The sequence below is a fragment of the Aphelocoma coerulescens genome, chromosome 5 (assembly GCF_041296385.1).
Source record: "Aphelocoma coerulescens isolate FSJ_1873_10779 chromosome 5, UR_Acoe_1.0, whole genome shotgun sequence".
Classification (NCBI taxonomy): domain Eukaryota; kingdom Metazoa; phylum Chordata; class Aves; order Passeriformes; family Corvidae; genus Aphelocoma; species Aphelocoma coerulescens.
In genome coordinates, this window is record NC_091019.1 from 64,133,586 (window position 1) to 64,200,544 (window position 66,959).

The 66,959-nt window shown below is 45.7% G+C and overlaps 1 protein-coding gene across 1 annotated transcript; it reads right to left on the reverse strand.

Annotated features, from left to right (window-relative positions):
* Positions 1–23,331: 23,331 nt before the first annotated feature.
* Positions 23,332–57,229, reverse strand: TMEM260 (transmembrane protein 260). The gene is made up of 16 exons (XM_069018568.1): positions 57,070–57,229; positions 52,025–52,056; positions 51,110–51,258; positions 38,330–38,507; positions 36,294–36,407; positions 33,870–34,049; positions 31,529–31,569; positions 31,085–31,168; positions 30,597–30,714; positions 30,172–30,347; positions 28,810–28,981; positions 27,374–27,522; positions 26,348–26,524; positions 25,560–25,613; positions 25,078–25,168; positions 23,332–23,978 (listed from the first exon to the last, which is right to left on the reverse strand). Exons 1-16 carry the CDS (start codon positions 57,215–57,217, stop codon positions 23,706–23,708), a joined length of 2,136 nt encoding a protein of 711 aa, XP_068874669.1. The 5' UTR covers positions 57,218–57,229; the 3' UTR covers positions 23,332–23,705.
* Positions 57,230–66,959: the final 9,730 nt, after the last annotated feature.

The window sequence follows — 66,959 nt, forward strand, 5'->3', positions numbered from 1 at the left end:
ATCCTAAAACCGGGAACATTGTATTCTCCTGACTTCAGTATTCACTTATTTCCCTTCTCCTTATCAAGGATCTGTCCAAACATTGGGGAACAGAAAACAGCAGGTGACAAGTGGGGAAATAAGATGCTGCTGTCCTGAGCCAGTGCTGGTCTGGAGCCGGTGTCCCTGAACAGTGAGGCAATAGAGAGAAGGATAAGTCATTAAAAGACAGAGAAAGACATTCTTCCCCCTAGTTTTGGCTTTGTCAAGGACATCAGGAGGTTTCTGGTTGGCTATAAAATAAAAAAGAGAGAAAACCCAGCAGCCTGTCCTTTGATACTGGATAACCACAGCTGCAGGAGAGCTGTGACTGGTTCAGTGTCTCCCATCACCACATCTCTGCCTGTCCTGGAACTCACTGCTTCCCTCATCCCCTCTGGACAGTGCTGGTATGAGCCCCAGGGAAAAACATGAAAAACCTCACACCTCTCACCATGTAAAAGCAAATTTCATCTCCCAGGAGCACCCACATCCACCTGAGCTCGAAGCAGCGGGCTTAGTTCAGCCATGGCATTTGCACCCTGATAGCCACCCAAAACAGTTCAGCACTTCCAGGCTAAAGTAAGGGAATCTCTTTCTTGGTTAGAGGATCTGACCCCAGGACTGCCACGAGGCAAAGCAAACCAAATGCTATCTGTGCTGCAAATGAATCTTTACATACCCCAGCTGGGGCAGGCATCTGCTTTTTGGACAGAGGGACAGCTGCCACAGCAGGAGAGAACAGCTCGGACCCAGCGTTCAGTCTTGGCTGCAGTGACCTGGCTCCTCAATTCCCACATGTGAAATTTCTTCTGATGTAAATGGGGGAGCTCTGAACAACTGCAAAAAATGCAGATCTGAGCAGCAAGGTGGTTCTCCAGGGTGCTCAGGGAGCTCACCCAGCTCTAGCTCTGCTCTTACCAAGCAGTACTCAGAGGAATTGCTGCAGGATTCAGGGCTGAACCCTGAATTTTTCACCAAAGCTGGCATTTCACCCTCTTTTCCAGAAGCAATTCCAGAAGCTGACCTAAGACACCCGCGTGGGGGATATTATATAACAATGGAGATTGTGTGTGTGCTTTATGTAAAAACACTTAATCTCACAGCTGCTTCCCTCCCCTACACCCTGGGAAAAATTTTTCCTTCCATCTCCCGTTTAAATACCTGGTATTTGATCATTTCACGGGGCTGGCAAAACAAGCACAATGGAGGCAATGTTTGCTCAGATCTATTTTTGTGTGTATATGTGCATGCGAATTTTTGGCAGAATCAGTGTTTGCAAGAAGCAGATAAAACTTTTCTGTTGAAGAGCCACGGACAGCCAGGAATTGCTGCCTGCCAGCAAATCTCTGCTTACTGAGGGAGATCATGTCATTGTTAGCCAGGTAGAGGGGCTGCATTTGGGAATCTAGAGAGCTTCCTTGTTAGGCTATAAATGAAGGAGTTGTTTAGCAATTACTTTAAGACAGTAAATCTCCATGTATGAACCCACTTCAAGATAAAATCCAAACTTGGTTTTCCCTGCTTGTACAGCACAGATGCATATGCATCCTGGAAGCTACATAACCCAGTCATATTTTATTCACATCACACTCCAAGGAGCTCACTGACTGGAATTCAATAGAAACTGTTCTCTGTGTGAAAGTAATTTCAGAAAGTAATCTAGTTTATGGAAATGAAAGGCATCAAAACACAAAAAACACTGTTTCTGTACAAGTGCTTTGCTTCAAATATTTGACATGGAAATTTATATAATCCCTCTGGGGCACATGGGTTTCACGAGTGTTAACATCTTTTGAAATGAATTTCACAAATGTTTATTTGGAATACCAGGCATACAAATAATTTAGAATATCAAGGCATCTTGTTGAATCAGTCTTAATGATACAGATCTCAGATGGCTGTGGAGGTTAAAAGGTATGAATTTTAATTGGGTGTGTGGAAGATGTCATTTTCAATCATTGCACTGCATTGCCAAAGCTATCACTTTCCAATTCTAAGCTTCCTGCTACCTCCTCCTCGGCTCCTTCTCTTGCTTAAAGACCAAAATGAAACATTTTTCACGTTTTATTTGTGTGCTGGGCATGTATTAAATATGGAGTTTTGCTGCCTATCTTGGTTTATACAGGACCCCATCACCGTTGTATTGCAACACTTCTCAAGCAATAAAGAGGTTGACTTTTTCCAGACAGATAGTGCTGTATTGTCATTCCAGTTTTATAAAAAGTTAAATTATTGAAGGCAAACAGCATCGAGGAGGTAAAAATGATTGCTAAGACTGGTCAAAGTCAGATTTTACAGGTGCCTCCTCTCTTCCCTGCTTCCATGATGAGCCATGTTTACATTATGGAATAAATCAGAAGTAAAATCGTTTTGCCATTTAAAATCTATGTGGTTTTAATTAGTAGATCCATATTTAGATCTGGCTTTGGACAATATGATGGATAAGCATGAAAAGAAAAACCAACTGGGTACCTGTGAAGAGATCTTTGTCCATCCTGTGTGGCAAAAGAGCAAGGATCCTGTGGGAAAAGATATCGTGTGATTGGGTAATTAAAAATTATCATGAGCCATAGGCAGTAGGAAGGCAAATTAAGGCTGCAGAGGCAGCGTGAGTTCTGAGAGCTCCTCAGCCACTGAGTGCTCAGTATTGCAACTTTATCACTCATTTTAAGTTTGTCGATAACCCAGATTTTTAATCAGTGAGATTTTATCCAAGATACCAGGGTTTTGTATGGTGCCAAAGAACCAATGCCTGAAGAGGCCTCCTAGAACAGAGACTGGACAGGAGTGAGGGAATAAGGCAGGTATTTATCTGAAAGGCCTTCAAAGGTACCCCTGGGGAGCCAGAGGTCACTGCCAAGATGGACCCCAAGATGGACAAAACCTCATGAGTTCTTCACCCTTTTTTAGGTTTGGTTCATTTGCACAGCAGGGTTAATTCTCCAATTAAAGCTTCAGTTTAATGATGTAATTCCCCTCAGCTTACCCCCCTTAGAGGCTCTTTGGTTTATACATTTTGGGCCTAGGACAGTCTGGGTGTCCTTGGAGAGCAGGCCTGGAGAGGCTTTGTTATGTCTGCCTAGCGTGAGAGGGCAGAAGTGAACAGGCTACAAGAAACTTCAGAGTTACACACCAGGCAGTGCAGGATTTGAAAAATATAAAAATTAAAACCTGAGGCATCATTTATATCACAAAAAAATAAAAAAAAATGGAGTGGTTTGTTCACATGGAACAAAGTGTTGGGCTCTTGTTGGCTCACACACTGGCTCCCCTTAGATGTGCTCAATCAACACAGGGAGTTAAGTCAGGCACATTTTGGGGAAAAAAGTCCCTCTCCCATTCAACAGCCTTGGGCAGACCGTGTCTTCAGAGAAATGAAGCAGCCAAATTTCAACAAACTTTTAAAGAACATGCATTCGACTGATAACTTGGCCAAATATGGGTGGATTTCAAGGAGGGCGTGAAAAGCACTTTGTTCACAGGCAGCACACGGCCAATTTCCTTTCTGCTCCCAAGAGCAATGATAAAAGCTCAGCAAATGGCTCTGAGATTTTTTTTCTCTTTACAAGCACATTTTATTCCAAGAAATCATCATTGTTTTCTTTGAAATGTCCATTGTCAGCAGCAGGAGCAAAATGAGCGAGGCAAACATCCAACCCACACAAGTCTGAAGCACTGGCAGGGAAAAAAACCCCATGCTGGTCTTCTGGTAGGACACATTAAAGATGCCCTGGTATAGAATTTTCAACTGTACCTGCACCCAGAGTGATTCTGATTTCAAACAATTTATTTGCTAAGACTGCTGGCCTGAAATATTTCATAGCAACCATTCTGGATCAGGCAATGGATGGCCAGACCTATGACTTTGGCCACTATTTATAGAATCATAGAACCAAATAGAATCCTAGAATGGTTTGGGTTGGAAGGGGCCTTAAGGATCATCTCATTCCCACCCCCCACCATGGACAGGGATGCCAAGGAAAAGAAGAGAATAAATATGTATTTGTGCTTCCTGCATCTGGCAATCTGTGCCTTTAGGATTTATGGACATGCTGACCATAAATTGGTAGGATTGAAGGGGACTGACCCCCTGTGAGGCAAAGGGGACTGACCCCCTGTGAGGCACAAACGTGTCCAGAGCATCCCTGGGAGATGCTGCACAGACCCTCTGATGAAAGAGGAACCCATGAGCATTTGAGCTGGCTCAGGGTACCCACACTTCCACAAACAGAAAGTATTTCCCATAACCATCTTTAAGAAACTCCCATTTCAGAAGGTGCGGTTTGGCCATAAAATTCCCCCTTTTTTTTTATCCCTCAGTTTTCTGCTTGTCCCCTCTCTGGTGGGAGGCTGGGCCCTGCTCCCCTCTCCATGGTGTGTGAGCACACACTCCCCAGTGGCAGCCCCGAAACTCCCCCCTCGTTAGGGCACGGAGGAGGAACACAAAGCCCCGTGTTTTGCTTGAGTCCCTCCCGTGAATGGGCAGAACAAATGATAAGCACAGAAAGAAAGAAGGAAAGTTGTCCAAAGGAGGCATCAGTTTTCCTCGTGGGAAAGGTTTTCCAAGCCCTCTGCTTCCCCTCTGCCCTGCTCTGATGGGAATGAGCCTTCTGCTGAGCAGCCTGGACATCAGTTCCCTCCATCCCATTTCTTTCCCCTTCCTTTGCACATGTCCTTCATTTCAGCCTTGCAACACACTTGTCATGAGCAATGACAAGGTGGCTGGGCTGACTTCCAAAACTCCTCCCTTAGCAGAGCAGTGGCAGAAGCGTACCTTGGAAGAAAAACACTGGCAGGAGATCCTCAATGATTTCCTGAGAAATGCTTGTGAGTTGTGATGTCCTTTCTGTGCTACAAACCACCCTTCACAGGCAGCAGAGCAGGGAGGAGGAGAAGGGTAATACCTGCCACAAAGCTGCTGGCTGGGCTGGGGAACGAGTTCCAGGAGCAGGCTGGAGTGAATAAAAGAATTCCTTTTCTGGAAATGAGGTGGTAAAATGGATCTCCTGCAATGAAATGACTTTGCTGTCCTCCCACAGTGAGGCAAATCACCTGCTGGTGCTGCTGCTTTTCAGTGGTTTCACTGCATCTGCCATCAGTAACATGTGGAAGATCTGTCCCAAGGACACTCGAAGTTTTGGGGTGCAAGGGGGTCCCTGACATGGGGAAAAGCTGATAATAAATGATCTGATCCTGTCTGATCCTGCAGTGCCTGCAAACAGTGCGTCCCTCGGCAAAGCACCACTTTTCTTTCCAAGAGTGTCCTTTTTTGTTAATATCCAAGGGGAAAATAACTTTGTACGGGTTCTTGGAAAAGGTTTCACCATTTCAGAGATGAGTTTAGCCCCAAATTTTCATTGCACACTGACAGCAGCCCCATTTCACAGGGTCAGTCCCACTTTGTTCAAGTCTTCAGTGCAATTTATCTACTCGCCTGGTGTTGATTGATGCATTATTTCTTCCCATGGCACTGATTTTACAGATGTCTAAAGAAGAGGGAAACCAGTTCAGAAAGAAATATTTCTTGCTTAGAGCATCTATGTGTCTGTATATAGAAAACTGTAGGATACAAGCCTCTGAGAAAACCCAGAGTCTTTAGGAAACAAAAGGTCTGTAAGATCCCATGAGTGAGTGGCTGGGGAGCAGCTGAGAGGAAAAAGGGATGAGTTTCTTCCTACAAGGCTGCAGCAGAAAATGGGTACCAAGCAGTTTGAGTTATCAAATCCAGACTCCTGATCCAGACTTGTGTCATGTGCTCCCTTCCTCCAACCAAGTGCCAAGTTTGTATTGTAGAAAGCAGAACAGGCAGCCATTGGACTGGCTGCTTCAAATACAGCATTTAAAATGCTGAAAGTGCTAAAAATGGTCTTTTGCAGTGCATGTGATGTTACATTAGAGACCCCAGTTCAAGGGAAGGGCTCGAAGGAGTTTCATGTCTGTTGAGGATATGAAAGCACAGAGACCACTGAGAAGTCAAGATGGAATTTTTAATTTTACCAAGACCACAGCCCTTCATTCTACAAGCAGAGTGTGCCAACACTTAAAAGGCAGGTATTTCTTCAGCCAGGGCACACTCACTTCAGCCAGGGCACACTCACTTCAGCCAGGGCACACACACTTCAGCCAGGGCACACTCAGTTCAGCCAGGGCACACACACTTCAGCCAGGGCACACTCACTTCATCCAAGTCTGTCAGAATGTGCCAAAAGCCTGAAAAGCGGTGTCAATTGCCATGGTCATCAAAACATGACAGCAGCTCCAGGACTTTCTGGGAAGCACCTCCAGCACCAAAGAGGAAACTAAAACATCCTAAAACCCATTTGAGGACAAGAAGGGCCCCCTTTAATCACCAAGTCCTTCCCGTCACATTCCCCGGCAACCAAGTCATACAATCCCATTTCACAGGCTGAACAAGCCTCAGCTTCAAATGAACTGGAGCATTTGCCCCAAGGCCATTCCCAAATCTCTGTTGTCTGAGAGTCTCAAACTCCCTTCTGATATCCAGCCTGAATATATTCTCCATCAGTTCCCGTCTCTCTGTATTTGCAGCAGCACGGTCCAATAAAGCTCGGCAGCCTCAGCCCTCCCACAGTCTCTGCACAACCAGCAGCCTTCAGCACACATCAAGCCAGGATAAATCATCCTGGCTGTGCCCATCTCCTCCCTTCTTTCCTGCCCAAATTTAAACCAGTCCCTGTTCCCATCAGATGTCCCCAGACGCAAACACAAACGTTGCCCCAAAGGAGCTCGTGCAAAGATTTATCCCAAAAAGCAGAGAGTGATGCAAGAATGAGATCATGTCCTTCACTGCAGAGATGAAGTTGGGGTGGACAGATGCCCACAAAACCTCCAGATGCTGGGACAGTTACACCAGCCCAATGCAACCTTGAAGGTGTTCATCCTTTGCAGAATGTTTCCTCTGCATACAGTGCTGGTAATTTTGGGAACCTCTCCGAAGCTGGGCCAGGTGATCGCTGCTCTCACTGCACATGTTTTGGAAATGAGTTTCACAAGCAGTCTGGATCTGGGTTGCTCACCTGGTAATTGGGGCACACTGTTTTTTTCCCCCACTGGATATAAAGCCCCAAATAAGCCAGCTGTGCAGGTCAGCAGGAACTGGAGTTTCTTCTATTTTTTTTTCTTCTTCTTTTCCTCTTCATTTGTTGTTGAGTTGGAGCCACTGGTTAAAAATAGCAATGTAAACCCACTGCAGGGGTGAATGTGCTTCCCTCAGCACTTCCAGGCAAGTTCAAAACTGTTCACCAAGGCTGTGTGTGCCCGTGTCTCTCCCACCCACCAATCCCATTCCTCACCTTGGAGTAACAGCATAATAATTCCTCTTTTGGCTAAAAGCAGCCAGAGGATAGTTAGTCTCCTTTGGTAGACAGTGCTCTCAGGGATGTGGTGGGATCGTTGGGGTGTTCTGTGCAGGGCCAGGAGTTGCAGTCGATGATCCTTGTGGGTCCTTTCCAGTTTGGGATTTTCCACAATTCCATGGTTGTGTCTGGAGGGAGCTGGTCCTCAGGGCTGCATCCTTGGGATGAATCACACAGGAGAAAAACAGGACTCCCCTAGAAATGAAGGGCTTCAAATTAAGAAGGTGACCAAGCATCAAAATTCCTTCCCAGCCACTGGTTTTATTTCACTGCTGCTTGAAGAGTCTTTTGGTAGAATTCCAAACCCATGGCAGTATTTGTGTCAGTTTGCTCACGCTCATTGCAATCAGTATTTATTTGAATTTGGACAAAATTGTTGAGGATGGTGGTAAGGGAAGATCACATCTACAGGTTGTCATCTTGCTGGCAGAAAAATAAGCTTAAAAAAACCTCCAATCAGCGTCAAGTGGATTGCTTGGGAAATAATTTTCATTCCTAAATGCAATCATCTATATTAGATACAATGTTTACTTGTTAAAAAGAAAATAAAAATGGAGTTGGGGAGCTCTCATGTCTATAAAAAGACTACTTTTCCTGGCATTTATAAATATTAATTTGGAATGTTAGAGAAGAACAATACATAACAATAATGAGAATCACCAAATCTCATCATTTTTGACATTGTCGTATCAACAGCTTAAGGATTAGCAGGTGAACTTTAAACATATTGCTTCCAAATGATAATAATAATAATAATAATAATAATAATAATAATAATAATAATAATAATAATAATAATAATATCAGAATGTAAAAATAACCCCCCCTTACTGCATTATATATTCCTGATGGCTTTCTTCTCCTAATAGCATTTACAGGATCACTGCTTTGAACATTTGGATGACATGCTTAAAAAAATTAACCTGGAGAAGAGGGAGGTCTTCTTATCTCTCTCCATTCTTGCAAAGCTTTGCTTAGCTCTGTCTTTGTTTCCCACTAACCCCTGACATTGACAGAGTCAAAGGCCTATCAACTAATACCCTAATTTCAGGAGGATTTTATACACATATCTATCTATGCGCATCTGCAAATGTTTTGTGCACGTGGGGACGTCTGTGCATAAAACGAGGCAGTGTTTGCAAAGATAAAGTTGCACCAGGTGTCAATTTTCACACTTCCCGCTAAATACGCGTGGCAAAAAAAACGATGCCACAATTTCATTGAAAATCCAAGCTATTGAGATCTAATCGCTGCTTAAGCTGTGGCTTTATTCAAATCTGGATCACCAATAGGGCTCAGGATGTAAATGAAGTGCAAAGAGAAATAAAGCAAAGGAAAGGGGGGAAAGAAAGAAATCTATGATAGCCCTTTCCTTCAGCCATTTGATTCCCAAGTCCTTATCAGTCAATTAATGCATACTAAAACTTTAGTGGCAGCCTCAGTTTAACAGACCTAATAGCTCCAGCGAGTCCCCAGCATTAGCCAAACAAAACACACTTTCAGCTGCCTTAATATGAGACTGAAAAAAGGTCAAAATAGACAGGCTTTACAGAATAAATCCTGAAGATCCATTCTAATTTCCACTCAAGGATCTTTTAAGCAGTTCTTGGATGCTCTTTATGGTACTTTGATCCAAGCATAGTTTCATTAAAACTTTGTGGCTTGGTATTTTTAAACCTGATAGCTTCACTAAACTAGTTCTCAAAATGTTAGCTAAGCCGCTATGCATAAAACTACTTTACTGTCATGGTGTCTTCTAATATCACCTAAGTACAGGCTGTTGCAATTTTGAAAATGAACCTTTTCTACATTCACCAGATCTCAGCTTGGGAATTTCTGCGTTCGCACTTGAAGGCTGTCTCACAGCATAAAGGGAAGGTGCTGCCTTACCCCCTTCCTCTCCCCCTCCTTGAAACCTGAAACTAAAATTAGCTGCTGTACCTTATTTGTTCTGGAAGCAAGTTACACAGTACTTCTATCCACTGTGGTTTCCAATTGCAGGATTAACACTGGATTGAAAAAAAAATTAAAAAACAAAACAAAAAAAAAACACCACCTGAGAAAAATAACAAAACATTAAATGGTGGTTTAAAATCCAGTTTAATGATGGCAGGATAAATTCCCTAAAGACCCAGGAAAACAAATGTTACTTCCCACCTTCATAATGTGGCATGTTAATAAATCTGATTTAACCACCACAGGTAAAAAAAAAAAAACCCAGCTATGTCTCCAGAGATTGTCCTTTGCTCCCTTGAAAATGAGGATGGCTGAAAGGTTAGGTGACAATTTTCTTCCTCATGCCTGGTGTTCACAAAAGCCTTGATTTCTCGAGGAGCTTTTGTGGTGAGTTTGCATTACAGTAGTTAAGGGAATTACAGAAGGATGGCTTCAGAAGGGGCTGGGCTGAGTTTTTGAGAGAAAATACAAGCAGAGGATTATTTAAAAAAAAAATAATAAAACTGAAGAGACTGGATTTAAAAAGGCACCCTCCACCCATCTGAGCTGAGGGCCAAACCCCCACTAATTTTCATGGGAGCAATGGTCATTGTTGGGAAACAAACAACACAAAACTTGCAAGAGAGCCCCAAAAACATCTCTGGCTGGGATATCACTTTCATGCATGGTGGACATTTAAGACCAAGCTGGACAATTAAGGCCAAAACAGGATCTTACCTGTGTAATCATACATGGAAACACAACTTTTGTTATCTGCAGTCACCCCCTGTCCTGGATGGGTACAAACATCACCCTGAAATGGGCCTGAGGCTGGTTTTACCCACAAACCAGGGACTCTCTAGGGTCTGAAGCCCAGGATCTCACCCTCTTACCTCAGCTCTGGCCCCAAGAAGTGCTCAATGGGACAGTTTTTGCTCCAAACCCATGAATATGAGTTTTTATATGCCCAAGGGTTTCATGCTCACTTCTTGAGCCACGGTTGCTATTGACAATGTTATAGGAAAAGCCACCAACTCTTGGCTCTTTAATTGTCTCAGATGCTCTCTCCAAAAAAAAAAAATGGAATTACCAATTTTTCCAAGCACTGCTGCTTGGGTTGAGATAAGACTGTCCCACTTCTTCCTCAGTCTTCATCACCTGGCAGAAATGGTTTGGTTGTTTTTACTGCTTCACACACCTTCGAGGGGTCAGCAGAGAATCCTGTCAGCTGAAAGGCTGACAAAAGCTCCTGATGTCAGGTATAAAGAATGCCACCTACAGCTTAATGCCTGCACAAACCCCTCCGACTTCGGGCAAACAATGAACGTTTTTGTCTCCTTAATGTCCAGTATGCAATCGAGTGGAAATGCTACTTCCATCCTTAATCTACAAATGAAATTAAAGTTGTTGAAAGACACATGATAAACCGGGATCCTTTGTTTCTTACAGAAGAGGGGAAAAAATTGAAACCACTAAATATTTTAGCAGATTTACTAAATTTCCAATTAAATCTGGAATTATGGCAGAGCCTGTATCTCCCTCTCACTCCACCACACACATTTTCTATTTGAATAAAGTAGGTTAGACACAGCGCTCCCTCCACCCGCCCATCCGAGCAGGAATATTAATGAAGCAGATCCGTCGCCGGAGCGCTGCGCCAGCGGGGATGCTCGGGCATCCCTGGGCCCGAGCGTCTGGGAAGGGCTGGTTTGTAGGGGAACAGCCTCGGCTATCCGGAGGGAGCGGGATATGCAAGGCAAGAGCACCCTCTGCCCGCTGGCAGGAGGGTCTGGCTCTGTTAACATGCCCCCCATCCCTCCCCCTCCTTCCCTTCGCTGAGGAAAGGTCACGGGAAGCAGCTTACACAAGCCAGATGAGGTGGAGACCAAATCAGGACCAAGATTATGTGTCAGGGACTTAGAGACGGGAGCGGAAGGACTGCGTGCAGTGCCAGTGCCTGCTTTGTACCCGGCTCCAGCCCTTCCTCTCACCCCACAGAGCACTGGCTGTGTCAGAGGAAGGATAGCAGGCATCCCCTCGCTCAAGGGGTTCCAGAGCATGTGGCCAAGCTGGCCAGGACTTGGCCAAAAAGGTTTGAGAGAGATGGATGAGTTTATGGCTCTCCCAATCTGGTCCAGTCCCGTTTGGAATTGAAGGTGTTTGCCCTCATGGGAGGCACAGCTTCGCCATCCCCTCGTCTGCTTGGGGAAAGGTGGGAGTTGTCCCCTGCCACAGGTCAAACCACAAGGGACAGGCAGACCCATAGGGAAGTCTGGGCCTGGAGCCTGGACCAAAGCAAGGTGACATTGGCGGTAAGGACAGGCTGACATCTCTGCTGGGCCAGTTCTGGGTCCAGCAGTGTACTCTTCCATCTCCAGCACCAGCCACACTCTGGAAATGAGCTAAGGGAAGAAGCACAGAGCAGCCTTCCCCGCCACATCCCTCAGCATCCAGCAATCAGGGCTTTAGGGATGCCTTGATCCAGGATGCTGCATTTGGGACCATCCCCTCTGTGTTTTGGCTTCATGACATTTCTGACATGTGTGGCAATGTCACCTCAGAGACACTCAAACCCTGGAGAGCCCAGGGAGACTGTCACCATGCAGCCACAGGAACATGCCAAACAGGCAGCTGAGTGAGGAATGCCTGGGCAACCACACACAAAGGTGTGGAGAGACCTTCCAGAGGGGATTTCGTTGTAGCTTATCCTTACACACCTTCTGTCACCTGGAGGTGGCACCCACCTCATGAGCACCGCTCACAGGCAAAGCTCTGCTCCATCCTTGAATCTTTGGATATCCTCTGCACCTGCAGGGATAGCTGAGGAACTTCCTCCAGGATAATGCTGTGGCACCACACCTCAATGGAAAGCAACGTGCCACGGTGGAAAATGCTCCTTGTCCAATGGTAAAACCTGAGCTCCAGAGGAGACCACCTGAGCATTTACACATTTACACACCCAGCCCGGAGCTTCTCCTCATCAGCCACTGTGACACATCCAGACACACCCCTCACTTCTCCCAGGGATCCTGAGCTGAGTGACCCTGGACAGCTCTCAGCACACCAAGCCTTCCTCAGGGGGACCAGGGACAGGGGTGTGTGACAGGAGGGACTCACAGAAGTTGCCTTTGCCTCACCACTGACCACATATCACTTTTCCTATGCATTAGACAAGGCTTTCCCTCCCTGGGTTCTGCATCCCTCCCATCCCACTCACTCCCTGCTCTGGCTGCTCATTGCGGTGCTCAGGGACTTCACTCTCCTCTTTCTTCTATCCTTTAGCACCATCTTGCACAGGAGAGGTGGATTTTTCCTGCCAATAAAACAAAATAAAACAGTGGAAGATCCATTTCTTTTCCTTACATAACAGCTAAGCCCATGCAAATTCATCACAAGTCTTCGCTGTGGCACAGAGCACTTCGGAACAAGGCCAAAGAAATCAGCAATTGCCCTTATTTTCTCCTCTTAAAAACAGCTCAATTGGCCCATTGCAACTTATTCCTGCTGTCTCTATTCGTATCTTTTCTTCCAGGCAGCTGCCAGTTGGTGCTGCACATTTGCTTGGAGTGGAATATACTGGTGGGCCTGAGCTGTAAAACGTTGTTTCAGTCATATTTCAATATTTAGCTTTTACACATCCGTATAAATCCTGGTTTTTTCAAAACCTTGTACACTGAGAGAGATAAAAGGAGTTATTTCCTTGTTTGCAGTCAGAAAATGCAAATTCCAGCTGCAGAAGGTTTTGCCACCTCATGTGGGCTTTCCCACACTGTGGATGCCAATGCCTGAGCTGCCAACCTGGGCTTCCTCCAGCAGGGACTGACAGAAGGGGACCCCCAACCACTCACCCCATCCCCTTGATTCCTCCAGGATTGCTGCCTTAGGATGGGGTGGATCACCTGGTGCTGCCCTGGCTGGGATGCAGCCCTTCCAGGAGAGTCTTCCCTGGGAAAGGCTGAGGTGCAAAGGGGATCATGCAAGGGGGAATTGGAGAGGCCTCTTCACCCTGTGCTGCCCCAGCCTGGAGACCCACTCAGGAGCCAGGGCAGGATATGTCCTGTTTTCCAGGAGACATCAGTGAAGCAGAGGAAACAGAGGGAACTGTAGGAAGTTCCAGTGGAACCTGCAGAGATGTGATTTTTTTTTTTTCCTTCCAAGCATATGTTTATCATGATTTTATGTTTTCAGACATTAGGACTGAAAATTCAGGGGTTAAGTTTTTGGGGTTTTTTTTTTAAAACAAAATGTACTACTTCTCATTTTGAACACAGTTTCCATTTTGAAATGGTTCTATGAAGAAGAAGCCTTTGAAACCAAAAGGTTTCAAATAATGCTCCAAACAGGGCAAATTATTCCACTTCTGGTGAGTGGAGCATCACAAAGAAATGCTTCAATAGCAGAAAAAAAGTGACTTAGTCTAATCTAAACTGACTTCTAATAATTTTCAGAATTCCCCATGGGAATGCCTCCTTACCATTGCCTTGTGAGTCAAGAAATATCCACTACCATCAACCTGCCATGAGCTTGTGGAAAGCAGCCACCCTGTTCCTACCAAAGGAAGCAGACACCTCAATGGGTTCAGCCAATCCCCATGGCTTTTACTCCCTCTAAAGGAAAAAGGAATTACCTGCCAGGGCTGCTTCACATTTCCAACATACTGGGTGAAACCCAGGGGAAGAGCAGCCTTCCCTCCTCCTTGGATCCTGCACATCCAGTTCCCGGGGGTGTTTTAGTTCAGCCCCACCAGAACAGCAGCACCCTTTGCTTTCCTGCCTCGTTGGAGCTGGGGGTTTCCACTTCTCACCAGCCCCAAGCTTGGCAGAGGTGTGGGAGGCATTTGGGACAGCTCAGCTGGTTGCACAATGGCTTTGGATTGCAAGAGTTGGAATCACGGATTGTTTAGGTTGGAAAAGCCCTCTCAGATCATGGAGTTCAACCATCACTGAGCACTGCCAAACCCACCACTAACCCATGTCCCCAAGTGCCACATCCACAGAGCTTTTAAATCCCTCCAGGAATGCTGACTCCACCACTTCCCAGCTTCACAAATTTGTGGATGCTTTTTTCTTGTAGAGATCTACAAATAGATCCCAGACCTTCCTAGCCTGAACTGGGGACTCAGTGATCTCTGTCCCCAAAAACAGAGCCAACAGAGGTCTGGGACAACTTGCTCCTGCAGGTCTTGTAGGCACTACCCTGGGTTATGTGATTAAACAGCAACACTGAGTTTGCAGAGCTGTCAATCCCATACCTTTCATCAGCACTTAATTCACATTAAAAAAAAAAAAACAACTCACACCAGCCCTTAAAAGCTCTGGAGCTGCATTTCTCATGGCTGCAATAATACTTACAATATGGACTCTAGCTGCTTTTTATGTAACTGCTGCTCTTAATCAGCTCAGTGTTAGCAGCTCTAACCTGCTCTTGCTTGATTTATTTTATTTTATTTCTAAAACAAACATAGTTTTACAATCTCTCTGATTTCCCAGCTTTTATGCCACTCCACTGAGGCGCTTTAAACATCTCATTTATCTCCCATACGTTGGGAAATTACAACCCCCCTCCTCTCCAAAACAAACAAGCAAGAGAAAAAACCTCCAGCTAAAATCTACACAGTTGGAAAGTGTTGATTTAAACAAAAACCCTGAAACAAGATAGGGAGAGACTAGAACATGAAAACAGACTCCTTTTTTTTCTTGCACAGATTGAGCTCTGAGGTTGTTTGCATCAAATGTTGACTTGTTCCAAGGCAGCATCTATTTAGATGTTGTGAAACTGGAAGGAACCAGCGTGAAATACATTTTTCAGTTGTTTGAGAAAGACTGTGCTGTTGTATTTGTCCTCACACACGTTTCCCTCTCTTCCTTCATTCCCACTTCATCCCACTAGTGCAAAGGGGGCTGGAAGCAGTGGGAATAATTTGAAGTATCAGGCTTTCCAAACGAGGATGGGCGGGAAGAACATGTTAACAGGGGTTTTTTTCTGATCTGTATTATTTATGAAAAAAATTCTCCCCTAAACAAAGAGGCTGATTTAAGGGTTGTGCTTGTTCCTGGGGGATGTGTTTCTGAATACTTGCTGTACTTAGGAATATCTCTCCTCTCTGCACTAGTGAAAGCACTGTTGTGCCCCAATGGTCCACTTTTCTAATTGCATAATTCACTGAAGGCAAATAATAGCAAATTTCTTTAAAAATGTGTTGGTTTAGGCTTCTCTCACATCTTCTCCCCACCTATCTCCTGCCTAGTGCAATCACAGGATTTAGTGTGTGAAACTAATGGGAAACTTTCTCTTCTTGTTATATATAAGCCAGTGACTCCCGTTTTTCCATAAATAAAAGGGACAATATTCCCCTCCTTATAATTGTCTTCAACCCGTTTTGCTCTGGGGTTTGGGTTTTTTTTCACTCTGTAACATTTTTATTTACCCACAGAAACCCACATAAAAATACTGCTGGAAGAACACGCCACCACAAAATGCATCCTCTCCCTATCAGCAGCCAAAATCTGAATTTTTAATTGAAGTTATCACCCAAAGACCAAACCAGCTCCCCGCACTTCAACAAACCAACCCCAGCGCTTTAACGAAACATTAAGTGGGCAAAACACTGGAGTCTCCTATGGATGGATGGGGATGGGGAGGGAGGAAGAGTTATAAATCTAAACCCTCCATTCCAGACCACATCCCCAAATAGAAATAGGCACCAAAGCATGTTGCTACATATTTTTTGCAGAAAAAAATTTCCGAACAGCCTTATCAGCGGTGGCGGATCCGGCGTCGCACCCATCACTTATCCGTTGTGCCCTCTGCTGGATGCAGCACACAAAGGCAAGGAATATTATTTCCAATTAATTTTTGGCATCATCCCTTGGCATCTGCGTTAGGAATGCAAAGCGTGAAATTTGTAGTAGCAGGTTTAATATTTGATCCAGCCAAAAAAAATGGTTTTTTGCTACAAGGACTTACCTTTGGTAGTGTTTTCCTGCCCGCTCACCCCCCCCTCCTCCGGCTCCACGTTGTGTCGCTGCCACCGAGCCTTGTTTATGGTCCAAACGGAGAAATCTGCCACTGAACGCCATCCATGGCAGGAATAATTTCATGCTGTGCAAAATTTGTTTCATTTCACATCCTGTAAGAATAATTACTTAGCATAATGCCACTTAAGCTGTATTTCTAGCTGCAAACATTAAGGAAATGGTAAAAAGCTAGATCCCGGTTGGGAGAGGGAAAAAAAGGGGGTATTTAGGGGTCCCCGGGGTTTCTTCAAACTGGTTGCTTTTAGCACCAGGGACAACTGGAAGAATTAAAGTGTTATGAATGATGTCACTGAATTAAAAAGCACAATGAACCCAAACATTTTCAATGATATTTGAGGTCACTCATGTGCCAGGGACCTCAATAGGACACTGCCTTCAGAAATTGAGGACAAGACATGTAGCCCATACTGACCACATTTCTCATGTTTTCTGCAAATAAGTTTATTTGAAGGTGACCGTTGCCCAAACGGTCCTAAAAAACAGCAAGTGAAGAAGCTGAATCCTCCTCATGTCATGTCACAGATTCCAATTTTTATGTGACAGAAAACAGGTCTCAGTAGGTCTGGAGGAGAGTCAATGTGATGGGTGAGCAGGGTGTATTGATCAAATATCAGCATAAGCTGATAGACTGAGCCAAAGGAGGCTCCGACCTCCCTCCTGGGCCCCCACAAGAGAGAAAAATCCTCTTTCATATCTAGTCAGAATTATCCATGGTTCACTCTTACCTTCTAGCAAAACCAAGCTGCAGTCTTCAATCAAATGGAAGACTGGCACGGTCTAATTGAATTAGTTCAATTAAGTTTAAAGATCAAAATTATGATTGTGGATTTCTAAAAGAATCTCGCTTTATCGATGCCAAACCACAGCTTGTAACTGAGTAGTAAATTCTGACTTGTTCTCTCCCAGATGCTGGAAATAGTCACTTACAAAGAACTCCTCTTTCTCCATTAATGGCAACCCTTGTGTACGCCAAGTATCCGGGCTGACCCTCATCTTCCTCAAGGCCAATGTGTCTCTTCCTCACTCACCAGCAAAGCCCAGTTTTGAATGGCACCATCAAGGATTTACTGATAAAACTCACTGGGAACGAGGATGTTTGCCTTGGGTTTGTTCAACCCCACAAAAGGCAAAATCTCCAGTTTGTTAGAAGCAGGCTGTGAAGGATGGATGGATGGATGGATGGATGGATGGATGGATGGATGGATGGATGGATGGATGGATGGATGGATGGATGGATGGATGCTGCCCATCACAGCACCCTCTCCAACCAGCACTCCACCAGCACAAATTCCTCCAGCTCCACTCATGTGAATGAAGGGATTCCAATTTATACTCATACTTTGTTTTCACCCTGTTTCAAAAAAAACCTTTATCAAAAAGTCAACTTTGAATATAACAGGAGTGTCAAGAGGCAGCAAGGGAAAAATAATTAATTTTAGGAAAAAATTTGGGCAGGCAAATGAAGCAGGTCAGCAGATTCTCCTTGGACTTCATGAGCAGAGGAGTCCTTCAGATTTTTTTTTTAAGTGGCTTTACTACTAAATCAAAGAACATGACAGGAAAGACCCCCAAAGCCACCCAAACTCACTCAAGCTCCTCTTACAAGTTTTTTCCCCAAATTTCATCAAGCTGCTGCTCTGTCTGACCAGCAGTGATGTGTTACAACTCTAGAACACCCAAGAACACTCAAATGCTCCTGTAGAAGGGACAATGTGGTGCCACCAGCACTCTCCAACCTCTGTGTGTGGCCCTTGGTGGCTGTGGAGCAGGGCAGTGTCTCACAGCCACCTGGCAGGGGCAATGCTCCGGCTCCGTCAGGCAGATCCGAACCAAACAGCCTTTCCCAGGGTACTGACAAGGATGTCTTCATTCCCCGCTGTGTGATGGGAGAACTTCAGCTGCCTGTTTGCTCAGGTAGTGCCACGCCAAGCTCCCAGTCCTGGAAGTCTCTGGAAAAATGGTGAGTGTTTGGCAGGGTTCAAGCATTAGCATCCCAGTGGGAGATGCCATCTTTAGTGTGGGCACCTTGGTTCACGAGTCCCCCAAATGCAGAGGTTGGGGGACACATCAGGGGCATTTTGTTCTCTAAAACCCCCAACTCAATGTCTTCCAAGTGGAGGTTGCCCGTGACATTGTCACCTTTCATGTACAAGATGCTTCCACAACTTTGCAAAAGTTTTCGTCTTCGTTTAAAATACGCGATGGAGGGACACGGGGAGAGAGGGCAATAAATACCTTCAAATTCATGAAGCACTTACCAAACTCAACATTAAAAAACAATTCACATGAGAACACCCACACTGCATACTTCCCATCTATAAATCCCACCAATAAACCCAGGGGTGACTCTAGGGCAGCCAGAATTCTCTCCTGGCATATGGAAACCTCAGCACTGCTCTGCCTGACCCTGGAGTGGTTGCAAACTGCTCAGAACAGTGGTGCCCCCTCACAGACCATCTCCCACTGCTTTTGGGGAGCCTGTCCCGTGAGTAGGTTTGGGTAATGCACGTGGACACACATAAGACACGTGAATTCCAGCTGCATTTCAGGGTAGATCTGCCTGTGCCACATCTGCCTCCATCACTCTCTTTTAAAGAGCAAACACAAGTTGCCAACATCCTCACGAAGGCTAAGCCCAACAGTTTAGCAGTTCCCTCTTTCTTTTATTTTTCTAATTTTTTTTTAAAACACCACATCGAATCCCAACGGGATTTTGGGGGTTTTGTTTTAATGGCGAGGCAAAAATTTGCTGATCCTCCCCGTGGCGAAGTTACTTTCAAGTCAGTGAAAGTTCTTGGCCCGCAATGAAAAGTCTTTGCCAATTAGCGCTCAACAACTTCAATTCATCCCTCCTGGTTCAAGATGAGTAGGAACCTAATAAGGCTGCGATAAAAGGGCAAAAGGCACCGAGTACCCAAAGGGGATTAATGGGCTCTTCCATTTATTTGTCTTCCTAACAGCTGAACTGTTACAAGTATTGACGGTCTTCAAACGCCGGGCGCCGGGCTCTCCAATGGCCAACTCCAGCTCCTGGCCCCGAGGGGCGAGGGCTTCCCCCTGGGCGATGCCAAAACCAACAAAGCCCCGGGGATCAGGTAATGAAACTTCAGCTTTTCCCCCCTCCTCCTTCTTCTTTGAGATTTATTTACTGGCAGCTGACAAGGGGCAAATTCAGCTGGAATTGTGTAGTCAAGGCCCTGTCAAGCCTTCAGAGGCACCCTTATGTCGAATCACCTTCCTGACTGGCATGTCGCTGAAAAGCCCTCGGCGCTGGTCCTTAACAGCTCCCGACAGCACAAAGGACACTCCAGACAGATGCCTACATGGCATCCTGCAGCATTTTAAAAGAGAATTAGTGGTTTTAATTATGGTCGTCGTATGAAAGGAAACCATGCAAGCTCGGCAGGAGACCTTTGATCAAACCCTTTTGCTAGCACAATGCCGCGGAACTGTGACTATTCCTAGCAAGGGGCCTTTTCTCGCTGAATGACTCACCAGTGATCTTTGAATGCAGACAAGTTCCTCACCCTCCCTCTTCATTAGCGAGCATTTCTATACAGCCCCTATATAGTGCGCCGAGTCTTGGAGCTATACAATGGGGGGGGAAAAAAGAATCCCTACAGATTCTGGCCTCTACTTAGGAAGTGCTGAAGGACTCTGAGTGACTTTATTCATTAAAACAGGTTGCTATTAATTAACTGTCATAATAAAATAAAGAACTATTATTTGCATTTCTTAGTGTGCTCCCTTTAGTAATATGTATAAAAGATGCTTGTAACAAAAATGAATTTATAAGGGAGAAAAAACCCTCAGAAGTCTTTTTTTCCATCTCCCCCCACCCTTTTTTTTTTTAAAAAAAAAAAAAGGCAGCAGGAGCCTGACTAATTATTAGGACCCGTTTTGCAAGAGAACAAATAGAGGTAAAACACAAATATGAAAGTAATTAGGAAAATGCAAAATCCTGTTTACTTGGCAACCGATTCATGCAACTGAGACTAACGAAGAGCAAATCAGCTTTGCTTGTTTGATAAACTTCAGGGTGCCACCTAAGAGGAGCTGATAAAAATTAAACTCTGCCAGCATCCCTCCACACCGCCTTTCAGCCAACAGGCTCAGCAACATCCACGCAGCGGCTCCGTCTGCGAGTACCAGCAAATCTCATTTGAACAGGTTCAGGGGGAGGAATTTTGGAAGTTCCACCAGTGCTAGGTATTTCCCCCTCCGTGGTATATCTTCTGCTGAACACCCAGCACAGACCCCTGCATCTCACGTGCACAGGATTTATATGGACATGGAGCACATCAACATGGTTCTGATTTTCTCCCTAAGAAAGCATCACCTTCCCACTGCTCTTCACACCTGGGAAGGCTTTAGCCACTGGGAAAGTTCTTTTTGTAGCCACTGTTTATTACAATATAGCATGATACTTTACTCAGCACGGCCCCTCTTTTCTCCCAAGCAGATAGTGGGATCCACAAAAGCTTCCAATTATTTCAAGACTATGCAGCTAAGGAGGGACATCTAATCAAGATAAAGAATACCCTCGGCTCAGTATATTTGGTTGAATGGATTTGCAATAAAGCAGGTAACAAAAGCATTCAAAAATTGGATTCCTAATGCTTTTCTGCTGGGGCTGGAGGACTGGTTTGGAGAAGGGAAGGAGACAGCCAGCCCTGAGAAAGCTGCACGGAGGAATGTGTGATATTCCCTCTCTCTGTACAAACACTTCTGCAGGGATTGAGAGGAAGGAAGAGATTTAAGTGAGGCACGGCCGACCTGAAATGTAGTCAATTACAACACAAAGAGTTAAAATGACACCCCTGAACTGCTCCTCTTCCCTCCCACCCTTCTGCTTTGTGGCTTTGCAAGCCAGAAGCCGCAGTTTTCCATCTTTTTATTGCTCATTCCTCATCTGCCATTCATACAGGAATGGCTCATAGGAATTAATGGGGAACTGCCATGGAAATCATATACTACAAAAATAAATCAGGAGTGAGAGGGTGAAAAGTAAAGGGTGTTATTTTGCAGCTGCATAGAGATTCCTAGACAGCAGCTTGATTTTTATATGGGAAGCATTCTGTGAAAGTTGGGAAAATCAGCTCTTGGAGAGAAAGAGAGAAGGGTTCTGCTGTTAAAAGGATCTATCAGGAATAGTGGCCACGTGTCCCTACACACACCTCCAACTCCAGAGCAGCAGAGCATCCACCTGCAACAGCCCTCGCTCCTGCCCACATCCCAGTCTGCTCCAGAGATGCTGTTTGATAATGTGAACTTCACTTCTTCCTTCTCTGATAATTTTACCCATCCAAAAGAAATCCTGGCCTGGCAGCAATTTGTCTCCTGCAAAACACCGGGCTGAGATACCACAGACCACAGAATAAAGTATGAACCTTTAGATGAACAGAGCTTTACAGGAACACCACCAGAGTTTTGGGACTGTTTTAAGCATTTGAAGTGCTTTTAACTGACAACATGTTGAAAACCATGACATTTTATGTCTTTTTTTTCTTTTTTCTAAACAAGCAGCTGAATTCTTGTTAATGAAGTCGCTTTACTGTTGCAGCAGATTGATAAGCAGGGTGAATTCACACCCTGTTCTTTTGGTTAAAGGCCCTGACATCTCCAAAACTGCAGTTCTGGCATCCCCCGCAGCCATGAGGATGTGGCAAAGCAGACGAGGATTCTGGGCTCTCATGGAAAGAGGCCATGGTGCCATGGAGATTTTTTGCCTTTTCTTTTATACCCCTGTTATACCTTTTTACAACTTCTGTATTCCTAGTGCTTTTTGCCTACATTCTTGGACTTGTTTGTTAAGCTAAGAGACTCAGCATTTTAGAAGCTTCATAGTTAGGGATCAGTGTGCCCCAGAGCCCAAGGTCCTCTCCAGAACACATTCTGTAAACCAAGATAGAACCATCCAGGGGAAGGCTCCTTGGGGAGGGGGGCTCACTTGAGCCTCTCATTGGGGAATCTTTGATAGATCTGCTAATTAGTAACACCTATAATGTTATACCAGATCTTTGGGGGCATACTCTGTGGGGTGCATCTCGATGCACATGACCTGGACGTGTGCACCTAAAGATCCTTAAAATAAATACCAAGGTAAAATCCCTTTTTCCCTTCTAACCGTGTATGACTCTTGATTTTAAGACCAGGAAAAGGCATCAGCCACAGCACAGATGCCACGAGCCCTGGGGAGAGCAGCATCCCAGGGGAGCTGCATGTGGGGTCTCAGGACCACGGTCCCTCCACCCCAGTGCAGGACATGCTCACTGCTGCCAGCAGAGTCCCTCTGCAAGGGAAAATACCTGAGTTGCTTGCTCACTGTTGGAACACTAAGCAATAAAGACCATCCCATCAGAAAATCCCAGTGGAATGAAAGCAGCCATCCCTGCAAAGCAAGGGAGGCAGAAAAAAAAGGGTTGGTCTCTATCCATTCCATTCCAGCAGGACATCCTCTTCTTCCAGTACCTAAATGGGCTACAGAGAGCTGGAGAGAGAGACTCTTTACACAGGCATGGAGTGGCAGGACAAGGGGGGAAGGCTTCAAAGTGAAGGAGGGCAGGGTTAGATGGGATATTAGGAAGAAATTCTTCCCTGGGAGGGTGGGGAGGCCCTGGCACAGGTTGCCCAGAGAAGCTGTGGCTGCCCCTGGATTCCTGGAAGTGTCCAAGGCCAGGTTGGCTGGGGCTTGGAGCAACCTGGGATAGTGGAAGGTGTCCCTGCCTGTGGCAGGGGGTGGAATGAGATTGGATTTAAGGTCCCTTCCAACCCAAACCATTCTGGGATTCTGTGATTATGATTCTGCAGTGCCCTTGGGCACAGGCACAGCCAGGTCCCAGAGCACATCCAAAACGGTGAAGGACCAGGCTCCTGGGAGGGCACCCTCCTACAGCTTGTCCTGCAGGAAACCCACCACAAAAACACACAGACACAGCACAGCTAATGAAAAATAGCTTTAGGAAACCTCTTGGCTCAGCAACAGAGGAAACAACTAAATGCTAAAGACATTTAGAATGATGACATATAGAATGGATGCTATCTATATTCATATATAAAAAAAAGATATTCACAGTACAACAAGCTCATAGTTTTCTTGCAAAAGAAAACTCTTTTTTGAAACACACTATTTTATTTAGTGATGAGCTTCTCCCCCCCAAAAAAGTTCATTTGACAACAGCAATCAAAGACCAAACACCACTACGTCCCTGCAGAGACAATCACACTTGATTTCCTCTCTGCTGCCATTTCTGCCACCTTTTAAAACCATTCTCACGTCGCCAAGGACTAACTCCGATTTTAAGCCTCGACTTCAACATTTCAGCAGCACCGGGCGCTACCCAGCTCCCCGCCTCAGCTCTGCCTTCCTTCTCCTCAGCCCCTGCAGCTCTTCCCTGAGGTGCTGCACAGCCTGCAGGATGTCCTGGCGCTGGGGATCATCCTCTGCTTTCTCTGTGTAGAGCAGGAAATGTTTCACCGTTTCGGAGAGCAGCGTTTCGGGATCCGCGTCCCCCCGGCGCAGGCGCAGCATCCTCTCGCAGGCGATGGCGTAGTTTTTGTGCCAGTTCACCGGGTGATTGGGATGGGAGTTGACAATTTCTTTGTATGACTGTTAAAGGAACAAAAAGAAAAGGAAAAAAAAAAAAAAAAAGAAGGAGGGGGCAGCAAATTAATTGAATGAAGGGGGAGCAACAGCTTTAACCAGTGCTTCAAAACTGCCCGGAAAGAAACAGATGCTATTTAGATGTCCAAGTGCAGAGCCGGAGTATTTCTGTAATTCACTCTGTGTTTGCCATTCAGCAGCATGAATCAGAAATCCAAGGGGGGCTGAAACGTTTCCCTTCCAACAGCAGCTGTTTGTTTAGAAACATTACAGATGATGGTGATAACCCCACGGCACATTATGTGCTTCCCCCGGAGAGGTGTTACACCAAGCTGGGGGAAAAAAGAGATTTAACTGTCGCGCCTGCTAGACATTTACTCAATATTTCAGGAGATCAGGACGTCTTCCACAGGACTTAAGCAGTCTGTTGACTTGAGTGGGAATATTCATAAGCTCAACAGCAGGCATGTGCCTGGGAACTTTGCAGAACAGCAAAAATCCCAGCAAAACGGGCAAGAATGAAGGAAACTATTTGTTGATTCTCTGCTGGAGTATGAAATACTGCTCCTCTCTGCTGACACACACTGATCACTTCGTGCATCTGTTGGCATCTCAGGCAGTCCAGTATTTCCAGAGATACCTACACCAGCTTATGGGTGTTATTCTTTGGTGTGAAATGCAGCAGAATTAATTTGCAGTGAGAAGACTGTCGGATTTTACACTTGCTGGCTCAGACGCACGACTGTGTAATGACAGAGGGGACAAGTGCATAGAGGGGACTTCAGGACAAGCAATCTCTTGGCATGGGTTTGGAGCCCAGCACAGACAACATAATTATAGCAAAAGCAGGGTGTTGACTGGTTTGCTTTTGGCATCCTCCGTGACCGAGGGGGCAAGTAGGAATGGATAAAATCCCTGAACAAATCTCTTTGAATCGGCTACGCTCCCAGTTTGGATAAACAAGGGGAATGCAGATTACAGGGCCTGTATGGAAACACTGTATTTCCATGGACTCCAGAAATTTAAAAGAAAAGGGGGGAAAAAAACAAACAAACCCCACGATGGAGGCTGCAGGGAGCATTCCTAACCCAAATCCAGGACTTACAGTGTATGCAAATGTGTAAAGTTGTGATTTCATTTCTGCAGTCACACTGGCTGTTTCTGCAAGGTCAAAGATGAAGAAAGCTGTTTTCATCCTAGGAAAACAAGAAAAACTTCCATGTGGTAACTGCTTAATGCAACCAGCTCACATCAATAGATCCACATGTGGGACAACACACAGGATCTCCATTTCAGCCACCAGTGATACGAATTTCTCTCCATAATATATTTTCTCACCTTACAACCCAACTCCCTTTGAGAGACTTTGAGCAGAACCTTTTGGGGAACAAAACAGCCACTTTCCTGAAGGCTTTGCTGGAGGCCTTGCACGCTTCATCTCATCCTGCCAGCCTTTTCCTTCTAAAGGTTGGCACATGTAGACCCAATAAGGCCATGGCCCATCAAGCTGCCTGCTTTGGTGTGTGTTTCCACACCAGTGAGCTGGCAGTGCCCACTGGCTGTTGGAAGAGAGCAAAGGAAAATTACCTGGCTTGCCACATCTCCTCGTTGGCCACAGCTTCCCAGGAAGAGGGACTGAAACTAAATGGGAATGGAAATAAAATTCAGCCATCAGATCCACCTTGCTGGGTTTCACCCACCACAACCCTTCCAACCCAGGCAGTTACAGACCTCCCAGGCAGAAGAAAACCTGGCATGAAGCCTGTGGCTCTGACAGCAGGGAATTCAGCTGATCCTATGTCATTTAAAAAACTTTATTCCTCTCTCTCCATAGAAGGAGCCTCTGGTATATCAGATGTTTCACAGCATCCCAGTTCTCAAAGCCAGAGATGTTTTTTGCCATTGCAGGTCAATCTATGACATTTAGACCTATGGATGTTTCAATAATTTTAGCTCCTGATCAAGTTTTAAGGTCAGAATTGGACCTAATACTTGACTAGAGATGTCCTTGCTATTTTTTACACTATTAAAAATCATGGATCATGGAATGGTTTGGGTTGAAAGGGAGCTTAAAGACCATCAAATTTTAACTCCCTGCCATGGACAGGGACACCTTCCACTACCCCAGGTTGCTCCAAGCCCCATCCAGCCTGGCCTGGAACCCTGCCAGGGATCCAGGGGCAGCCATAGCTCCTCTGGGCCGTGCCTGTGTCTCACCACCCTCACAGGGAAGAATTTCTTCCTGCTGTCTATCCAGAACACAAAACATTGAGATTATGGCTCTTGTTTAATTCCTCTAACCCTGCAGCAGGTGTGGCAATGCTGCTGGCAGGAAATGATGAGCAGGAAGGAGCAGAGGCTCCTCTGCCTCGTACCTGCCATAGTCTTCAGTCCAGTTATAGAGATTCCTTGTGAGACGAATCCACTCTCCTGGGTCAAACACAGCTCCAGAAGGAACCAACTTTTCACATGTACCCCAGGGCCAGAGCGAGTGGCTCCTTCTCCAGGTCGAGTCCCCTTCATGAAGACCTATGCAGACAAACACTTCCTTACTGCCAAAAAAACCAACAGAGAGAGCAATGGTGAAGCCACCCCAGAGACCACGGGCCACCCCGTGTCCCTGAGCAAACCAAACCACACACAGCACACTGTGCAGCAAACACACCCATCCAGCAATCTCCCATCAGCACGGGCACGTTTTGGGTCAGTCTGGAAAACAGATGAATTCCCCATCTGGCATTGCCCATCCTGTCCTGCCAGCACAGGTGGCACATCCTGTCCCCCTTCCTGGACTTCCCAAACAGGCCAGAAGCTGTAGGAGAAGGCCATTTCTCCCCACTGGCACCTGGCTCTGCTCCTGTGCCTCCCCACCCTCGCAGGGCTCACCCCAGCTAGTCTAAATGCAGATGCTATTCTTATTCATGTGAGTATCTAATCCTTTCTCCACTCTTACTAAGCTATTTTTATATGATGATTATTCCTGGAATACATTCATTCTATGCTAATCAGTTGGCCACAATGTTCACAAAGGAGAAGCAGCAGCAATTTGCTCTCCAACCATCGTCGTTCTGAGTACACGGGAACGTTCCTTTTCTCTGTGATGAACTGTACCATCAACAACAAAAAATCATCAGTAAAAACTCTGCAGATCACCTTTTTTCCCCCTCCTTCCTGAAAAACCAAACCAACCTCAAAACAAGAGGCAATATTATATCCAGATGGAGTTACTTCTGCAGAGGTATTTTGCTTTAATTGCAAAAATAATCTCGCCACCGGGGAGGAAGTCAGTGGAGAAAATTGGTCTTTTGGATGCAGTACCAAGCTGTTCCATAAAAAATTTCAGGAGTAAAAAAAGGGTCAGAGATTTTAGGAAAGCTGTTACATATGAAAGGAATGCTTACTGTTTATTTACTTTGAGGAAACGATGGAGATTAAAGGCAAGTGTCCCGTCGGGTAATACTCCTTCCACAGGATTCCACCGGTTCCCGGGAAAATAAACACCAGGCAAATGCTTGGCCAGCTTGGGTAAATACCATTCGTAAGTCATCATCTAGAATAAAAGATATTATCACCATGAAGACAAGAATCAGAAGATTTACATCCAGAAGAAATGGTTTCTGCAGGAGTAATAACCATTTGCTCCAGGAAGTCACCCCCCAGGTCAGCAGTGACACGAGGTCACAGCACCAGACTGGGTCACCATGGTCAGCCCACACCACCAGACTGGGTCACCATGGTCAAATCAAACCACCAGACTGGGTCACCAGTGCCTTCTGATCAGAGGCACATGGTTCTCACTCCAACAACAAAACAGCCACTGCTGGTAAGACCCACAACAGGGATCTGGTTTGGTTAAACACAAGGAATTGGGTTTGGGGTTTGCCAACACGTCACAGACTGATGCTGTACCATGCCATAAATCAAGTCCCTCTGGATGGGAGAGAATTTGCTGAAAGTCCTTGCAAGGAGTTTCAAAGATAAACCAAGACTTTTCCTTGAGTTTCAATGCTGCCAGATAGTTGTTTATTAAGTCTTATCAGAGGAACAGAGCCACTAGCATGACCCAGGTACAGCATAGAGCACAGAAAAGCAGGAGTGAGGCCTCTCTATCAAGATTTACACAGCCTTTTAAAGATATTTTAACCAATAGTTACTGAAAATGTACATTATTTTCACTTTCCTACCAATTATTCAGTAACACGGCTAGGAAATGCGGAATTTTCTATCCAATCATTCCAAACTACTTTTACTGCAGAACATGGAGTAGTAGAAGAAGAAGAAGGTTTAGAGAACAACAACAATCCTCCATTGTGATATTTTTTACTCTTATCTATTTACTACAAAGAGAAGCCCAAAACCTCTAAATTTTTCACCCTGTGACAATCTTACACAGCAGTCTATCACCTAATTCACACCACTGTATTTTCTAGTTGTTGTCTGACTGTTGGTAATTTTTTCCAAGGTTTGAGGCTAAAACAGTGTTGTTCAGGGGGGTAAGAACCCTTAAAAACAGGCAGAGAAATATTCTCGGCACTCTGGGCTCCTACAACAGACTCTTGTTGCAAAGCCAAGTGTGGCAGTGGAAGTGTGGGTGACCCATCCTGTAACTTTTTCTTCTCTTTTCCCATTTCTCAGTGAAAAAGGAACATGCACACCACACTCCATCCCAGGGCTACCCACAAGCCTTAAAAAAAAAAAAAAAATAAATCAGTTTTATTTATTTCCACATCACCAGTTTTATTGGACAGAGAGACCCTCTCAAGGAGATCAAGGAACAACTGAACTTTTGCTGCCCATGTTTAAATCTGCCTTTCTAAATAGCACTTTCTGAACATACCTCCTGGTCCACTAAGGTGATATCTGGCCTCATCCCCTCACAATAATGAAGGTAACGAAGAGCATTCCCAGGCAAGTCTCCTCTCAGCAGGATCACTGCCCCCGTTGGCATAGAGGACAGCAGGTTCCTTGCAAACTTATCAACAACGTAGTTGTTGCTCTGATCACAGGTGCTGAAGAGAACAGATGAAAAACAGAATCTTAAAACCAGGTATTTGCATGGCTTTGCCGAATTTCAGAACAATTTTATGCACTGGGGATCCACAGGGGAAATCTACCCCGGTCAGGTTGAAAACATCACAGAATCCCAGAAAGGTTTGGGTTGGAAGGGACTTTAAAGAACATCTCATTCCAACCCCCTGCCATGGGCAGGGACACTGTCCCAGGTTGCTCCAAGCCTCATCCAACCTGGCCTGGAACTTCCAGGGATGGAGAGTGTCAACAACTTAATCACTACAACAACTTAGTATCCCCATTTCCAGAGAAAGTGAGATACAGAAACAAAGCATTTAGAGCACAGGACCTCAGAAAGCAGCACCAGATCCATAAACCACAACAGTTTTGCCAAAACACACACTCACTGCACACCTTCACCTTAATTCTGGTTTCTTCTTGGGCTAAATCTACATACTTACTGGTACAATGATGGCTCTGCAGAGCATTTGAAATCCTCCTCATCCTTTAATGTTTCAATTAAGATTGAAAAAGCCAAGTTTTTGTAGTATCAGGCAGAAGCAGATTTACATCAACTGAGACTGGATCCTTTTCATTACAGTTATGTGCACGTACTCCAGGTACGGACTCGGGTGACACTCCAGGACAGGAGCTATGAGTGGCTCACCTATGGACAAGCCTTTGGAAAAGGTGTGCCAAGAAAAGGATTCCTGAGGATGAAATCTACACTTCCTTGGTCAACCTCTACCTGAGCATCCCTACAAGTACACTGATTCCTGTCCAAGTGACTGCACGTGGTTTTATGGGATAGGGAAGCCCCAAACTACAGATTTAACTCCTCAGAAAAAAAAAATAGAAAAAACCTCAGGGCCCAAGGTAACATGAAGGAAAGCAAGGGCCAAATGAATTCTGCAAACCTCCTTAGGAGATAAAGCACAGATTTACAAGGGTTCTTTATTAGAAGTTTACGTAGCTACAGAGCTTTTTTCCTTCAACCTACATGACACCCCCTGGAGTTACAGCCTGGAGCTGGTGACTCTGAGGGACATCAAACCAGGGAGTCCTGCAGGCTGTGACCAGGCAAGCTTAGGTGGGGTGTGGAAAGTGCCTTTCCCACTCCCAGACAAGGACAGAAACCCCAGGAGCACCCCAACCCACCCTGTGAGGCAGCACCAAGGGAATTTCTCACCTGTAATTTGCCCAAAGTTGAGAAGCAACAAGGGCAAGAGCAGGAAGCCACTCCAGCCAGGGCAGCAGCCGGATGCCCTCCAGCACAGTGCTCCTTCCAAAGCTGGCCAGTGTGGCCAGCCCCAGCCCTGCCAGCACGGCCACCACAGCACTGCTCTGCAGCCAGAACCGCTCCACCTAGGAGAGAGCATCCCAGAACTGGGGTTGGGTTGGAAGGGACCCTAAAGATCATCCCATTCCACCCCATATTTCCCACCTTCCACCATCCCAGTTGTTCCAAGCTCCATCCAAACTGGCCTTGGAGCTGTATTTTGGCACCTTCTGCAGCTTCAAGACAACTGCCTGCTCCTGGTCAGATGGTTTTAAGGTTTTGAATGTTTCTCTCAAAAATTAACATGCCAGAGCAACTTTCGGAGTGCAACTTACCACGCCTAGAAACAAAGGCTTTGTAACATCCAAATTTGCTCTCCAAGCAAAGAAAAGGGAATAAAGGCAGAGCATTCCAGTGAAGAGCCAGATCACAGCTGATTTCTGCTGCTTTGACCTATAAAAAAAAAGATGTATCACTCCTGAGACATGATGAAAAATGAAGCAAAAATTTTATGTGCTTGAACTCCTTGCATACCTAAATGCATTTAACACAGGGAGCTGATGAGCCTTTCTTTACCCTCACCACCATGAAACTTCTGTTTTAAAAGCACAAAACCATCAGGATTTCAGGAGTTTTAAGCTTGCCATCTACCAAGCCACAGGGTTAACCAGGAGTAAGGGATATTTTGCTCTTAATAATAGATGACCACAGCCAATTGCTGCAATTTCTGCAGCAGCAAGCAGAAGGCAAAGCAAGCTGCCCATGCAGGCAGTAAGAGAAATGTGCAAAAAATGCAGATTGAAGCAAATATTGTCCAACTTACGGCAGTGCTGTGCTCACACAGGCCACGAGTGCCAGGGCAAGGACAGGAAGGGAGAGCTCTGACTTCATCTGTGCCAGCTGGAAACTGTGGAGAAATTAAAGTGTGGATGTGTTACCCCCAAATCACCCCCTGCACTCAATTAAACTATCAGGAGTAACAGGGAACAAGCACAACAGAACATATTCCCATTCTGCTGGGATTAAGTCTACCAGAAATGGGGACGAGGGTGGGTTACATGGCAGAATTTTGAAGGAAAGATCACTGGGGAGGGGGATCCAGAGTTTTTCCATCAGTGGGGAAGACAGAGGGCATGAATGCTGTCCCTGTGCTGGACACACACGGCCCCAGCTCAGGACAGGATGAGGAAAGGCAGGATAGGAGCCCAAAGGACAGCAGCAGCAACAGGTTTCTCTCCATGAAAGGCACAGCCCAGGTGTTACTCACAGCAGCATCTCTCTCATACTGGATCCTGTCTCAGACTTGGCCTGAAATATAAACAAAGGACACCCATGAGAAACCCACACACTGATTGGGTACCACTGGGGCAAGGGAAGCCTTCTCATTTTCTGTCTGCAAGCAAGGCAGCAACCTCACTCAAACCTTCACTGCAGGATGTTCTCCCACATTCCTGTTTTATGGGATGCCACTGAAGGATTTACCCCCTGGATAAATATTTTTCTAAGGTGCTGACAACTCATTACCCTGTGATTAGAGCATGTCATCTGGTTTAATAATGATCTCTGCTATATCATGGAATCATTAGGGTTGGAAAATCCCTCTAAGATCACCAAGTCCAACCATTAACCCATCACTAACCCATGGCCCCAAGTGCCACATCCACACATCTTCTAAATCCCTCCAGGGATGGTGATTCCACCACTGCCCTGGACAGCCTATTCCAATGCCTGACCATTCTTTCTGTGATTTTTTTTTTCCTAATATCCAATGTAAACCTCTCCTGGCACAACCTGAGGCCATGTCCTCTATCTTCATGGCAGAATTATTTTCTGGGATATCTCCCCAGAGCCTAAGACGAGCTCAATTCCTCCTTGATTACCAGACTTGCCCCTGTCTCCTCTGCCCTGGCAAATGCAGAGCTATGAGATTTACATGAGATACATGAGAATTCTTATTGCAGTGATCTGCAATCCATAGCACAAGTCTGGAAAAAAAAGACATGCTGTGTGGAGGTGAGGAATTACCTTCACTGCTGCTTGTTGGACAAGTGGTGGCTACCAGAGAAAAGGTAAGGTAAACGGGTTCAGGAGGTCTGGAAGGAGTATTTAATCTCAATAAAAATGGAATAGTTCATTGCATTCAGGATTTGATTAAAAAAATAAGTATCAGAGGATGCAGAGCCAGCTCAGAGCTCCTGAAGCCCCACCTTGCTGGCAGCTGATGGCCCCAGACACATCCTTTGCAGAAATGACATTTCTGATCTATGGCTTATAGGTAGAACCCTCTCCAAAATATTTCCCGGGCTTTTTTTTGACCCTGCCTGCCCTTAAAACAGAGCTATGGGATGCAAGGGCTGTCTGTCCATCCAGCAGTGCTCTGGCATTATCCCAACTGGCACCAGGACCAAATGCTAGGATTTTGCTGTATTTATTGCTCCTGCTTCAGACAAGTTCATCCTAAATGTGATTTGTGGTGTAGGATTACACGCAGTCCATCCCTAAGCCTCCTGAACACCAACTTGAATTCATCACATTTGATGGAGAGAGGAGTTAAGGGATTTGCATGCCTTGGTATTGCTCTGCCCAGTGGAGGCTGATTCTCAGGAGACAGCTGGGAACAGGACACCAGGGGAAGTCACACAAGTCCTTCAGAGGGTGGACCTGATCTCTGTAGGAGTTTTTGGACAGATTCAGTGGCAGCAGCAGGAATTATCATGTCTTTTGACACACATCCTACAGCCACACAGCTCTCAGAGAAGGGTGGAATGGCACAGTGACAGTGATGCTGTGTCACACAGGCTGCATGTGAGGGGTAATTTCTGAGGATGTGGGGCTCCAGGACCCCAAGGAGTGACAGAACATGTACACCACACCTTTTTATCGTTTTCCTCCCAGTGGTGTGATTTCCCAGCCCTCTGCCCTGAAATCTTTGAAGCAGGACAGAAACTGGGTTGATGGGCTGGTGATTTCCTCAGGTGGCCAGAGCCCAACATCCATGTCAGGGCTGGAGGAGGCAGCAAGCTCAGCAAGCAACCATGGATACTTCCCTCCCTTGGCAAGAGCAGAGACCTCAATAACTCAGATCAGAGGCTCCTGAGAACCTTCAAACCAACCATTCACTTAAATTCAACATTAATAAGTTCAGAGGAATAATTTAGAACCCTCAAACCAACCACTCAATCAACATTAGTAAGTTAAAGGGGAATAGCTTTTAAATGAAAACTGCGTGTGATCTCTTTAAATGTCTGAATTAAAAATAGAAAAATAAGACAATATTAATCTCAAAAACACCACAAAATTGATGTCACCAACTTCCTCTAGCACAGTTTGCTATCTGGGCTCCTACACACATAAGACACCCACACAGCTCCCAGGAAATAATAGGGCTCATCCCATAAAGAAAAGAGAATTATCTCTTTGCTTTCCGAGCCACGTGATCCACTCCCAGAAAACCTGACAGGTCAGGAGGTCAAAATCAGAAATAAATGCTTAAAAAAAATGAAACATTTTCAATTTCCTTCCCCGCAAGCCCTTAATCATCACAAACAGAACATTTCTGCTGTTGCATAAGTGGAAAGAAAGTAATTTAGGCAATGACCCTTGTTTACCAGATTGAATGTCCCATATTCTTCCCTCAGAAAGTGGGTCAAAAATCCTTGAAAAGTCGTCTGGTCTCCCCATGTCCAGCGGGCTCGATTGAGGTAGGACGAAGCCGGCAGATAGAGATAAGGCAGCAAACCAGCCAAGAAGCATAAACCCAACTTCAGCAAATGGCCTGGGGACAATTCCTGCACCAAAAATATGTCATATTGCATAACAATGTTTATTTTAGTTTAATCACGCTGGAACTTCAAGAACAGATAAAGAAAAAACATCAAATATATTTACACAGAGCTGATCTCTCAATTTATAGTAAGTCCCTACAAAATGCTATGTTAAACCTTACGATTTTGTGGATTACTAGGAAACTGCATCAAACTGATCTCCTTTGCATGGCAGGGTGAAATTTAAGTGAAGCAAATAATATTAGCTAGGACTCATGAGTATCATACTCATTGCATCTTTCACATTTAAATCATGGCATGACATGCATAGATGGCTGAAGCACTGCAAGGCTGAGATAACCCACTTTGCAGCGATTAAGAGTTGGCTGGTTTTCCATCTGGCAAAAAAAAAAACCCCACATAAATGCTGCTCTAGTACAACTACACACATCACCACCATCATCAGGAGTCAGTTTTGCCATTTACTTGATCGTGATTACGCTGGCTAAATTGGATAGGCCAACTTTTGGGGTGGGATTTTCAAGACTGCCTAAGGGGTCAGGGAGACAAGACTTTCAAAGGGACTTCTGTGCCTAACTCCTTTAAGTGCTTTGGAAAATCCCACCCTAGAATATTGCACGCTTGCTTTGTCGTTAGCCACTGCCCTGTCAATCAAAGCACTTCCTCAGCATTTGGGGTTACTGGGAGTGATGATCTATGGAGCAGAGAAAGGAGCCTGATAATGGTGGTGGTCAGAGCTCCTTCAGAAGAAAGATGGCTCGTTTGTACTTTAAAAGGGCAGTTTTCCATCAATTACCCATCTTATTCAGTGGTTTCCTGCAGCAGGCACTACTGGGCTGTTGAAAGTATTTCCCAGGATTATTATATTGGCACAGCATTGCCCTTGCTGGAAATCACAGAGGTCTCTCTGGACCTCCCTGCTTAAAAAAAAATAAAATTCTGTTTAAAGGACACAAATATATTGCAGAAATGAGTCTTGATTGTGTTCATGGAAATATATGGCCAGAAAGGGGGTTGTTCGGGATGATGAACAGATTTTGGATCAAGCTTGTCTGAGTTGCAACACATCTCTTGCAGCTCATGTGCTTCACCCAGGCTTAGTTATGTCCTGTGCCACAGCTGAGAACCACACAGGATTTATCAGGAAAAGGGTGGAAAAATACAGGCAGGACTGGCCTGGCAGCAACCTGGCCAAGTGTCACCTTCACAGGGACAAAAAAGAGAGGGGAGAGTGATGGAGGCTTCCCAGAGCCACCTGCAAAATCATCAGAGCATCTGCATCGCTGAGATTGCTGCTGTTTTCTGCTCAAAGTAGAATTCCTACAACACCTCTGCATCCAGCCTGATGCACTGACCCACAGAAGACCAGCAACAGCAGAAAAGAGCATGGCAGGGCCTCCAAAAGGCACCCAGGAGCCCCATCCAGGTGGGTACATACCACCTCCATACACCAGGCACGCAAAAATGTGTCTTTGTCTTCATTACAAGAGGTGAAAAAGGAAGGATATCTTGAGAAGGGGATGTATTGGAAGGGATCAGAGGTTTGCAGGCAGAACATGTCCTGCCATGAGTGGACGTGGCTTTTGCTGGTTACCACCAAGGAGCCAACACACAGAAACTCATCTTCAGGTGAGCTGATGGCATGAGGAAGCCAGAGTTTTTAGTTCCAAGTATTATTTTAGCTCACAGGGTTTTTGCAAGCAGCTGGGGCAGAGCACTCCTCTGCCAGGGGATGCAAGGGGGTCGCAGATCACCGGCATGAGCAAAGGCCCTAAATTGTGATCACAGAATCATAAAGGTTTGGGTTGGAAGGGAACTTAGAGATCATCCAGTTCCAACCCCAGCCATGGGCAGGGACACCTTCCACTATCCCAGGTTGCTCCAAGCCCTGTCCAACCTGGCCTGGAACACTGCCAGGGATGGGGCAGCCACAGCTTTTGTGGGAAGCCTGTGCCAGGGCCTCACCAGCCTCACAGGGAAGAATTTCTCCCTAATATCTAAATCTAACCCTGCCCTCTGTCAGTTTAAAGCCACTCCCCTGGTCCTGTCACTCCATGCCCTTGCCAAAATCCTTCTTGGAGACCCTCTTTAAATCAGGCCCCTTGAGATCAGTGGCTGTGGTGTCAGACTGTAACTCCAGTGGGTTATGGCTATCATGTACATCAGCTCAGAAGCAACACAAGTGCTGGGGGAGAAGAATTAATCACAGCCTTATGAAAACAGAGATGTGGGTCAGTAAATACATACCCTCTTTCTGAAAAGCCGTGAGAGAACCCAGGGGACAACACAGGCAACATAAAGCACTATCGTGTGCTGATTGCACAGACTGAGCCCACAGCAAAAAGCTCCCAATTTAGAGATCTGAAAGGGGAAAAAAATTAAATAAAAATTCACAATTACTATTTACAAGTTTGCAAAAATATCCAGAGATCAAAAAGATTCAGCACAGCATCCTTATAGGAGAAAGGCAAATCCACCAATGAGCACTGGTCAGTTGTAACACAGAACACGGGGTGCTTTTTTGTTAGTTACAGGGAGATTTCAACTGTTTAACAGAAAATATTCTTTAAGAAGTGTCCAGCTGAACAGCCATGCCTCCATGCATACAGAGATCCCATGTAGCATCATCACATCCTAATGATGTGAAGAGTCCAATTCCTGAACCCCAGCTCCAAAGGGGAGGCTGCCCAGCAGTTCACTCTGAATGATTTTTCAGAAATGCCCTAAAATAAAGCCATTATCCACAGAAATTTCATTTTTTATAACAGGAATTATTTTTTTCTTCTTTGTAAGGCACATGGGGCTAAAGTCAGGGCTGCACAAACTTCCTAAGCTAAGGGAATTAAATACCCCTCGTTAGTCTAAAAGCTCCAGGCTGTTCCAGTGCCCAACCACCCTCTGGGGAAGAACCTTTTCCTGATACCAAAGCTAAACCTCCCCTGCTTGTTTCATCCACTGGTGAGGGTGGTGTGTGTGAGATGCAAACACTTGCCTTGGTGTAGTGATGGGATCACCCTGTAATTTTTAATTAACTGCTCAGCATTCCACGCTGGACGCTGCCTTGCCACAGAAACACCTTCCCATAGGTTCAGAAAAGCCTTTGAGGCTTTCAGAGCTGCCCTCAAAGGGAGCAGGACTCAGAACCACTTCAGTAATTTTTTAAGTACATTGGTGAACTCCAGTATGATGTTTGTACATCTGATTTAAGAAAAGCACTGCAAGCTTGCTGTTGGCAGCCTGGCTTCTTCCAGGCGTGGGATGCCAGACATTCCAAAAACCATTGGAACAAGCTCCTTAACTGCTTCTGAAAATCTAATTTTGAAAATCCCGTTGGAAACCAGGCATGTGAAACATGGGAGAAGGTTGGAAAATGCCCAACTCCATGTCTGTGGAATTGAGGTTGTGGAGATCTTGGGACACTGCTCATTACAAAATTTTAAAAAAGATAAAAATCTAATGGTGAAAAAAGGTCTCTGTAGCCATTGACAAAACATGTTATTTGAGAACTCACGAAGCTGAGTAAACTACCACTGCAGACTCCTGAAATTCTAGCCTAGCCCGACAAAAATCCCTTTATTCACACAATTTACAGGAGTCACAGCAGGCAAGTCTGTCGGAGGAAAAGAGATCAGATGTTCGGGCAAACAAAAGTAGAAAGAACAAGACTGCTGAGCAAAAATATCATTTGGCTGCCTAGTCTGTTTATAAAGTAGCAAATACAGCATGAAATTTAAAGTCTCTGTGTTGAACAATGCTATTATTTTAGGGGCACATTTAATTTCAAAAGAAAAACTGATTGAAAATTTGCTTGTTCCCGTTTTTTGAGTAGAAACCTGGGTTTCTGATTAGACGACGTTTTCTGTAAAATAAATCTATTTATCCCAAAGAAAAATACCAGTTCTTAAAACAAAACCTTGAACACCCACAGCCTAGTTTGTGTCTTTGATGCAGAATGAACTAAAACATTTAGATGAAAATCATTTTGCTTTTCCTGCTTCCACCCTGTGGGTATTAAATAAACCCACCCCAAACCCATCCAACAGGTCCCAACTCAATCCTTAAACAAAGTGAGCAGGTTTTTTTCAGTGTTTGTCACTTCTGAACGTCCAGGTAGGTCAGGGATGGACCCCACCCAGCACAGGTGCCGAACCAAGTCCCAAAATTTGGCCTTTTTATTTAAACACAACTAAATCAGCAGGAAATGAACGGGAGATTAAACAGACAGGTGATAACCAATTTAGAAAAAAAATAAAGAGCTATTCACTTTGCTTGAGATGTTTTACCTTTGATCTCTCTTTTGCAGTGGATGCCTCCTCAAAATGAGCAGTGAGAGCCATCAGCAGCCCCACAAACAGATTGTTTAAGCTGAAAACCTCCGCCGTGATGGACCACTGCCATGTTAGACGAGAAAATGAAAACACCCCCGCAGCAAGGATTCCTCCAGCATACGAGCCAGAAAGCCTGCAAACACAGATAACATGAAATCTCCTTTTCCAACAAAAAAAAAGCTTATTTTATTGTCCTTCCTTTTTTAATTTTTTTTTTTTTTTTTAGAACATACAGTAGCAGCAGCAATGAGTGCCACCCAGCACGCTGCCAAAACATTATATGGTTAAGATCTCCCTAATAATTTCTCTGCAAAGGATTGGGAAGAGCAGAGCCTGTTTGCCAGCCACCCAACACCAGAGAATCTGCTTCTTCTCGCCATGAAAACTTCCAGGATTGAATTTGGTTCAGAAATCCTGAGGAGTGATGGCCCAGCAGGTCATGATGCACCGAGCCAGGGAGTCAAGGCTCTAATGGGATGCTCTGGAGGAGATGCCAGGGTGCAGCCTTCAATTCATCAAGGAGCTGAATTAAGAGTGGATTAGAGCTATTCAGGATGGACAGCATTAGCAGGGCTTTCCTGGGGGGTGTTTGGTGTCCTGGGGGTGGGTGGGGATTGCAGCACCCACAGTCCCAGCAGGGAGAGGTGCCCACCATGGTCAGGAGTATGGGAAATGGGTGCCAGCTCCAGCAAGAGGGAGGGAGAGGGTGAAGCACCCCCTGTTGGGATGGCTGTGAGCCCAAGAGGCTCTGTGACTCCCAGATGGGATTACAGCACACACTCCCCACAGAGCCACCTGCCCAACCCAGCTGGGTGCTGCAGCCAGCACAGGGAGCCCACGAGGTGGAACTCAGCCCAGGAAACCCATTCCACCACTCTGGCTCTCCCCACCCAGTCTCACTGGGAGCAGCTCTGCCTGTCTGGAAGCTCTCCCCTTTAGGAAGTCACCCTGAAAAGACACTGTGTAGGGCACCACAACATGCTCAATTAAGCCTTATCCAAAGACACAAATAGCTGTGGCTGTGGTCAAAGCTCCTCTCCAGAAAGTCACCACTCCACTTAAGACTCAGCTAGTCTCTACCACATACTGGGTATTTTTCTAATTCCACCCCAGACAGGCACAATTCCATTTAGTCCTGACAATTCCAGCAGATTTAAGCAAAAACTTACAAGCTACCCAACTTCTTCATCGAGCTACTCATGTGATTTCCATGTGAGATGAGGAAGCTCCTGATAGAGCACCCTCTACAAGGGTAGAGCACTCCTCTCTTTGGTTTGCCAGAGTATCTGAAGCTATCTGTAAAATAGGACTGATGGTTTTTATCTCCTTTGTGAAGTGTTTTGAGATCTGCACCTGCAGGATGTAGCCAAAGGGTGAGAAGGGTGGAGTTAACATTGGGAAAAAAGGCAACAACTCTGAGGTGTTCCAGGCCAAGCTCAGGGTGACACAGAGACTTCAGCAGCAAGACTGTGGGAAGAAATCTCAAAAAAATCAATGGAATTAGGAAAAAACCTAAAGAAAAATACCAGGAAAGGGCAGTTATAGTGTGTAACTAAAAACCAGTAGATCCCCAACACACAAATCCACTTTATAACGTTCCAATGTTTTGACTAAACCATTTAAACAGTTCAAACTTTTAGTTATAATGAAGCAACTTCATAAACTCCTTTGAAATTTATGCAGGGAAGTAAGGTAAAAAAAGTGGTGAAGCAACTTTTCCAAAAATCTTCTTCTGAAAAGCAGCATTTTAGGCAAACAACCCCATCATTCACCAACTCTCCTTGTCTTTCCCAGGAAAGACTCAAGTGTATCATGGAAGTTCAAATGAGATGAAAGAAATCCCATCCTCTTGATAAAATCAAGTCTCAAACCTGTGAGTCGAGTTTTATGAAATAAGGCTTAAGCAAAAGTCACTCAACTCAAAGCTTAAAGATTTATCCCAGCTATGTGGGACAGAAGACACCTTGCTCACCAAGCAGTGCAGGGTCAGGATCCCAAACCAAGCACAGCCCACAGACCTGTTTGTCCACAGAATCACAGAAACAATCACAGAATGGCTTAGGTTGGAAGGGACCTTAAAGATCATCCAGTTCCACCCCCTGCCATGGGCAGGGACACCTCCCCCTACCCCAGGTTGCTCCAAGCCCTGTCCAACCTGGCCTTGGACACTTCCAGGGATCCAGGGGCAGCCCCAGCTTCTCTGGGCACCCTGTGCCAGGGCCTGCCCACCCTCACAGGGAAGAATTCCCTCCCAATATCCCATCTATCCCTGCCCTCTGGCATGGGAAGCCATTCCCCCTTGTCCTGTCACTCCAAGCCCTTGTCCAAGTCTCTCTTCATCTCTCTTGGAGCCCTTTTAGGTTTTGGAAGGGGCTCTAAAGTCTCCCTGGAATCTTCTCCAGGCCAAACAACTTTCCCAGGAAAGCCAGGCTGCTGAGCCCACTTTGTGACAGTGCATCTAAGCACAACAGATGCCAAAAAACCAAATGGGAATGTGCTGCATTCTTGAAGAACATCAGGAAAACAGCTTTGGGAAGTGCAAGCTGGAGACCAGCAGGTTCTGTTACCAGTAATGGAAATGATGGATTTGTGAGTTTGCTGATTCAGAGGAAAACCCTCAAAAGTGGAAGCAATCAGAGCAGGTATCTCCAAAGGAAGATGAAGAGCACCTGGCAGAAGAAACTCAACAATCCACAGTGCAAAGCAGCACCAGCAGGACGAGTAGAAATGAATCCCATGCAATTGCCAGCATGATTTTGGGGCAAATTAAATCAATGCAGCCTGCAGCTGGGGTAACATGGTTATACAGCTCATTTTGATCAACATGAGGGTCTCCATGCTCCTCTGCCACCTTGCAGCCTCTAGGGATTCTCCAGCACAGTGACAACGTGCCACATCTCCCCTGCCTCAAAGCCAAGATGACCTTGATGGGGCTACCTGAAAACAGAGGCTAGACAAAATTAAGAGAATAAGAGCAGGTATTTATTGAAGGGCCTTTGGTAAGGTACATTTATGGGCAGACAGAGCCCTAGGCCTACACCCAAAATAGATGACAGGTCACAGGTTTTTCACACTTTTATAAGTTTGGTCCATTTGCATATCAGGGTTAATTCTCCAATTACAATTTCAGGTAGTGATGTCAATACCCCAAGTTTGTTCCCCCTTTTTAGAGGCTCAGTTTACATATTTCAGGGCTTGGGACAACAAGGTGTGCTTGAGACTCAGGCCTAGAGAAGATTCATTATGTCTAACCAGAATGGGAGAACAGTAGCTAACAGGCTATGGAGTTCTAGAGTTACACACTAAAGCAGTACAGGATCTGAACAACACAAAAGCTGAATCCTAAGGCATCAACCTCAAATGCATACCTTGTCCAAGGAGGGGCCAATAAACCTCAGGCATGGACAGCTCAGCCACCTACACCATTTTGGACCAAAGACCAACCTCAAAGTGGAAAAGACACTGGTGGGTGTTCAGTGATGCAAGGCAGAACGAGATGAGGAACACTCCAGAAAAGGCACAAAACCTGAGAGTAAAATAGAGATGGGAAAATACTGAAAAAGCAAAGGGATGGGGCAGAGCTTTGAAACTGAGGTCAAGAAGCATAAAGCCAAGAACTTTTCTCCCCATCCCTGGAAAGCGCTCCATGCCAGGTTGGATGGGGATTGGAGCAGCCTGGCCTAGTGAAAGGCATCCCTGCCAATGGCAGCAGGGGTGGAATGGGATGATCTTTAAGGTCCTTTCCAACCCAAACCAGCCTGGGATTCCATGATTCTCTAAAAAGCATGAAAAGTTTTGCAAAGGAGGGCAGTGCAATCTACAGCTGAAGATGTTGGTGATATGTTATATAAGGAAGCAGGACATTAGGGAGCCAGAAGATAACGACTGCTTTACTCACAGGCACAGAGAGAATTCTTGTGGTTAACACAGAGTATTTTGTGGAAGAAGGTTAATGCAAGAGCTAAAGGTGCATAACTCCAGCAAGAGCTCAACAACCCAGTGACCAAAGTGGAGACAGAGAGGGAACAAGACCAAGAGGCCACTTGTTGTGCAGAAGTTAAGAAGTTTTTCATGGCAAATAGGCACTTCCCTCACCAAAATCAAACACCAGGCCTGGCACTGATAATGCAAATATTTCCTGCAGTGAAGCCCTGCTGGACAAGAAGGAATCACAGAGTCTTTGGGCTCAGCCGCCCATCCTGGAGACCCACACTCTGCTATCCACACTGGCTGGAGGCTTCCCAGGCGTGCCATGGTTGGGAGGAGGAAACATTTGGGTTTTTTCCTGGAAATACCTTCAAGTTGCTTAACACTGTCTTTCCTTTTGACAGCACATCAGGACCGAAGAGCAGAGAGCAGCAGAGATTTATCCTCACTCAAATTCTACTCTGTCTTTGAACACGTTTTTCAAATAGAGTCAAGGTGCTACAAAACACAGCAAAGACACACAACAGCTGAATCCTCAACTGGCCTCACGGAAAAGCAACATCTAGGAGGGCTTTATCCCAATGATTCTGGTGAGAAGGGAGGGTAGATAGCTGCTCCCCCAAATCCAGCTTGTTTCCCCAGTCTTTGGGCCCACTATGAGAAAGAACAGCCCCAGCACACAGGAGTCAGCCCATGGAAGAAGAAAAGAATTGAAACCACGGCAAAAGTGGGAAAGTCTTCATGACCATCATCTGAAAACAGACTCAGAAGGGACAGAAAGAGTCAGCAAAGGAGAGGTCACACAGTCCTCTGTGAGAAATAGTTTCCTATGGCATCCCTAGACATAAAAGGAAAAGACTAAAAAAAAAAAAAAATTATGATTTTGTTTTCCTTTTCAAGCACACAAGTGAAAGAATGTGTGGCTGGGCCTCAGCTCCAAGGATGAAGCCAGTAGGAATTTGCCTTAATCAGAACTATCTTACCTGCAGGTTTTATTAAGGGTTTGGAGGAACATTTGGGAAAACTGAAATTAAATATTTAACCTGAGTTTTTTTGCAGTTATAGTTTTTTGCTTCTCATTTGCTGAAAATCACTAAAACACGCAAGTTTGCTAAATTTAAAATTTAGCCTTTCCTCTAAGTTTCATAAAACTTTCCTTCAGCCAAGGTTACAAGTCACATGCATTTAACAAAAAAACTCCACCAGTGTTTTTTACTTTTTATTTTGAAAATAATGGCAGATGTTTTATATTTAATAATTCCCCAAAACGTATTAAATGATCAGCATAAAGCTACACATGGATGGGAATTGGAATTTAATTAAAATGTTTTCGTTAAATGCAATCTTCAGTGCACCGGATTCATTAAGAAAAGGAAGATAATTGGAATGGTTTATATTTGAAGCTGATGTATTTAACACTGGCAACACCTATCTGTACCTAGTGAAATAAGCTGATTATTTCTACCTTCTCTTCCCTCCAAAACTTTACAGGCAGCAGATCTTAGCCTTGTATCTTTTTTTTTTTTTTTTTTTTGAGGTAGTGGAATAAGAAAAAACTCTCCTGATTTTTAAAATCCCCACTGATTAACTAATTAATGGATTTGTTTTTTTTCATTTCAGCCTCTCCCTGCACCTGCAGATGATGACTCTGATGTCAGTGGTTCCCTGTTCACTTCCACAGACTCCAGGTACATCACCAGCAACTTCTGCCTCTGCAATTCTGTGGCTTTGCAGTAGCAAAGATACATCCCTTGAATGTATTTTTATTTCAAGGCAGTGCACTAAAGAGTTAACATTTTGAATTTAAGAGGTTTTGCTTGTTAGTCAATCAATTAAAAAAAACCAACTATTTTTTTTTATGCAGGCTAAACAGAAAGGGACATAGAAGACTCAACAACCAAGCTTCCCACAGATAAATTTTAAGTGTGCACGAGCATCGGTGCTGAAATAGAAGAATTGTTTAAAAATGAAAATCCAAACACGAGTTTAGGGCTTAAGTAACAATAATTATCCCCAAAAACCCAATCCCTCTGGGTTTGCCTGCCTCTTAGCCACAAACACTCCATGACAAAAGGCGGTTTCTCTTGCTCTCAGCGCTGAAGAGCCAGCTCAGGTACTACAGGGAATAGCAAACCAGATTTTATTCTTCCTCAAGGACCTGGAGCTCAATAGCCACTTAAGCCCTGCCTGCAGCAGGAGGAGGAGGAAGGAGAGCATGGCTTGGCTCATCTCTCCTGGTTGAGTTCCACGGTCACAAGGAGTGAAGGGAAGAGAGACGGAGCAAAGAGGCAGGGCCACCATAAAATAAAACCAAACCAGTCTGGTTATAACCAACTGCTGTCCTTCGTGTCAAAAGGAACTTCAGCATCCCACAGCTTCAGCATTCCCACAGACATGTGATTTCTGGGATGGGGGTGAGCAGGCAGCACCCTCACCTCCCACCACATGCACGGAATGCCACTCCCCTCACACCCAGCCAGGGACTGCCCCCACTTCCTGACTTTTAGTTATTTTATTGGAACGCCACAATATCCAATATTGGATATTAGTTGGAGAGGGTATGGTCCAGGGTGGTTAAGGAGTGCTGAGCCAGTGAGGATTTTGGCAAAGGGGAACTGGTCCTTGCACCCTCTCACACACATCCTCCTGGACTAGAGGTGTCCAGTTAGGACACCACCTCTGAAGGATATTGTCTCTGCCCATCCCTTTGGAAATGTGGACCTGTGAAGGTCCCCAGAACATGCAAGAGGCATCTTGCACCCCATTCCTTGTGTCCTGAGGTCAACTCACTTGGATCCTCTTGATGGGAAGATCAAACTGCTCTGGGATGGCAGCAAGGACCTGAGTGGACCCACCATGGGTCTGGACACCAGGGATGGGAAGAGCCCCTCGTGACAGCTCGTCAGGGGAGCGAGGGATGAGACATCCCAACCTCAAATCTCACATGCTCCAGGATGTCCATCACCATTGGAGCAGAGCCTGCCTGCAGCTGCCCCTTCCCAAGAAAGTTGGGTATTTAAATTAAACAGCTCCATGCCAAGCTCTTCCAGAGCAGCTCAACGAGTGGAACAGCTCATGGCAGATCTATAAAATGCACACAGGGCTGCGCTGCTGTAAGAAATCTCACCCCATACTCACACTTGAGTTGTACAAACTGTGCTTCCAGCCATTACAAATGAGAACTTCTCTCCTGGTGTCTTTGCAAGTGCAAAGGGTGTATTAGTTCGACCCATTATTTGATTCACAATCCTTGGAAAATAGATACACCTTTATCCCAGGCTCCTGTAATAACCGGCGCCTGCTTCCAGCAGCCAAAAAACCCCAACCCGCAGTAGGAGCCGACTTGAGCTATTTAAATGTTTTATAAGTTGGCTTTTTTTTTTTTTTTGGTAATTGCAGAAACTTTTCCTAATCTGACATTTGTTAAAACCCCTTATTAGAAATTATGCAGCCGCAGAAAAAAAAAAAAAAAAAAAAGAAAAGAAAAAAAAAGGAAGGGGGGGGGGAAGGAAGGAGTGGAGTGAAAAAAAAAAAAAAAATAGAATAAAATATAAAATAAAATAAAAATGAGCTGGCTTCACAATTACCAAGTCAGCCCATGCAGCCCTTCGCTATTGTACAAGTGGCATAAACCCCCCGGCGGCCTATCAGCTCCCTGGCAGGCAGGGGGCTGCGCTATTCAAAGCGAGAGATACAAGCTGCAGGGCAAAAACCTGGCAGCTCCCATCTGACCCCCCAATCCCCGGCTGGTGACAGCTCCAAGCTCCATGGCAAATTAGCCCTTCTCACATTACAATTGCAGGAGACAGATTCCATTAGCGGTATCTGAAATTGAGTGGAGAGCTGCTCCGTTATCAGACTTGACTCATAAGCGCCGCTATTAATCAGAGCTATGATAGCATTTATATATTTCAAGCTATCTGCCGCCGCTGTGATATTCTGCTACAAAGGGTTGATGGGACTTAGGGAAGGGAACAATGGAGCTTTCTGGGAAAAGCAGAGTAAATCAAGAAAGTCTGTGACTTCCGCACATTCTGAAGGGATTGCGGTTTACATAAATTTTCTCCCAATTGGAGATTGAGCTCTTCCTCATCTTACACATGGGATTTAGTTGTCACTCAATGGTAACAGCTGTGAAAAGGTGAAGCGGCCCACCGCTCAGAATATTGCCTCCGCTTTTAAAGCAATTAACCCATGAACAGGAGGATACCTGGTGATATCAAAGGGATTAAGCCAGGCAGTGCATTATTAACATTTCCTTGAACTAATTCTAACTCTGACTAGCTGTCAGAAAAGACTCTTCAGTCTTCTAAAAAAAAAAGAGTTTTTTTGCCCTGCTTTCCCCCCCCCCACCCCTTTTCAAAATGAAGCAGAGTTACTGCAGCCTCGTGTGCCTACTTTAGAGCCAAATGCAAATGAACAGATTTGGCAGCATCTTCAAACAGACTGAACTCAGCGCCAGTTTATTCTGGGGACAAGTGGGAAAAAAATAAAAATTGATATGTGATCAATTAGCCAGAGGTCATGGTAGATTTTCTAAAAGCAAATTAGTACCTGAGTACATTCCTTTCTTCTCTCCCTCCTAAAACTTTCTAACTACTTCTCACTAAGCACAGCTGCTTTCCAAACCCCCAAGACGTTCCTGCTGTGCCACAGTAGAGATAATCTATGATAATCTGTAATCTGGAAAAATCCAAACATGCCCTGTAAGGAGATTCCTCCTTCCCCAAAGCCCAATTTCTTAATTTCCCACTCTGGTTGAGCGGGCAGTGGCTGTCCTCTCATCCCTCCATCTTCCCCAAACCATGTCCACAAGAAAAGGGGGTCAAACTGCTTGGGGATGAATCCTGTTCTGGCACTCGTGTACTCCAGGGACATGGAGCATTTCCTCACTCATCAGGGGCAGCAAACTTTCCCCAGCACCGGTCAGTTTTAAGGGAGCATCAGCCATGAGGTCCCTCTGGGATGGCCATGAAGGTCACCCATCCTCCTGGTCCTCCTTAGAGACCTTCCCACGAGAGCTCCAGGACACACATCCTGGGAGCCAGAAAGCTCAGTGCCATCAAGAGGGTCAGGCGCCATTTCCAAAACATCCCGAGGATTTCAAAGTGATGGAATCATTTTGATGATTTCATTATCCAACATGCCTAATTCTCCTTTTTGTTGGCGGTGGGAGAAGAGTTGGCTCTGGGTTTTATATACATCCACAGTTTGTTGCTTGGAAGGTTTATTGGGCAGGGAATACATATATGTATAAAAAAAATATGTAACATATAAAAATAGATGGATGTATAATGTATTAGTCCCAAAGTCAATATGACACCCACAACAGCAAACCAAAGAGATGTGAACTGCTTAATTTAATGCAACATCTTCACCCTTTTCCAAACCCTGTGTCCAACTCAGCCAGAATGAAACTGGCAAAAACTTCCTACAAATACTTGGATAATGACACCATCTACTCTGCTACTGCCCCTGCAATAAAACAGCTTTGTGTATTTAGAAACCCCAAAACAGCCAAACTACGAAAGGTATACACTGAAAAAAAAAATGCACTTAGAGCAGGGGAAAGCTTCCTATTTCTCTTTGCAGCAGAGAACGCAAAGAATGCATCCCCTGTGCAGAAAATGACACTTTGGCAATCATATTATAAGAAGATAATTGGTTTACTTTGTAAACTTGCTATGCTTTGCCTCCCACAGTAAAACAAATAAATAGTTGTTTAAAGAAACAATCCTACAGCCGCACTCGCTGAGTCCTAAAAACATAAAGCAGCTCCCCCCTCCTTCAAAGCAAAGATGAATTATTTGCCTCAGTTACAAGCAGTCCGAGAAAACTCTTTGTAAATGGCATTTTACGATAATTACAAGCAATTTATTAAGACTGTGCAGAGGGGGGGAAAAAATCCATACTCGAGAAGTAACTCAAAGGAGCAAATGGCTCGTTCAGCGATAGTCTGGATTACTGACAAAAGGGCTTTCTGCACCAATGTGCTTCGACATAATTTTGCTTCGAGAAGAACAATCCAGGGCTTTAAAAAAATAATGTAATTAAATGAATCATTTCATATATTATAATATAATAAAATTAATAAACAGACACGATGCGGCGGCTGCATCCTCTCGACCCCAGCGCTGCCTGTGTGGAGCATCCCGCCAGCCATCACCTGGCAAAGGAGAAATCTGCTCAAGGAATAAATTCCACCCTAATCCCGCACGTGCCACAACATCCCAAACACCACAGAGGGAACCACGACTCTTTTCATTAAGCAATAAAATTGTCCCAACCTGCCGAGGAATAAACTCCGGGGAAATGACTCAAACAAAAAGAATCAATGGGGAAATTAATAAAAAAAAAAAAAAGGGAGAGATTTACTGTACGGGGATGCTGGGAGGGAGGGAAGGAGGCAAAACCCCGTGTGAGGGTAAACAGCAACCCTGCCTGGCTGGCGGGGAGAAAAGAAAGGTTTTAGAGGTTAAGTTCAGGTCAGACGACAAATGAAATTGTAACAACCCAACTGACATTGTATAATGTCTTCTTCACTCGATCAATAGGGCAGCGTCAGCCCCATTTCCATAGAGATGGCTTCCTCCCCGCTGAAGGGTGGCTATTGTTTGAGCAGGCAGATTTGCCACTTGAACCGTGGTGCTCCCGAAGGATGTGTACTTCATCAATTATTTGTACTCCTAACATCTACATATTTTCATATTAACATCCACGTTTCGCACGGCGAGAGGAGCAGGTGCTGATTTTTCCGCTGGTACTTCGTAGGGGTCACCCCATCAGATAATTTTATTTCAATGCAAAAAATAAGGGGGGATTTGATAGACCCGTTTAGTCTCTCTGTGAGGACGGACAAGCCCGGTTTAAAACACACCACATCACCCCCAGACAGCTACAGCTTCAAGCAGACAGCGCCAGTGAACACCTTCTAATTTTTTTTCTTTTAAAAGTAAATAAAAAAGCAATTTTTTTTTTTTTTTTGCCAAATGAACGGCACAAAAAATAAACCAGTTTTAAGACGCTTGAAAGGAAAAATGTAACATTGTCATTTGGAAATAAAACTTGACCCTACAGTTATTAAAAAAAAAAAAAATCAATTGCTGCTAGGCTGAATAATTGATCCTGCCAGTATCTATGAAATAATTTCTGTAAGCCCTAATAGTTTTTTATCATCTCTCGCTTCCAGGTTTTCCATTCCTTTGTGCAAATTTTAAATTTGACAGAAGCGCTGTCTTCCAAATCCAATTCAACAACAACAAAACACCCAAACCTTCAGAAGCGCTAAAGTAATTCCCAAAATAATTCTCAAATTTAGCCTGACATTTCTCTCCTGTATCCCTATTTCTCTAAAGGAACGATTGCATCATTTCCAAAGCACAAAGCGGGCACCCAAGGAACTGTCACACCGTGGTTCCAACTAAAAACTGGGGAAGATCTTCCCAGTAACTGCAATAACGGGAATAACCATCATTAAAAAAGAAATCAGAACCCAATATCGAAAACCTTTAGCAACTCCTTGCAGGAGTTTTTCACAGAATGGAGTTGTACTCTGACGCTGTGCTGGGTGCTGTGCACGGGAGGGCAGCGCCACTTCCAGCTCCCCAAATAGGCTGTGAAATACAGGATATTAAATTAAATAACGCTGACTTAATCACATATATTACCCACCAGTGAAAGCAATCACCTTAAATGCCTACAGAAATACTTAGGAACTAGTCAAGCAATTCCAGTAGGTGTGCTTTGGAGCTGATGCTATGTGCAAGGTGATGTGCAAAAAGCAACTCCTCTTCAGCAGAGGAAGATGCACCTGGGCAGATGAACCCCATGGAACAAAGCTTAAGTGAGCTCAGGGCTCTCAGGCTCTGCAGAATCTGCTCCCCTGCCACCTCCCCATTTATTCCTGCTCTTATTTCTAGGCTGCTTTCACTCCCTGGAAGGTTTTCCTGAGGGGTAGCTCTGGAAACATGTGGGAGAAAAGGGTTTTTGTCAAAATAATCCCGGTCAGGAAGTGCCCCGTCTCATCCCGAAGCGCCCCGATACCATTTGCATCCTCAAAACGTGCCCTATTTTCCCTGCAAAAGAACATCAGAAATTGTTTATATGGGCTGCCATAATCCTCTCAAATATGGGTCAGGCTGAGGTTAAGAGCAGCCAGAACTTGCACATCAAAGACGAGCAGGGTTAATAAAACCCCACGACCACGTGCGCATCCCGATTGTTCCCGGTCCTCCCAAGGTGAAAGGTCTGGAGAGAAGGCTCCGGACATCCCCTCCAGCCCGGAGCCACTGCAGGGAAAGGCAGGGATGCTCTCCCTGGTCCTTGGGTACCACAGGCAGGCAACTGCCCATCCGCCTCCGCCGGGAGCTGCAATTAAACCAAGTTCACGGTTTCCCGATAGGTGATGCTCATCCTGTTAATTTAAACAGACCATCTGCATCTTTCGAGAACGACAAACTTCATTAGTTCTGGTTAGTTAAACCGAGCGGTGATTTGTGATAATGAGCCTGAACAACCTGTCACGGCTGGGCAAGGGAAAGGGTGCACTTTTTATTATTGCTATTATTATTATTTAACAGAAAAGAAAGGGGGAAAAAAATAAAGAGGGGGAGGCTTTTGTGCGGGAAAGAAGGTCAAATTCAGATTAAGTTGCTGTTAGGTTAATCAGAGGAACTAATTAGGGAAGGGGGGGGCGGGTGGAAACGCCGGTCCGAAGGCCAGCGGGGAGCAGAGGGAGCCTTCGGGAACGTCCCGAGGCGCCGGGGAAGCACCACGAAGCCAAGGAAAAAGCACCCCCGAGGACTTTACCTGAAAACCGTGTAAAAAAGCAAAGAGGCGGCAGCTGCTCCCACCAAGCCGCAGAGGAGATTGACTCGGAAAGCGGGGGAGCCGACGGGCAGCCCCGTGGCCACTTTGGCCAGCAGCGTGAACAGTGGGTAGCCGGGAGGGTGGGCGACCTACGGACAGAGCGAGACGGGGTTGGAAAGGGGGGAAAGGCTGGGGATGGGAGAGGAGCAGCGCAGCCGGGGCAGCCCCGAGCGGCTCCTCTCGCCGAGCCAGCCCCGGTGCCCATCCCAGCCCCGGTGCCCATCCCAGCCCCGCAAAGATTCCCTCCTCCTCCTCCTCCTCCTCCTCCGTGGATCTGGCCCCACGCCTCGCCCATAATAACGAGGCGGCGAGGAAAAGGAGGTGCCACGTTTCATTAGCGTGCCTTAAAGGGCTCCTTGTTTGGGTTCACAGTATATTAGGGTCATTCAAAAGGCTGTTGTTTTTAATTTTTTTTCCTCTTTTTTTTAAAAAGAAAAAAAAACAGCTTCTCAACTATTTTATTGGTTAGCAAGTTGAAAGACCACACTGCTATCGGATTACCACCGCGCTGACAGTCCTAAGGTCTTGCCTAAAGGGATCATGCACCATAATAAAGTTTATTAAATAATAAAACTTATTAAAATTGTTAACCCGATTTATTTTATTCTCCCCAGCTTATACAAAATTTGGGTTGATAATAAGCCAGCTACTGTATATACAGTAAAGCCTTTGCTTTATAATTTAGTTTAATTGGATTTAAAACTTGAAGTAAATTGTCGCGTGCTGTACTTATAAGTTAGTAAAAACTGTGGTTTGAAAATAAATTAATCTACTTTACTCCATGCTTAATTAAACTTCCTTAATTCCTAAAACTGTTAATGAGAGCATTGATTAAACAATAAAACTAATACTTACTCCAAGCTCATATGCGGCTGTGATCAGCTCCCCTGTGAAAAAATAATGTAAAACCAATAATTACTATTAGGAAATGACACTCCTCCAAAGTTTTCAAAATCCAAATGCTTGCATTGGGGTTTTGCATTAATTTGACTGGATAAAACTGTAAATCTGTGGAGATTTAACAGCATGAAATTTTCTAAGAATATTTTCTCCCTCTGATGTCATTGCACAAAATATCTTTTGTATGTTTTCGCGAGACTTTTATGAACAGATAAGTGAAAATATAGGTAGGCTCGGGCAAAGAATGGCCTGAGATACTCAAAATGCAGACGTTTGTGTATGTGTATTTTTAATTTAAAACCATCTGACTCAATAACTTTCAAGCACTGCAGTTTGCAACGCCTAAGCTGCATTGTCTGTTCAACAACCCAGTTGCTTCTCATAAAAAAAAAAAAAAAAAAAACCAAAACAGAAAAAAAACCAAAACCAAAAAAAACCCAACACAAAACCAGAGCTTTACAGTTTTTAAAGAGGAAAAATAAAATCACTGATCGTGCAAATCTGCATCCATTTATCTGGGAATGCTGCTCTCCCTTGATGTTAAAGCAATTCTGCTTCACAAGTAACTCCTTTACCTGTCAGTGAATGCTGCACCTTGTTCCCATTAGAAACACCATTTAGATTTTGCATTTTGTTTGTATTTTATGCCAGGACAAATAACTGCCACACAAAGACCCAGTCAGCAGAGCAGTTGGCATTTTTAGAGCACTTGACACTGGAGCGTTTTGCAGCAACCACTCCTGAACATACATTGAATATATTCAATAAGCACAACACATTCAGGGATGAAAAAAAAAATTAAAAATTACAGCTGGTTTCCCTTCTTTCCCTCAAATTCCATAATCCAATTTTACTGGTCCTGCTAATTTTGCAAGTGCCAAGGTCGTGGCAGCTTTGTCCCATCATTAGATGGGAAAGACTCAAACAAAGGGTGCCGGTGGCTTTAAAAGCTAAATTAACAATATTTTAAATTTCTGTACAATCACGTCCTCACCACGCCATGCAAAGGAGGGGGGTTGTACAAATGGCACCTTTAAATCCTGACACCACCAGTAAATGGTGCATTTTAAAAGGAAGATGCAAGTCAACCCATGGCAACTGCTGCAGAATTAGAGCTGTGGCCTGGCAATGACTGGGGCCAAACCTGCCACTTCCTGCACCAAAATCTCTCAGATATGGAGTTTCCTGCACTTGCAAACACTGGCTATTTTTATTTTAGGAAAATTTCACCCTATTGCAAGGCAGCCCCCCAACAGCAGATGTGATGAGAAAACCACACATCCCAATTCTGAGCCCTTCAGTGTTCAGCAGCTCCAACATTTCCAGGGCATGGTGAGGCTGGGAAGGGACCAACCCTCCTGCACGCAGCAAAGGATGATGATAATAAAGGAAACCCTAAATTTGGCATTGTGGGGGTTCCCCAGTGTGCAGCAGCTGGTGATGCCCATGACCCATCACATCCCAGGGATGCTGTTCCCAAGCCAGGCATGGATTCACCTCCATTAAAGCCCTTCTGGGACACAGAAATATGTGCATCTAAAACAACAAAAATTAAAGTTCATTCACACTGCTGTGACATTCATATCAAGGGCAAGAATAACCCCAAAGAAATACAGCCACAAATCAACCAGGAAGCTGCAAAAATAATATAAATAAAACACTGGTGGAGGCCACTGCCAAGCTCTGAAATACACCAGCACAACTTTGCCTTGTAAGAATTAAGGAAAAAAAACAAAAAACAAACAAAAAGACCTGCAAAAAATAAGCTCCCAGGCTGCAGGCCTGTTGAATTCCATTGGGAAAATCAAAATAAGTACACAACACCCACTACTCTGGAGAAGGTTAATTCTCCACCTCCCACCCACACACCTGAGCATCCCTTACAGCCTCCACAGGCTGGAGGAGTGAGGAACACCAATATTAAATAACAAAACACACAGAGGAAGAACTACAGCACCCACAAACTTGGTTTTAATGTATTTCTTGTAAGACAGAATGACCTGTGACATCTTCAGACACTGGCTCCAACTGAAGAGTTCATTCCCTCCAACTCCACAGGGCCAGGAGTTGGACTCAGTGATCTTCGTGGGTCCCTTCTAACTCAGAATATTCTATGACTCCTGATGTAAACAAGTTTCTGACTGCCCAACCTGACTCCTTCACAAAGGTGTTCAGGCAACAGGCCCAGTGCTGCCTGAACTCTGATTTATCCCCAGCAACATTCAGAGCTGATGTTTGAAACATCACAGGGAACATTTGGCCGGTTTCTTTCTTTTTTTTTTAACTTTATTTGATCCCTTTTTAAGCTGTTTTAACATCTGTGGATGTTTCTGACGTATAATTCATTCTCCCCCTGTTATTCTCTCATTCATTTCTTTATTCTAACACTAAGCAACACGAGCAAGCTGGCAGTGGAAATACCGACTGCCTTTGACGCTTTTGGATTACTGCAAACTTCAGGAACAATTAAGAATATAGATAGCTTAAAAAATAAAATAAAATACTAGGCTCCCTGCCTGAAAGCAGATACAGCAAATCCTTAAGCAGCTCTTTACCCACACAAGTAGTCTCAGGTTTTTCGGTGGCACAAGTTTGAGCTCCACGCTCAGGCACAGGCAAATCAAACACCTCGAGCAGAGCCATGCACAGACATTCCAGAGACTCCAGCTGGAGCATTCCATGCTCAAGCCATGAGAAACCAGGGGAATAATGCCAAAAAAAGTCCTGACACAATGTGATGGGACACAATGCTGGCTGGGACAGGCACAAGGGGACAGCAGGGATGAGCCTGTCTCTGCACAGTGCCAGTAAACACATGGAAGCCAGGCAGCAGATCTAGAAGAAATTTCAAAAAAATAAATAAATAAGGAGAGACAAGGAGTGAGGTCACAGGGCTGGTCAGGGGACACTGTCCTGAGAGATTCCCTCTAACAGAATTCCCTCTAACATGGGTTGCTGGGAGCCTGTTAAAGCACCCAGACCCCAATCCTGGGGCATCTCTCCGCTTGCACCCCCGTTTGTGGCACAGCCCCAGTTGGTGTCCTCGATATCTCTGGCCAAAGTTACTGGCAGAGGAGCGGTGCACAAAGAACCAGGATGCCTTTGGAAATTAAGCAAGGACCAACCCCCTTCCTGCTTCCAAAATGGGATAAAACAACCTCAGTAACCTACGGAGAGTGGGGTGAACCCATGTGCTGTTTGGTTGCTCGCTCTGTCTACTGGGATAATCCACATCAAACAAAAAGTGAATCCCAGCATTCAACCATCGCATCATCAGGAGAACCTGCATCCCTCTCTGCAAAGGCTGCTAATGGTTGCATCCCAGAGGGAAAACCTAGGCTCAAGCACAATTAAAAACCAGGTTCCTGAGGCTTTGTGCAGCATAAACAGCTCAGAGCACAGGGTGCTTTCCACAGACAAAAAAAGGGCAAAAATTATAATAAAAGACAAAATGGTAACAACTGTAAATATATCAATCATGGCATATTAATTGATACACCCAGCCTGGCCAGTGTCTCTCTCCATACATCCTGAGCCTGTAAAATACATGCATTCATTAAAAGGCTGTTTATTGAGAAGGAATTTCATGCACAGCTTGGACTTGAAACCACTGATGGCCAGGAGGCACAGAGTTAAACAGAGCCACTGAGCACTGCTCTGGGATGACAAGTATCCTGGATGCTTGTTCCATGCCAAAAAAATTACCAACACATTCCCAAGAAAATCCAAGCCCTCCTATCCCCAAACCACACACGCAGAACCAAAGTATTTTTTAAGCAAGACCAGATTAAACCAGTAAAAGCACAGCAGGACCAAACAGGAGAACTTTGTCCCAGCTGTGGGATCAGCAGTGCCAAACACAAAAATTCAGAGTCTGACACTGTCAGGAAGCTGCACTTCCAGACAGGCAGATCCAAAGATTTCCCTGCTGCACAGGCCAGGGAAAGTGATGGCACAAGCAGTGACAGCACATCTGGCAGGATGGCACATCTGTCTCCTAAAGTCACCAGCTGTCCCCAAGGCCCCCGGCTAAATCCTTTGCTGAAAGGCTCAAATACAGGCAAACTATTATGGGGTGGCCCAAGGGCACCAGCCCCAGGGGGGACCTTGCTGTGCTGACCCCACTGGGCACTCGCCCTGGCCCCGAGGGGTGCACATCCCAATGCAGGGTGTCCCTGCTGCACCCACCTGTGGGGCCAGTGCCCCTATAGGGAGCTTTAAATGCACCAACCCCAGTGGGGTGAGCACCCCAAAGTGGCTGTACTGCATCAGCGACTACGAGGACTTAATGGGAGCAGCAGCCCTATGGGGTGACAGCAGTGCACCCATCCCTAAGGGGGAGAAACCCTATGGTGTGACAGCAATCATATGGGGGTGCCAGCAACACACCAGTCCCTATAGGATGAGCATCCTTACGGGGTGACAGCAACCCCCTGCAGGGACACTGATGCCCCAGTCCCTATAGGGTAACAGCAACCGTATGGGGTGACAGTGAAGTACCAGCCCCTATAGGATGAGCATTCCTATGGGATGACCGCCAACCTAATGGGGTGACAGCAATGCACCAGCCCCTCTGGAGTGAGCAACCCTATAGGGTAACAACAACCCTACAGGGTGACAGCAATCCTCCAAGGGAGACAGCAATGCACCAACCTCTATAGGATAAGCATCCCTATGGGATGACAGCAACCCTATGGGGTGATAACAATGCACCGGTCCCTCCGGAGTGAGCAACTCTCTGGGACGACAACCCTAAGGCGTGACACCAACCCTCCAGGGGTGACATCAGTGCACCAGCTCCTCCGGGGTGAGCAACCCTATAGCGGTGACACTGATACACGAGTTCCTGTGGCGTGACAGCAACCTCATGGGGTGACAGGAATGCACCAGTCCCTAAGGGCTCATCCCCCCACCCCGCCCGCCGAAGGCTGACGGCGATGCACCAGCCGCTACGGGCCGAGGGTCCCCACCCTCGCCGCTGGGGCGACCCGGTACGTTACCCGCATCCCCGCCGGGCAGGGCGGGCGGCAGCGTGGCCGTGTAGAGAGCAGCCACGGCAGTGCCCAGCGCCCCGGCGGCTCCTCCCGCCCCGTTTCCTATCCCGATCCCGGTCCCGATCCCGGTCCCGGTCCCGGCCCCTGCGCCCATGTGCACCGCCACCTTCCGGGTTCGGCCGCGCGGGGCGGGCGGGCTGTGCCATCCACCGCCTCGCGGGGGGTGCCTCCCTGTCCCGCTCGCCTTCTCTCTCTTCCCAAACCGCCTTCTGGGGACTTTCCTTATCTACAGCTCTCAGACAGAGAACAGAGAGAGCCGCAACCCCGGTGAGGCGATTCAGCGCGGCCTCCGGCTCTCTTCTATCCTCCCCTGATGAAAGGAGTTGGTACAGCCGGAGGGGGCGTGGCGGACAGTGAGTGCGGCCGGGCGGCCGGGCGGGACCAACGCCCGTGGGGGGGGACGGGGCGAAACCACCGCGGAGAGGCGGGGGAGAGGAGGGGACCGGAGCGCGTCCTGCCTCTTCCTCGCTCCTGGGATCGTCCCTTCAGGACGAGGTTTTTTAAGGATCAGCACCTTCTGGCCGCTCTCTGTCGCATCAAACCCCTCCTCGGACAGTGCTGGGTGCAGGCTGCAGCTCCCCACCACAGCCCCAGTGTGCTCGTACACAGATAATAAATATTTAACCCCAGGATGGGGTGGCAAAAGATGCTGGTGAAGGAAAAGATTGAAGGTGTCAGCACACAGAATATTAAAAGCAGCGATTCCCGCTGCGGGAAGTAGTTAAGGAAGGCAAATAACATCCCGAGACCTATCGATAGAGGACTAAAACACATCTGTGGAAATCATTATGGGATTGTACGAAAGAGCGGCGAGGCCATACCTGGAGAATTGAGACAGATTAAAGAGAGGGTTTTGAATACAAATGAAAAAGGTATAGAAGAGGGTAACGAGGATAATAAACAGCCTCATGGATTAGATCTAAGTGGAGACGTTAGAAAATTAGGTTTGCATTTATTAAGGAAGAAAGAGCAGGATTAAGGGCTGACACAACTGGGGAAACACACGTCGTGTTCTGGGGGCTGGAGAAGCTGCTGCCAAAGGGCCCTGCTGAAACAGCGGCACAAAACCCCTGGAAGATGAAACCAAGGAAGGCATTAAGGGAATTCCGAGGCCCCCAGCACAGGAGGGACATCAACCTGTTGAAGCAAGTCCAGAGGAGGCCACCGAGATGATTTGAGGGATGTGCTGTGAGGAAAGGCTGAGAGAGTTGGGGTTGTTCAGCCTGGAAAAGAGGAGGCTTTGGGGTGACCTCATTGTGGCCTTACAGTACCTGAAGGGGCTCCAAGGGAGCTGGAGAGGGACGTCCTACAAGAGCATGGAGTGATAGGACAAGAGGGAACGGCTTCAAACTAAAAGAGAGTAGGTTTGGGTGAGGTATTAGGAAGAAATTCTTCCCTGTGAGGGTGGAGAAGCCCTGGCACAGGTTGCCCAGAGAAGCTGTGGCTGCCCCTGGATCCCTGGAAGTGTCCAAGGCCAGGCTGGATGGGGCTTGGAGCAACCTGGGACAGTGGAAGTTGTCCCTGCCATGGCAGGGGGTGGAATGAGATGGGGTTTAAGGTCCCTTCCAACCCAAACCATCTACAATTTTATGAATTTAGGGACGCTCTGTGCACTCAGCCGGGCTGTGCAGGAAAGCTGAAGTTTCGACCCACTCAGAAGTCCCTGGGGCTGCCTGAAGGAACCGGTGCTTGAAGGTGTGAACACCACCTGGAGAACAGCAGGGCCCAGTGGCTGCCTCCCATCCCAAAGGGAACCTCCCAGCTCTGGGGTGACCAAGAGCTTCCACGGACTCAACTCCTTGGCGGGTTTCTGCCGTTGTTGGCTGAGGTTCATCGGGGAGAGGAAAAAGACATGTTCCAATCCTCCGCCAGCCATTGTCACTATGGAAATGAGCGGGGTCATTGTTCCCGAGCCCGTTGGGGCTCCTAAAATGTAATTTTAGCAGCAAAGTGCGCAGCCTGTGTGTGAAAGCAGGCTGGTGGCGAGGCTCTTTATCCGGAGCGTGGCTTTTTTCTTTGCCGTATTTTTCCTTCTTTGTGTTTCCCTTGGAAAAGGCATCCAAAGACAAATGTTAACCATGGCTGATTACAATTATATTGATGGGGGAGGTAGCAATTTACAGGCAAATATCGAAACGTGGAAGAATGGCTGGTAATAATAGGGTGAGGACAAACTGTTCTTTAATTGTCCTGCAAGTTGTTTTATATCTTTGTCATGCAGAAACTGGAACTTTTAGGGTGCCAGTGACAAAGTACTTTGCTGTAATGTGGTAGGGCAGGCTCACAGCAGCCTTTATCTTACTGAATAACTACCACCATTTCAAAGGCTGGGATTACAGGCACACTTTATGTTGAAAAGGGGAATTTACATGTTTCTTCTGTAAGCAGAAACCTATTAATTCGTGAGATTTGCCTCCCCTTTCTTCATCAGCCATGACCCAGGGGTCCGACCAAGACAGGAAGGACGTGCAAACCTCCTTTTTTGTGGTTTTTTAGACACAGGTAAGATATTTTTTGGCCGTTTTCACCCACGCTCTGGAAGCTGGGAGTTGTCCAAACCCAAGGTAGGTTCACCTCACCACAGAGCGACCCTCCAGGCTTTCTCAAAGCTTTGAGTATGTGCTCAACAGCAATTAAAAAAAAAGTATTACTTAGGAAAAAAAAAACCACTGGGGCAAGTGGAAAGCATCTGGAAGACGGCCTCGTGCTACACAGTGATTTATTTTTAAAAAATCCCTGGAACTTGTAGCACGAGAGCATACTCTAGTGGCAACCGAGCAAAGAAAGTGCTCTGGTTTGCGCCGTGTCTTGATGATGAGACACCTCCCACCTTTCCTCGGGAGGCTTTTTCTCTCCTATCTCCTCCAGCTCCACGCTCAGTGCTCATCCCGACAGGAAATACCCAAGGCAGGCCGAGAAAATAAACAGGAACTGCTGAAAGTAATTTTAAAAACACAGCTTGGGAACGTATCTCCCCAAAATGACTGTGTACTTAGAGAGTTGTCTTTTTACCAGGCTCTGTTGCAGATTTTCTCCTGAGAGACACAGTTTAGAGAAGGCAGGAGATAGGAAAAGGGAGAATAATACTTAAAGCAAATTCTATTCACCCATGGCAGTGTCATTACAAACTTGAATGAGCACAGTTATTGCAAATAAATAAAAACAATAGACCAGAACCAGTTTTACATAAGAAAATGCTGAAATACTGTTCAATTAGTCCTAAGCTTTAGTTAAACCTTTTCTTTTGCCCATCAGGTGATAAGGTTAATACAGAAAGCACTCAACTGCTGTACTTGTGTAACAACAGTCAGCACCCATTTAATGAACTTACACGTACACACGTTTAGCACAGCTTCAATATTGTCAGCTCTGGGCTAGCACGGAATTTTAATGCCAAAGTAGCCAGCCCAGGCTTCATTCTAAACAATATCCCCATGCAAGGAGAGCAGGTCCTCGTGGGGACCACCAACAATACAAATAAGCAGAGCTCCAATATTTAAACAAGAAGTTTGGCAGAATTTCCACTGATTATATATATATATATATATACATGGCTGCCCACAAAGCACAAGAAAAGAGGTTATGCTGCTTTTATTTGTTTTTAAGTTGCTTGAATAAGCTGCTTTTTGTGACTTGCTTGTTGAGGGGGACAAGACCAGGCTCCCATATCCCAGTTACAGCAACATGGCTGCAGAGGGAGTTTCCACAGGGAATAATGTGGAATAAAAGCACACCCAGCCCAGGGAGCATCCTGTTGTCCTTGGCCATGGGTTTCCCTCTGCCCCATCTTGCAAAAGCACATTTTCAAGGTACATCCAGCCATCAAGGACATGCTTGAATGTAGCTGCTCACCCAAAGCACGTGGGGACCTCTGTGCTGGCTCCTTGTGCTCTCGCTGGCCATCCAAGGGATTCATGCACTGCACACCCGCCTTGTGAACCCCTCAAAATTCAAAAGAAAGGTAAAGATCTCCCAGGTGAGAAGGGGTCAGAGGTCTGGGAGAGTACAGGGGCTCAGTTCCATGGGAAAGCAGACTTGGTTCCACTGCTGTCAGGACAGCTTGTTCTTTATTTCAGAGCTCGGCTTCGTTTTATTCCACAAACAGGAAAATGGGCTGAGCTAATTGCCCCATGCAGATCTTGCTTCCCACAGTTTTTCACCTTTGTCAGGAAGGCTTTATTGACTTGTAGAAGACTCCAGTCTTTCCTCCCCCAGTCTCAGTGGCCTCCCAGCTGATTTTCTGTCACACTGAGCGGTCACAGATCCCATTTGTCTCAGCTGGTTTTCCCAGAACTCTGACAATCATCTCTATGTTTTCACACTTGATTTCTATAGACTAATGTTATTTTTTTATCCTCATGCCTTATTGGCAGACTCAGGTCTGGTGTCTGATCTGCACAGTGTCTTCACCACCATCTCACAGACCATCTTCTCTGGCTGCTGCACCATGTCAGGGCCTTGTTCCTTTCATCCCTGGGCTTCTCCATTACTCTCTGGTAAGTGTTTGGAAAAATGGAACATTTTTTACCAATTTACACATTTTCATCCTTCTTTTAATTACAAGTGTAGGACATGAATTTCCAGCTCACACCTTGGTGGTCAAACTCACAGCCTGGCCCAAGAAATGCCTTCACACAGCACGTGGCTGAAAATCTGCACCAGCAGTTCAGGGGCCTCTAGGGTTTAAAACTCTCATTTCTTCACCTGTGCTCACAGGCCCAGTAAAACTCATCAAGGAACTCATTTAGGTAAGAATTTTTCACATTCCATCAGTTGTCTCTGTTTCACTCCTATTTTTTTAAGCTTCAATCAGAATTGTGTCAGCTGAGGATGATGCTCAGGGAATTTGCACAAAGGTTGTCAAGCAGGCCAGGAATTGTACCCTCCAAAATTGCTCTCTTTACCTGGTTTAACCTGTGTTTTACTACCTGGCCCTGCCATACTTTGTTGTGTTCCTCCATTGAACAAGTCCTTGGTGTTGCTACTGGTGGTTAAGCTACCCCACATTGTCTTTTATTCCAGTTGGAAATTGATGCAGCTCCAGAGTCAGTCCAAAAACCTGTGTTCTCCCACAGGGTTTTTGCACTTAACTCACTCTGGTAAGATTATAATAGGAACCTTTTCTCCTCCAAGCTGCTCGGCATAGATGAGGCTACAGACAAGGACTGTGGTTGATACATAGCCAAAATGAACTGGTGAAGATGCTGAGCAGCAGGCAGTGTTGGAATAGAGGAGAGATGGTGGACTTGCCCCATCCCTGGAAGTGTCCAAGTCCAGGTTGGAAAGGGCTTGGAGCAACCTGGGATAGTGGAAGGTGTCCCTGCCATGGCATAGGGTGGAAAAAGATGATTTTTAATGTCCCTTCCAACCCAAACTATTCTGTGACTCCATGATTCCCATTTCCCTGTATCCAGGCAGCCCTGTTGATGGCCCTCTAACCTCTGCTAGAGGTGTGCCAGCAGGACATTCCATTTTGTGGATGGTTCATGTTACCTGGAGAGCTCCAGAGTAATAAATCCAAGTTTTGGAGGGGAGATAGTAGGGAGGTTAATCCATGGAAAGGATTTTGAGTTAGGCTGAGTGGGCTGGTTTGCTTTTCCCAGGCTGATCTGTGTCTCAGCCTGCTTAGTCCCTGTCCCAGTGGGTGGCAGTCCCAGAGCTGGCATTTTTATTACACAGGAACAGAACACAATATTCTTCTCTTACACTTGCAGTAATGGCTGAACCGTTTAGGCATAAACCTCACGTAAAACTCAGGCTGGGACAGTGGGATTCTCCATAGCTTCAAAAAACATGCCTTTGCCAAGCCTCAAGCACCTTTCCTTCAGCATGCTGGTGGCTGACAGGAGCATGTCCCAGCTCAGCAGCATCCCCAGAGCTCAGATGGAATTTTACCCTCCACACATTCAGGCAAATCTCCTGAACATGCTCCATCCCCTTGTTTCAAGGTCTGCACAGGTCCTGCAGTTGTTCTCCTTAGAGGTCAGGAAGCACAAAAACAGAATCAGGATGCTTTGGCTCCGTCTCCCATTTCCTGTGGAAGGCCGGGCTAGGAAACAGATTAAATGGATTACATTAAATCCAGATTAAATCCTGGCATATTCCCAGACCTGGCTTGCCTGTTCACATCACCAGTTGCTCAGCACCCATGTGGGCAGAGTACTCCATGAGAAGTCCATGCCCAAACCAGCTGCCTTGTGGGAAATGTTGTGGGAAGGACCCCAAAATCATCAGGGAATGGTTTGGGTTGGAAGACACCTTAAAGCCCATCTCATTCCACCCTCTGCCAGGGACACCTTCCACGAGGCCAAGCTGATCCAAACCCCATCCCATAAAGAGAGAAATCTTCCAATCTGGCACTGCACTACCTCATGGATTTGAGGTAGAATGAGCCTTCCCTGAGCATCTTTTTAACCCCAAATGCTGACAATCACAAGAAAACAACATTTAACATACAGCCAAGGGCAGCTTCTATAGAACAGTGCCTGAAGTTGCCACAGCTTCTAATTTAGGAGCCTCAGACTTCTCCTCTGCCTTCTGTCACCTGGCATTTGCAGGCTCCTCTCAAGCTACAAGAAAAATGCATCTCATTTTTCAAAGGCCAGAACTGCTGGTGCAGAAAATAGCAAAGTGCAAGGGACTGAGCTCTGCTTCTGCCTTCCCTGGGATAAATCCAGCTTCCCTCACCACCTTCAGCTGATTTACTCCCCTTTTGGTGTAACCCAAAGCAGAATTTGCCTCTCGATGTTTTTCCATGGCATTAGGGCCTTTAAGGAAAATCCTACACAAAGATTTAGGCGCAAACAAAATCTCCTGCTTTCCACAAATCTGCCTGAACTTACACTGCGAAGGGAAGCACAGGGGAACTGAAGCCTCGTGCAGGGGACAGGGGACTCTCTCTCCAGCAGGGTCAGCTGTGCATATATTTACACATGATATTAGCAGGAATAAAATGCAAAATGGGTGCATGGTGACCCAAGGTGGTCCAAATGTTCTGTGCTATCATTCCTGCTGGGGTCAAAGGCTTTGTGGGTTGGTGCCTTGATAAGCCTGGCGAGCTAACGAGCGACAGCTTAATCAGCACAGATAATTCTTCTGCAGTATAGGAGGCAATTGCAGCCTTTTTCCCTGTGTTTTAGGAACCTTGTGGATTTTTTCAGTCACAAATATGAGATAATGCCGTCCAACTTGACCTTCCCAAACAAAGCTTTTGCAGAATAATATCCATCGGTATTCATGAATATCAGTTTATCTGGGCTGGTATTTTGTACACTGTAGCTGACCAGCTGGAAAGAACACCAGGAACACTAAGAGAAACCTTTAAAATTAATTCAATTTTTGAACACATGGATGAAATCCATTGGGTGCTGAGTTCAAGGAGTCTTTCCTGTTATTTTCTGGGAGACACCAAGCATGGAGACATCTGTGGGGTCTCATCTCTTATCTACCCAGAAATGACCCAGCTCTGCAGCACTTCTGGGGAGGGAAGTTTTCAGCTAAACACCACGAGCTTTGCATAACCCATCCCTTCACCCTCCACTTTCTACCCCTGTGCTGGCCAAAACCACACCTGTGAGAGGCTGCCAGGAGGGCCCCCTGGCACAGCTGTTGTGTCTGGAAGCTGGAGACAAAGAGGCTCTGCTCAGACCCCTGCTCAGAGTAAGAAAAGGCCGTGGCAGAGCAGGAGGAAGGCAGGACAGTCTGTGAACCAGGGTTTTCACCTCGAACCACCACGCTCCCCCTGCACTCCAGACAAGGTGTATCACCAGTCCAGATTGGAGGGTGGGGGATACCCTGTCTCCCACCTCCTTTGGCTCACTCGAATTTCTCCCGACTGGAATTAAAAGGAAGAGTCAGGATGGTGCATTGCCAAATTCCCTCGGTGGTGGTCAAACAGGAGCGGCTGCCCATCCCCGCCCCTCGCTCGTTTGTTTGTGCCTGTAATCACTGGATTTCCCAGCTGGTCTCCCAGCCCAGGACCTGCTTAACTCCAGTGAGCAAACACGAGTAGGGGAATTCGGTCCAAGCAGGCAGGTGCAGTGGCTGGATAGCTTGTGGATTTCCCTTCTGCCACCAAACAGCAGTTGCTGCACATATGTTGCGAAGATAAAGCCTTGTTTGCCGTCGGAGGGGGAAAAGCTGGAGGCTCCCTGCAATTTGGGAGTCTTGCTGTCCAAAGAGATGTGAGAGAGAAAGAGAGGTGTGTGTGTGTGTGAAAACAAGGGAGGATGCTCTCCCAGCAGCTGAGGAATGAAAGTTGAAGCACTTTGATCTCAAATTCCTGCCAACAGGAGTTATATCTGCATCCAGCACTTTCTGGAGTGTTAGGTTCAGGTTAGGCTTCCCAAGGAGGCTTCTTAAAACATAGGAGAGGTCTAAAATTTGCTGTAAGCACCAGTAGGGGTGCAAAAACCCCTTCTGTAATTCCATTTAGCAATCTACAGCTTAGCAGAGAGGAGGGTGGGCAGTGACGTGGCCGTGGGCTGTGACTGCCCCATGAGGAGAAGATTTCTGATACTGGAAGGATGATTAATTGAGCTGATGAAGCTGAAGTGAGCCTGAAGTGCTAAAAGCTGCAATTAGACAAACTACACCTAGAAGTACAGTTCTGAGTGGAGGGAATTAAACACTGGAGGAATCTGTCTGGGATGGCAGATCCTAGTCCACTCCTCTGCATGGTGATGGCCACGCACACCACTTTCTCCCCTTGGTGTTCCCTGTTTCTTTTCCAGCTCCCTTTTGTCTTTTCCAGGGGATGCAAGGGACATCAGGGCTTGAGATGACTCAAATGTCCCTCAAGCCATGAGTGAAGACAGAGAGAAGAGATCCAGTCTAGCAGGGTTCAGTGTTTACCCACCCAGACTAGCTGGGAAGTCTTGGCATTCCCCTAAAACATTCAGCTTAGGGATAAAGACTCCAAATTTCTTCCCCTGTCCCATGCAATGTTTCCAGGGGACTAAGACAGACAGAGAGGTCCAGCCCCATGGACAGATGACCTGTACATAAAAGCAGTGCCACCAGTGCCTCTGGCCTTATTCTACCCCCCCAAAGCAGCACCCACTCCTGGAGTCCACAAGAGCTCCAGGAGGCCAAGGCTGAGAGGAGAGCAAGACCTCCTGTTCCTAACAGCCTCTAATCCCTGCCCTCCATAATCAGTTTTAAAATGGCCATCAAATCTTCCCTCTGCCTCTAATTGAAAAAGTGATGTCAGCAGTAATCTGCTGCCCCAATTTATCCCCATATATTTGGGGAGGTTTTGGGCTAATGCATTGTTTCATAAACATATGTTTTAGCCCAGCCGTGTGTGCACACACACAAAGAGAAAGCTCTGAACACACTGCACCAGTTATGGATCCTAATGCCTTAAATATTACTTTTAATACTAATGTCAGATTATTAAAAACATAATCCATTCTCCTGATTGGACCTAATGTAAGCAGGAGGATAAGAGGACTTCTATCCATGCATTAACACATTTCATGGAGTGTAAAGCCACTTTCTTCCTCTTAAAACATAAGGTCAGGAACTAATAGAATCTGTACTTGAAGTGGGTTTTTAAAACATATTACATAGAAAGTTTAGTGAAAGTTAATCTGTCGATAAGTGTCAGCTGGAGCCGTGTGGGTAAACAAGAAATAAATGTAATTCACATGCAATTTTTTTCCCTGTTAAAAACCTATCTGTGCACTTTAAAACATTTATGTTTAAATAGAGCAGAGACCAGCACTAAGAAGCACTCAGCCCAAAGCAGCTTTATATAAATGTATTGCAAGGGACTAAAATAAAGTAAGCTACCCAAATCTCCCAAAGATAAAGGGAGAAGGGCTCTGACCCCA

What these genes read in the sequence shown, in the direction of transcription:
- TMEM260 (XM_069018568.1), bottom strand. Translation starts at nt 57,217, where the DNA reads ATGGGCGCAGGGGCCGGGACCGGGACCGGGATCGGGACCGGGATCGGG. An exon ending in CAGCCGCATATGAGCTTGGA is followed by an intron (nt 51,259 to 52,024) that starts GTAAGTATTAGT and finishes CTCTGTCCGTAG; the next exon opens with GTCGCCCACCCTCCCGGCTA. An exon ending in TGTGTGAGCACAGCACTGCC is followed by an intron (nt 30,715 to 31,084) that starts GTAAGTTGGACA and finishes TTTTTTTTATAG; the next exon opens with GTCAAAGCAGCAGAAATCAG.